The sequence below is a fragment of the Triticum urartu genome, chromosome 6 (assembly GCF_003073215.2).
Source record: "Triticum urartu cultivar G1812 chromosome 6, Tu2.1, whole genome shotgun sequence".
Lineage (NCBI taxonomy): Eukaryota > Viridiplantae > Streptophyta > Magnoliopsida > Poales > Poaceae > Triticum > Triticum urartu.
Genome location: NC_053027.1, coordinates 207,136,145 through 207,208,233, shown reverse-complemented (window position 1 = coordinate 207,208,233; position 72,089 = coordinate 207,136,145).

Genomic DNA, 72,089 nt, shown 5'->3' with positions numbered 1-72,089 from the left:
GGACTGCAGTGAATGAGCCTGCAGCTGACGCTGAATCAGATGAAGCGCCTGCAGTGCCAAAGCCAAAGAAGATAAAGAAGCCTAAAGCTTCAAAGCCTGCCCCTTCACCAAAAATCTCGTCTGAAGATTTATCACACATCTCCAAGCCCCAGAAGGCCAAGATGCCTCTACCACACACCGGCCAAGAGCTAACAGCTGCTGCCATTCTGCGCAATGATGCACCTCCTGAAGACAGTGTGCAGTTCGAAGATTTATCACACATCTCCAAGCCCCAGAAGGCCAAGATGCCTCTGCCACACACCGGCCAAGAGCTAACAGCTGCTGCCATTCTGCGCAATGATGCCATTGATCTGTCAAGTGATGAAGATCTTGCAGATGACGCTCTTGAGCAACTCATCAAGAGCAAAGAAGAAGCAGAAATCTTCAATGATCTGCCTCTTTTTGATGTGACAATCATCCACAACTTCATTGATGAGTGGTTTGACACGCCAAACATCAGCTTCGAAGATCTGCAGCTACCCATTGGCCTCAGTGTCGCCTTCCAAGGCGCCATTGCTTCAGAGCTAGCTGTCGCCCAGCGCATTGTTTAACTGAAGCAAAAGATTGACTATGAAAAGGCTCAGTTCAAGACGTATATGGCCAAGCTCAGCGTGCAAGAAGTGAAGAACTTCAAGATTATGATGCACGAGCTAAAGGAAGCCTTTCTGAAGAAACGTGCAGAAGCTCAGGGTTCACGTGAGCGCATGAAGGTTCTGGCTGACAGATGTGTGCAAGCCTACAATGAGGCTGAGAAGCGCAAGGCTCTTAGGCGTCCTGGCATCGACCCCAGGATGGCCGCAAAGAAGAAGAAGAAGCCTGCTACGGCTGAACCCGACGCACCAAGGCAGGAAGCAGTTCCTATTGTCTTCCCAACAAGAATGACTGGTTCGAAGCCAAAAAGCCGGTCAACCGCTTCAGAGCTCAAGAAGATGAGGACTGCTGAGGCTGAAGCCAGGAAGAGGAAACATCCTGAAGCCTCTCCTACTGCCCCCTCCAAGAAGAAGAGGAAGACCAAGAAAGACCGGGCTGCTCCCACAGAGCCTTTGATAGTTGAACCCATTTCTATGGTCTGTCCTGAAGCTGAACGCCAACTGACAATCCATGAGCCTACTTCCACAGAGGCTCATGAAGCTGAAGACTTTCCAGCAGCTGATCCCATCGCTGCTGAAGACATTGGTCAACATGACCATGTAGAAGATGGTGCAGTCCTTCCTCAGCTAGAGAACAGCGAACTCATCAGCATTGGTCGTCCACTGATGCCAATTGCACAGGATGCTTCATGGGCGGATCGCCCACAAGAGGAAGAAGACTTTGAGGCCCAGCCAACTCCAACTACACAGGCGTCGCCTGCATTGCGCAGGCTTCGCAAAGGCCCAAGGCCTCAAGTCTCTGCTGAAGACAATCCGGCTGCATCAGCCGCGGAAGCAGAAGTCCCACAAGTTTCCACTCCCCTGTCCCACCAAGAAGCAGTTCTCAAGGAGAACGTGCTTGTGACCGACCCTCCATCTCGTCAAGTGGAGGATGAAAATCTTGAGTCTGCCACAACCACTAATGAAGCTAATGTGGAGCCCTCCCCAACAAAAGCATCAGAAGACAGCGAAGCCACTGATCCCGCCACTTCTGTTCCTGAGTCTGCTGTCGGTCCCCAGTTCGACTATCATGTTGAGCACAGGCCTCAGGTACAGAAGCCAATCCCAAGATTGCCAAGGTTCCCAGGTCCTGCATCAGCACCTGGCTCCTTCAATATCAATGGCTTCAGAACAGACAACACAGTCTTCGATAGCTCCAGGAACCCCTACTCAAGGGAAAGGATATCATCTGATCAGTTCTGGAGCTATCCGCAGCGAAGCTATTACTCATGCATTCTTTACAACCAAGGTCGCATCTTCCCACACAAGCGCCTTGACATTGAAGCTATAGCTGGTCTGCCCTGTCTGGAAGAAGCTTTGGATTGCTTCAAGGAAGTTGGACTGCTGCCGTTCGTTACTGACCAAGAGCATTGGAATGAAGAGTTGCTGCTCCAATTCTATGCCACACTTCACATCCGCGGGTATAGCAGAGATCCGAAGACTTGGGTCCTGGAGTGGATGACTGGAAACGTTCATCACGAAGCCAAATCCTTTGACATCATTAAGCTCACTGGTTTGCCCACTCCTGGCGATCTCTACGAGCATGGCTGTTAGCTGCATAGTGAAGCTATTGAGAGCATCTTTCAGAAGCCTGAACCTGATATGAGTCAGATGCTCAACATGATGAAGCCATTGCCCCAAGATGCTGCTTATCCCACGGAGTTCTTCGTTGAAGACCTTGAGTATCTGCCAAGAACCATTTATCACATCATCAGGCGAACTCTCTGGCCCATCAAAGGGCACTCTCCACATGCCAAGCTAGAGGGTGCAATGAAGACTTTGATCTTCGATATTCTTCATGGAAAATGCTTCAATGCACAGGACTTCTTCATTCGCCAACTTGCTGCATCAGGCTCTGATCTATTTGGCTTGAAGTTCTATGCCCCATGGGTAATGCGGCTAATCAAACTTCACTCCGCTATCTCATATCAGCCATCTGCTCGCAATTATCGGATTTTTCTACCTGATGTGGATATCTCTATTGAAGCCATCTATCCTGAGCCTGCCAAAAAACCTCTAAGTCTTCAGAATGCAGAGCATCAGAGTTTCTCTCAGAACATTGAAGGAGTTGAAGCAGTCACTCGTGTGTATCCTTTGGCTGGCACTACACGTGCACCACACCCTGCTTCCACTGAAGCCACTGATAGTACAACTGCTCCACGACCCAAGAAGCGCACTCGTGTTCTCAATGACCGAGAGCTTCTTGTGGCTCTTCATTAGAAACAGGATAGGCATCATGACTGGCTGAAGCGTCAGATGCAAAGCCTCTTGGTGGATGTTAATCGCATTCGCAATCTTGCCACCAAGAATGCTTTTGTTGCCCATGAAACCTCTCACCGCACATGGAAAGGGCTAACGATGATGTGTTCTGAAGATGATCTTCAAGAGGATGGCTTCACTGAGCGATTCAAGTTTGACTCCACACCTCCTTGGAGGGCTGTGCTGCGACGAACTCCATCCCTTGAAGACTCTGAGTTCTCTTCCTCTGCTGCAACTGTGACTGCCAGAGTGATCGAGGATGAAGACGATGCTACTTCACCACCACCTCCTTCAGCACGCTTTGACTCTGCTCCAAGCTCCTCAGCACTGCCAAACACCACCAACGACCCTGCTGCTTCACCTACTCCTCATGGGAACGAGTAGATGCTCTATGTCTTCAAACCTTTTTGGTCCTTACTGACAAAAGGGGGAGAAGCATATGAGGTTGATAGTCTTCAAGCGGGTCCATATGGGCGGGTGCTTTATATTTTGCTTCGTGCTTACAACTCTCGTTTTGCTACATTTGGTTCTTTGAGTTGTAACACTTAAACTCGATGGTCGTCTGCTACTTATCTGCCACCTTATTTTGCGATGATAAATTCCGCATGTGCGATGATAATTTCCGCACTTGGATCATTCTGCAGACGTCCATTTTCCATTATGCATGTCATTATCTTCATATACCTTCACATGCATAGTGGATCTCCACAAGTACAACCTGCCATGTGCATTTGCATTCCAAAAGCAAATTACTTATATGCACATCTTCAGGGGGAGCCCTTGCAACTTATGAAGACAATTCCTTATCCTTTACAATTTCACAGATTATATTCCCCGTTGAAAACTTCAACTAGTTTGTCATCAATCACCAAAAAGGGGGAGATTGTAAGTGCATCTAGGGCCACCCCTAGTTGGTTTTGGAGTATTGACGACAAACCTAGTTGAGGGACTAATGTGTTTGTGAGAATTGCAGGATAACACAGGTAGAAGTCCCTCCAGAGATGACCCCTAAAAATGTATGAAGATCAAAGGTTGGTATAATGAAGATATTCACATTTGAAGACTATGACAAGAGAAGAACACCACATGAAAGCCTATGGAGCTCGAAGACTTAGATCTTTCGTAGTTCTCTTTTTTGTGTTGAGTTAGGAACCACCGTACTATTAAATGGGTCCAAGAGAACCAGTCAGAATGACTGAAGTGATGCCTAACCAAAACCTATGTCTTCCGAAGTGGAAGACTATGAGAGCCGAATCTTGTCCAGAGTCGGGACAAGTCAGCTTTGCTTGCAGTCCAAGTGAAAGTTGCCGTGTGAGTTTGAAATCTGACCGTTGGAACACGTGTTAGTTCCTTAGTGATCCAGGGTCATTTCGGACAAATCAGGTCGGGTTGCCAAGTGGCTATAAATAGCCCACCCTCTACAACCACAAAGGGTTGGCTGCTCAGATTGAGAGTACGGCTTTTGTCGTTTGAGAGCAACCCACCTCGAAGCCTTTGAGAGAGAATTCCTTGCGAGGATAAAGCCCTAACCACCCAGAGCCAAAGAGAATTAGGCATCACTTAAGTCTTCTTGTCTGTGTGATCTGAAGACTTATTACACTTGAGGACTGTGCATCCTCCAGCCGGTTAGGCATCGCGTTCTGAGCATCCAAGAGACATTGTATGGATTGCCGGTGAACGAAGTCTATGAAGGTTTGGAGTCTACCTTGAAGACTTACCAGAGTGATTGGGCGAGGTCTGTGTGACCTTAGCTCAAGGGGAATACGGTGAGGACTGGGTGTCCTGAGCTGCGTGTTCAGGACTGGGTGTCCGGGACTGTGTGTCCTAAGGTTTAAATACCTAGCCGACCAGACGTACAGTTGTCACAGCAACTGGAACTGGTCCAACAAATCATTGCCTTCAACGAGTCACTGGTTTCATCTTCCCTTCCCTTTACTTACTGTTACTCCTTATGAAGTCATTGTATGTTTGCACTATCTTTTGTCTTCACTGAGTGACTGCGTGTTCTGTCTGGCTTCATAATATCTTCCTACCTGATCCTTACTACATTGCTGCTATTAAGTCATTGTGCGTTCACTCTATTGAATACTTGACTATGGCTTGCTTAGTGTAGTCTACCTTCCGCTGCAGGGTATTAGGTTTATTTCTATCGTTTGTCTTCATAACTCCCACGTATTGAAGACTTTCATAAAAATCGCCTATTCACCTCCCCTCTAGTCGATATAACGCACTTTCAATAGCCACTGCCAGAAACCCTAATCAGTTCGGTCTCACCGATGGAATCTCGGTCTCACCGAGATGGGCTTGCAAACTCTCTATTACCTTTTGCAATATTTTCGGTCCCACCGAGATATGCAATCGGCCCCACCGAGTTTGCTTGGCCAACTCTCTGTTTCGCTTATTACCCAAATCGGTCCCACCGAGTTTGAGTAATCGGTCAAACCGAGTTTTGGTTTTACCCTAACCCTAGCACATCGGTTCCACCGAGTTGAACTAGTCGGTCCCACCGAAAACCCTAACGGTCACTAGGTTTACTAAATCGGTCCGACCGAGTTTTTCCCTTCGGTCTCACCGAGATTGGTAAATTGAGTATAACAGTTAGATTTTGTGTGGAGGCTATATATACCCCTCCACCCACTCTTCATTCGTGGAGAGAGCCATCAGAACATACCTACACTTCCAATACACATTTTCTGAGAGAGAACCACCTACACTTGTGTTGAGGTCAAGATATTCCATTCCAACCATATGAATCTTGATCTCTAGCCTTCCCCAGGTTGCTTTCCACTCAAATCTTCTTTCCATCAAATCCAAATCCTGTGAGAGAGAGTTGAGTGTTGGGGAGACTATCATTTGAAGCACAAGAGCAAGGAGTTCATCATCAACACACCAGTTGTTACTTCTTGGAGAGTGGTGTCTCCTAGATTGGCTAGGTGTCACTTGGGAGCCTCCAACAAGATTGTGGAGTTGAACCAAGGAGTTTGTAAGGGCAAGGAGATCGCCTACTTCGTGAAGATCTACCGCTAGTGAGGCAAGTCCTTCGTGGGCGACGGCCGTGATGGAATAGATAAGGTTGCTTCTTCGTGGACCCTTCGTGGGTGGAGCCCTCCGTGGACTCGCGCAACCGTTACCCTCCGTGGGTTGAAGTCTCCATCAACGTGGATGTACGATAGCACCACCTATCGGAACCACGACAAAAACCTCCGTGTCTCCAATTGCGTTTGAATACTCCAAACCCTTCTCCTTACATTCTTGCAAGTTGCATGCTTTACTTCCCGCTGCTCATATACTCATTGCATGCTTGCTTGATATGTATTGTGTTTGTTAAACTTGTTCTTAAACTCCACTTAAACTTAAGAATATTAAAAACTGCAACTTTTGGCACTTAGTGTCTAATCACCCCCCTCTAGACACCTCTTCTCGATCCTTTCAATTGGTATCATAGCATTGATCTTCATTGCCTTAGTTTAAACACCATTGGAGGAAGATGGATGTGTCTACTTTGGGGAGTCTTAGACATAGAGTGCCTATTCTTGATGGAGAGTATTTTCATGAGTGGAAAAATGAAATGCTTGAGATTTTCAATGAATATCATTTGAACAAGTACATTACTAGCCCTGGTGCACCTCATGTTGATCCTTTGCACCCTACCCTAGATGAAGATATTGACATGATTCGCAATCTTAGAACTGTTAATCTTATCACTAGAGGCTTGCCTAGAAACTTGATTGGATGTTTGCCGACTCTTAAGTGTGCCTACACCATATGGAAATTTCTTAAGGAACTCTTTCCTAATTACTCCTTGAAAGATCTAGATGAAATCCTCCATAAGTCTATTGCTTTGATTAAGATGAGTTTCAATGATCCCAAATTCCAACTCCTCAAAGCGTAAATTCCAACTCTGAGATGCTTGCACCAGTCCATAGATGGATCATTGGAGCTTGCACATTTTGTTAGCACCTTTAGGATTGACAAAACCTTCTGGTTGCATCATATACAATTCTTTTTTAAGATATCCATTAAGGAATGCAATTTTGACATCCATTTTCCAAATTTCATAAAATGTGGCAATTGCTAACATGATTCGGACAGACTTTAAGCATCGATACGAGTGAGAAAATCTCATCGTAGTCAACATCTTGAACTTGTAAAAACCCTTTTCGACAAGTCGATCTTTGTAGATAGTAACACTACTATCAGCGTCCGTCTTCCTCTTGAAGATCCATTTATTCTCAATGACTCGCCGATCATCGGGCAAGTCAATCAAAGTCCATACTTTGTTCTCATACATGGATCCCATCTCAGATTTCATGGCCTCAAGCCATTTCACGGAATCTGGGCTCATCATCGCTTCCCCATAGTTCGTAGGTTCATCATGGTCTAGTAACATGGATTCCAGAACAGGATTACCGTACCACTCTAGTGCATAACATACTCTGGTTGACCTACGAGGTTCGGTAGTAACTTGATCTGAAGTTTCATGATCATCATCATTAACTTCCTCACTAATCGGTGTAGGCATCACTGGAACTGATTTCTGTGATGAACCATTTTCCAATTCGGGAGAAGGTATAACTACCTCATCAAGTTCTACTTTCCTCCCACTCACTTCTTTTGAGAGAAACTCCTTCTGTAGAAAGGATCCATTCTTAGCAACAGATAACTTGCCTTAGGATCTGTGATAGAAGGTGTACCCAACAGTTTCCTTTGGGTATCCTATGAAGACGCATTTCTCCGATTTGGGTTCGAGCTTATCAGGTTGAAACTTTTTCACATAAGCATCGCAACCCCAAACTTTAAGAAACGACAGCTTAGGTTTCTTGCCAAACCACAATTCATATGGTGTCATCTAAACGGATTTAGATGGTGCCCTATTTAACGTGAATGCAGCTGTCTCTAATGCATAACCCCAAAATGATAGTAGTAATTCATTAAGAGACATCATAGATCGCACCATATCTAATAAAGTATGGTTATGACATTCGGACACACCATTATGCTGTGGTGTTCCAGGTGGCATGAGTTTGTGAAACTATTCCACATTGTTTTAATTGAAGGCCAAACTCATAACTCAAATATTCGCCTCTGTGATCAGATCATAGAAACTTTTTTCTTGTTATGATGATTCCCTACTTCACTATGAAATTCTTTGAATTTTTCAAATGTTTCGGACTTGTGTTTCATCAAGTAGATATACCCATATCTGCTCAAATCATCTGTGAAGGTAAAAAAATAATGATCCCCGCCGCGAGCCTCAACACTCATCAGACCGCATACATCGGTATGTATTATTTTTGATAAGTTAGTGGCTCGCTCCATTGTTTTGGAGAATAGAGTTTTAGTCATCTTGCCCATGAGGCATGGTTCGCAAGCATCAAGTGATTCATAATCAAGTGATTCCAAAAACCCATCAGCATGGAGTTTCTTCATGCGCTTTACAACAATATGACCTAAACGGTAGTGCCACAAATATGTTGCACTATCATTATCAACTTTGTATCTTTTGTCATCAATATCATGAATATGTGTATCACTACGATCGGGATTCAATAAACCATTTATTTTGAGTGTACCATAGAAGGTTTTATTCATGTAAATAGAACAAAAAATATTCTTTGACTTAAATGAATAACCGTATTGCAATAAACATGATCCAATCATATTCATGCTCAACACAAACACCAAATAACATTTATTTTAGGTTCAACACTAATCCCGAAGGTAAAGTGAGTGTGCGATGGTGACCTTATCATCCTTGGAATCATTTCCAACACACATCGTCACCTCGCCCTTAACTAGTCTCTGTTTTTTTGCAACTCTTGTTTCAAGTTACTACTCTTAGCAACTGAACCAGTATCAAATACCGAGGGGTTGCTATAAACACTGGCAAAATACACATCAATAACATGTATATCAAATATACCTTTGTTCACTTTGCCATCCTTCTTATCCACCAAGTATTTGGGGTAGTTCCGCTTCCAGTGACCATTCCCTTTGCGGTAGAAGCACTCAGTTTCAGGCTTAGGTCTAGCTTTGGGTTTCATCACGAGAGTGGCAACTTGCTTTCCATTCTTTCTTGCAGTTCCCTTTCTTTTCCTTTGCCCCTTTTCTTGAAACGGTGGTCTTGTTAACCATCACACTTGATGCTCTTTCTTGATTTCTACCTTCGCTGATTTTATCATCGCAAAGAGCTCGGGAATCATTTTCGTCATCCCTTGCATATTATAGTTCATCACGAAGTTCCAGTAACTTGGTGACGGTGACTAGAGAACTCTATCAATCACTATCTTATCTGGAAGATTAACTCCCACTTGATTCAAGTGATTGTGGTACTCAGACATTCTGAGCACCTGCTCACTGGTTGAGCTATTCTCCTCCATCTTGTAGGCAAAGTACTTGTCAGAGGTCTCATGCCTCTCGACTCGGGCATGAGTCTGAAATAGTAATTTCAGCTCTTGGAACATCCTACATGCTCTGTGGCATTCAAAACGTTTTTGAAGTCCTGGTTCTAAGCCGTAAAGCATGGCGTACTAAACTATCAAGTAGTCATCATACTGAGCTTGCCAAACGTTCATAACGTCTGCATCTGCTCCTGCAATAGGTCCGCCACCTAGCGGTGCATCAAGGACATAATTCTTCTATGCATCAATGAGGATAATCCTTAGATCATGAACCCAGTCCGCATAATTGCTACTATCATCTTTCTACTCATTTTTCTCTAGGAATATATCAAAATAAACGGGGAGCTACATCGCAAGCTATTGCTCTACAACATAGATATGCAAATACTATCAGGACTAAGTTCATGATAAATTAAAGTTAAATTAATCATATTACTTAAGAACTCCCACTTAGATAAACATCCCTCTAGTCATCTAAGTGATCACGTGATCCAAATCAACTAAACCATGTCCGATCATCACGTGAGATGGAGTAGCTTTCAATGGTGAACATCACTATGTTGATCATATCTACTATATGATTCATGCTGGACCTTTCGGACTCAGTGTTCCAAGGCCATATCTGCATATGCGAGGCTCGTCAAGTTTAACCCGAGTATTCTACGTGTGCAAAACTGGCTTGCACCCATTGTATGTGAACATAGAGCTTATCACACCCGATCATCACGTGGTCTCTCAGCACGACGAACTGTAGCAACGGTGCATACTCAGGGAGAACACTTATACCTTGAAATTTAGCGAGAGATCATCTTATAATGCTACCGTCAAACAAAGCAGAATAAGATGCATAAAGGATAAACATCACATGCAATCAATATAAGTGATATGATATGGCCATCATCATCTTGTGCCTTTGATCTCCATCTCCAAAGCACCATCATGATCACCATCGTCACCGGCATGACTCCTTGATCTCTATCATAGCATCGTTGTCGTCTCGCCAACTATTGCTTCTACGACTATTGCTACCGCTTAGTGATAAAGTAAAGCAATTACAGGGCGATTGCATTGCATACAATAAAGTGACAACCATATGGCTCCTGCCAGTTGCCGATAACTCCGTTACAAAACATGATCATCTCATACAATAAATATAGCGTCATGTCTTGACCATATCACATCACAACATGCCCTGCAAAAACAAGTTAGACGTCCTCTACTTTGTTGTTGCAAGTTTTACATGACTGCTACGGGCTGAGCAAGAACCGTTCTTACCTACGCATCAAAACCTCAACGATAGTTCATCAAGTTAGTGCTGTTTTAACCTTCGCAAGGACCGGGCGTAGCCACACTTGGTTCAACTAAAGTTGGAGAAACTGACACCCGCCAGCCACCTGTGTGTAAAGCACGTCGGTAGAACCAGTCTCGCGTAAGCGTACGGATAATGTCGGTCCGGGTGCCTTCATCCAACAATACCGCCGAACCAAAGTATGACATGCTGGTAAGCAGTATGACTTGTGTCGTCCACAAATCACTTGTGTTCTACTCGTGCATATAACATCTACGCAATAACCTGGCTCTGATACCACTGTTGGGGAACGTAGTAATTTCAAAAAAATTCCTACGCACGCACAGGATCATGGTGATGCATAGCAACGAGAGGGGAGAGTGTGCCACGTACCCTCGTAGACCGAATGCGGAAGCGTTAGCACAACGCGGTTGATGTAGTCATAGCGTTAGCACAACGCGGTTGATGTAGTCATACGTCTTCACGATCCGACCAATCCAAGTACTGAATGCACGGCACCTCCGAGTTCTGCACACGTTCAACTCAATGACGTCCCACGAGCTCCGATCTTGCAAAGCTTCATAGGAGAGTTTCGTCAGCACGACGGCGTGGTGACGGTGATGATGATGCTACCGACGCAGGGCTTCGCCTAAGCCCCGCTACGATACTATCGAGGTGGATTATGGTGGAGGGGGGCACCACACACGGCTAAGAGATCAATGATCAATTGTTGTGTCTATGGGGTGCCCCTGCCCCCGTATATAAAGGAGCAAGGGGAGGAGGCGGCCGACCAGGGAGAGGCGCGCCAAGAGTGGGAGTCCTACTTGTTGGGGAACGTAGCATAAATTCAAAATTTTCCTATGTGTCACCAAGATCAATATATGGAGTCATCTAGCAACGAGGGAGGAGTGGATCTACATACCCTTGTAGATCGCGCGCGGAAGCGTTCAAGAGAACGAGGTTGATGGAGTCGTACTCGTCGTGATCCAAATCACCGATGATCCTAGCGCCGAACGGACGGCACCTCCGCGTTCAACACACGTACGGAGCAGCGACGTCTCCTCCTTCTTGATCCAGCAAGGGGGGAGGAGAGGTTGATGGAGATCCAACAACACGACGGCGTGGTGGTGGAAGTAGCGGGATTCCAACAGGGCTTCGCCAAGCGCTGCGGGAGGAGGGAGATGTGTCACAGGAGGGAGAGGGAGGCGCCAGGCCTTAGATTGGTTTGCCCTCCCTTCCCCCCACTATATATAGGGCCAAGGGAGAGGGGGAGGGCGCAGCCTTGCCCCTTCCTCCAAGGAAGGGTGCGGCCAAGGGGGGGGGAGGAGTCCATCCTCCCCAAGGCACCTCGGAGGTGCCTTCCCCCTTTAGGACTCTCCCCTCCTCTTGTCCATTTGGCGCATGGGCCTCTAGGGGCTGGTGCCCTTGGCCCATGTAGGCCAAGGCGCACCCCCTACAGCCCATGTGCCCCCCCGGGGCAGGTGGCCCCACCCGGTGGACCCCCGGGACCCTTCCGGTGGTCCCGGTACAATACCGGTGACCCCGAAACTTGTCCCGATGGCCGAAATAGCACTTCCTATATATAATTCTTTACCTCCGGACCATTCCGGAACTCCTCGTGACGTCCGGGATCTCATGCGGGACTCCGAACAACTTTCGGGTAACCGCATACTAATATCTCTATAACCCTAGCGTCACCGAACCTTAAGTGTGTAGACCCTACGGGTTCGGGAGACATGCAGACATGACCGAGATGACTCTGCGGTCAATAACCAACAGCGGGATCTGGATACCCATGTTGGCTCCCACATGTTCCACGATGATCTCATTGGATGAACCACGATGTCAAGGACTTAATCAATCCCGTATACAATTCCCTTTGTCTATCGGTACGACACTTGCCCGAGATTCGATCGTCGGTATCCCGATACCTTGTTCAATCTCGTTACTGGCAAGTCTCTTTACTTGTTCCATAACACATCATCCCGTGATCAACTCCTTGATCACATTGTGCACATTATGATGATGTCCTATCGAGTGGGCCCAGAGATACCTCTCCGTCACACGGAGTGACAAATCCCAGTCTCGATTTGTGCCAACCCAACAGAAACTTTCGGAGATACCCGTAGTGTACCTTTATAGTCAGCCAGTTACGTTGTGACGTTTGGCACACCCAAAGCACTCCTACGGTATCCGGGAGTTGCACAATCTCATGGTCTAAGGAAATGATACTTGACATTAGAAAAGCTTTAGCATACGAACTACATGATCTTGTGCTAGGCTTAGGATTGGGTCTTGTCCATCACATCATTCTCCTAATGATGTGATCCCGTTATCAATGACATCCAATGTCCATGGTCAGGAAACCGTAACCATCTATTGATCAACGAGCTAGTCAACTAGAGGCTTACCAGGGACATGGTGTTGTCTATGTATCCACACATGTATCTGAGTTTCCTATCAATACAATTCTAGCATGGATAATAAACGATTATCATGAACAAGGAAATATAATAATAACTAATTTATTATTGCCTCTAGGGCATATTTCCAACAGTCTCCCACTTGCACTAGAGTCAATAATCTAGTTCACATCGATATGTGATTAACACTCACAGGTCACATCGCCATGTGACCAACATCCAAAGAGTTTACTAGAGTCAATAATCTAGTTCACATCACTATGTGATTAACACTCAATGAGTTCTGGGTTTGATCATGTTGCTTGTGAGAGAGGTTTTAGTCAACGGGTCTGAACCTTTCAGATCCGTATGTACTTCACAAATCTTTATGTCATCTCCTAGATGCAGCTACCACGCTCTATTTGGAGCCATTTCAAATAACTGTTCTACATGGAGCTATTCTAAATTGTTGCTCCATTATACGTATCCGGTATGTCTACTCAGAGCTATCCGGATAGGTGTTAAGCTTGCATCGACTTAACCCTTTACGACGAACTCTTTTACCACCTCCATAATCGAGAAAATTCCTTAGTCCACTAGTTACTAAGGATAACTTTGACCGTTGTCCTGTGATCCATTCTTGGATCACTCTTGTACCCCTTGACTGACTCATGGCAAGGCACACTTCAGGTGCGGTACACAGCATAGCATACTGTAGAGCCTATGTCTTAAGCATAGGGAACGGCCTTCGTCCTTTCTCTCTATTCTGCCGTGGTCGAGCTTTAAGTCTTAACTTCATACCTTACAACTCAGGCAAGAACTCCTTCTTTGACTGATCCATCTTAAACACCTTCAAGATCATGTCAAGGTATGTGCTCATTTGAAAGTACCATTAATCGTTTTGATCTATTCTTATAGATCTTGAGGCTCAATGTTCAAGTAGCTTAATCCAGGCTTTCCATTGAAAAACACTTTCCAAATAACTCTATATGCTTTTCAGAAATTCTACGTCATTTCTGATCAACAATATGTCAATAACATATACTCATCAGAAATTCTATAGTGCTCCCACTCACTTCTTTGGAAATACAAGTTTCTCATAAACTTTGTATAAACCCAATATCTTTGATCATCATCAAAGCATACATTCCAACTCCGAGATGCTTACTCCAGTCCTCAGAAGGATTGCTGGAGCTTTGCATACTTATTAGCATCTTTCCGGATTGACAAAACCTTCCGGTTGTATCACATACAACCTTTCCTCAAGAAAATCGTCGAGGAAACAATGTTTTGACATCCTATCTGCAAGATTTCATAAATAAAGCAGTAATCGCTAATATAATTCCAACAGACTCTTAGCATCGCTACGAGTGAGAAAGTCTCATCATAGTCAACTCCTTGAACTTGTCGGAAAACATCTTAACGACAAGTCGAGCTTTCTTAATGGTGACATTTACCATCATTGTCCGTCTTCCTTTTAAAATCCATCTGCACTCAACAGCCTTACGACCATCAAGCTGTTATGCCAAAGTCTACACTTTGTTTTCATATATGGATCCTCTCTCGGATTTTATGGCCTCGAGCCATTTATCGGAATCCAGGCCCACCATCGCTTCTCCATAGCTCGTAGGTTCATTGTTGTCTAGCAACATGACTTCCAAGACAGGATTACGTACCACTCTGAAGTAGTACGCATCCTTGTCCTCCCACGAGGTTTGGTAGTGACTTGATCTGAAGTTTCATGATCACTATCATAAGCTTCCACTTCAATTGGTGTAGGTGCCACAGGAACAACTCTTTGTGCCCTGTTATACACTAGTTGAAGTGACGGTTCAATAACCTCATCAAGTCTCCACCATCCCCACTCAATTCTTTCGAGAGAAACTTTTCCTCGAGAAAGGACCCGATTCTTGAAACAATCCCTTATTGCTTTCGGATCTGAGACAGGAGGTATACCCAACTGTTTTGGGTGTCCTATGAAGATGCATTTATCCGCTTTGGGTTCGAGCTTATCAGCCTGAAACTTTTTTCACATAAGCGTCGCAGCCCCAAACTTTTAAGAAATGACAGCTTAGGTTTCTCTAAACCATAGTTCATGCGGTGTCATCTCATCGGAATTACGTGGTGCCCTATTTAAAGTGAATGTGGTTGTCTTTAATGCCTAACCCATAAACTATCGTGGTAATTCGATAAGAGACATCATGGTATGCATCATATCCAATAGGGTGCAGTTATGATGTACGGACACACCATCACACTATGGTGTTCCAGGCTGTATTAGTTGTGAAACGATTTCCACAATGTCTTAATTCTGTGCCAAACTCGTAATTCAGATATTCATCTCTATGATCATATCATAGATCTTTTATCCTCTTGTCACGACGATCTTTCAACTTCACCCTGAAATTACTTGAACCTTTCAATAATTCAGACTCGTGATTCATCAAGTAAATGTACTCAACATCTACTCAAATCATCTGTGAAGTAAGAACATAACGATATCCACTATATGCCTCAGCACTCATTGGACTGCACACATCAAAATGTATTACTTCCAACAAGTTGCTTTCCAGTTCCATTTTACTGAAACCGAGGCTTTCAGTCATCTTGCCCATGTGGTTTGCATGTCTCAAGTGATTCAAAATCAAGTGAGTTCAAACGGTCCATCTGCATGGAGTTTCTTCATGCATATACACCAATAGACATGGTTTGCATGTCTCAAACTTTTCAAAAATGAGTGAGTCCAAAGATCCATCAACATGGAGCTTCTTCATGCGTTTTATACCAATATGACTTACGTGGCAGTGCCACAAGTAGGTGGTACTATCATTACTATCTTTTTGCATAAACATGTGTATCACTACGATCGAGATTCAATAAACCATTCATTTCAGGTGCAAGACCATTGAAGGTATTATTCAAATAAACAGAGTAACCATTATTCTCTTTAAATGAATAACCGTATTGCGATAGACATAATCCAATCATGTCTATGCTCAATGCAAACACCAATCTCGATGGTAGAGGGAGCGTGCGATGCTTGATCATATCAACATTGGAAACACTTCCAACACATATCGTCATCTCACCTTTAGCTAGTCTCCGTTTATTTCGTAGCTTTTATTTCGAGTTACTAACACTTAGCAACCGAACCGGTATCTAATACCCTGGTGCTACTAGGAGTACTAGTAACGTACACATTAACATAATGTATATCCAATATACTTCTATCGACCTTGCCAGCCTTCTCATCTACCAAGTATCTAGGGTAATTCTGCTCCAGTGGCTGTTCCCCTTATTACAGAAGCACTCAGTCTCGGGTTTGGGTTCAACCTTGGGTTTCTTCACTAGAGCAGCAGCTGAATTGCCGTTTCATGAAGTATCCCTTCATGCCCTTGCCCTTCTTGAAACTAGTGGTTTCACTAACCATCAACAATTGATGCTCCTTCTTGATTTCTACTTTCGCGGTGTCAAACATCGCGAATATCTCAAGGATCATCATATATGTCCCTGATATATTATAGTTCATCACGAAGCTCTAGCAGCTTGGTGGCAATGACTTTGGAGAAACATCACTATCTCATCTGGAAGATCAACTCCCACTCGATTCAAATGATTGTTGTACTCAGACAATCTGAGCACAAGCTCAACAATTGAGCTTTTCTCCCTTAGTTTGCAGGCTAAGAAAATCGTCGGAGGTCTTATACCTCTTGACATGGGCACGAGCCTGAAATCCCAATTTCAGTCCTCGAAACATCTCATATGTTTCGCAACGTTTCAAAAACCGTCTTCGGTGCCTCAACTCTAAACCATTTAACTGAACTATCACGTAGTTATCAAAATGTGTATGTCAGATGTTCGCAACATCCACAGACAACGTTCGAGGTTCAGCACACTGAGCGGTGCATTAAGGACATAAGCCTTCTATGAAGCAATGAGGACAATCCTCAGTTTACAGACCTAGTCCGCATAATTGCTACTATCAACTTTCAACTAAATTTTCTCTAGGAACATAACTAAACAGTAGAACTGAAGCGCGAGCTACGACATAATTTGCTAAGACCTTTTGACTATGTTCAGGATAATTAAGTTCATCTTATGAACTCCCACTCAGATAGACATCCCTCTAGTCATCTAAGTGATTACATGATCCGAGTCAACTAGGCCGTGTCCGATCATCACGTGAGACGGACTAGTCATCATCGGTGAACATCTTCATGTTGATCGTATCTACCATACGACTCATGCTCGACCTTTCGGTCTCTTGTGTTCCGAGGCCATGTCTGTACATGCTAGGCTCGTCAAGTTAACCCTAAGTGTTTTTGCATGTGTAAAACTGTCTTACACCCGTTGTATGTGAACGTAAGGATCTATCACACCCGATCATCACGTGGTGCTTCGAAACGACGAACTTTAGCAACGGTGCACAGTTAGGGGAGAACACATTCTTGAAATTGTAATGAGGGATCATCTTATTTACTACCGTCGTTCTAAGCAAATAAGATGTATAAACATGATAAACATCACATGCAATCAAAATGTGACATGATATGGCCAATATCATATAGCTCCTTTGATCTCCATCTTGGGGCTCCATGATCATCTTGTCACTGGCATGACACCATGATCTCCATCATCATGATCTCCATCATCATGTCTTCTTGAAGTTGTCTCGTCATCTATTACTTCTACTACTATGGCTAACGCTTTAGCAATAAAGTAAAGTAATTACATGACGTTTAAGTTGACACGCAGGTCATAAATAAATAAAGACAACTCCTATGGCTCCTGCCGGTTGTCATACTCATCGACATGCAAGTCGTGATACCTATTACAAGAACATGATCAATCTCATACATCACATATATCATTCATCACATCCTTTTGGCCATATCACATCACATAGCACACCCTGCAAAAACAAGTTAGACGTCCTCTAATTGTTGTTTGCATGTTTTACGTGGCTGCTATGGGTTTCTAGCAAGAACGTTTCTTACCTACGCAAAACCATAATGTGATATGCCAATTGCTATTTACCCTTCATAAGGACCCTTTTCATCGAATCCGATCCGGCTAAAGTGGGAGAGACAGACACCCGCCAGCCACCTTATGCAACTAGTGCATGTCAGTCGGTGGAACCAGTCTCACGTAAGCATACGTGTAAGGTTGGTCCGGGCCGCTTCATCCCACGATGCCGCCGAATCAAGATAAGACTAGTAACGGCAAGCATATTGAACAAAATCAATGCCCACAACTACTTTGTGTTCTACTCGTGCATAGAAACTACGCATAGACCTAGCTCATGATGCCACTGTTGGGGAACGTAGCATAAATTCAAAATTTTCCTACGTGTCACCAAGATCAATCTATGGAGTCATCTAGCAACGAGGGAGGAGTGGATCTACATACCTTGTAGATCGCGCGCGGAAGCGTTCAAGAGAACGGGGTTGATGGAGTCGTACTCGTCGTGATCCAAATCACCGATGATCCTAGCGCCGAACGGGCGGCACCTCCGCGTTCAACACACGTACGGAGCAGCGACGTCTCCTCCTTCTTGATCCAGCAAGGGGGGAGGAGAGGTTGATGGAGATCCAACAACACGACGGCGTGGTGGTGGAAGTAGCGGGATTCCAACAGGGCTTCGCCAAGCGCTGCGGGAGGAGGGAGATGTGTCACAGGAGGGAGAGGGAGGCGCCAGGCCTTAGATTGGTTTGCCCTCCCTTCCCCCCACTATATATAGGGCCAAGGGAGAGGGGGAGGGCGCAGCCTTGCCCCTTCCTCCAAGGAAGGGTGCGGCCAAGGGGGGGGGAGGAGTCCATCCTCCCCAAGGCACCTCGGAGGTGCCTTCCCCCTTTAGGACTCTCCCCTCCTCTTGTCCATTTGGCGCATGGGCCTCTAGGGGCTGGTGCCCTTGGCCCATGTAGGCCAAGGCGCACCCCCTACAGCCCATGTGCCCCCCCGGGGCAGGTGGCCCCACCCGGTGGACCCCCGGGACCCTTCCGGTGGTCCCGGTACAATACCGGTGACCCCGAAACTTGTCCCGATGGCCGAAATAGCACTTCCTATATATAATTCTTTACCTCCGGACCATTCCGGAACTCCTCGTGACGTCCGGGATCCGGGATCTCATCCGGGACTCCGAACAACTTTCGGGTTACCGCATACTAATATCTCTATAACCCTAGCGTCACCGAACCTTAAGTGTGTAGACCCTACGGGTTCGGGAGACATGCAGACATGACCGAGATGACTCTCCGGTCAATAACCAACAGCGGGATCTGGATACCCATGTTGGCTCCCACATGTTCCACGATGATATCATCGGATGAACCACGATGTCAAGGACTTAATCAATCCCGTATACAATTCCCTTTGTCTAGCGGTACGATACTTGCCCGAGATTCGATCGTCGGTATCCCGATACCTTGTTCAATCTCGTTACCGGCAAGTCTCTTTACTCGTTCCGTAACACATCATCCCGTGATCAACTCCTTGATCACATTGTGCACATTATGATGATGTCCTACCGAGTGGGCCCAGAGATACCTCTCCGTACACGGAGTGACAAATCCCAGTCTCGATTCGTGCCAACCCAACAGACACTTTCGGAGATACCCGTAGTGTACCTTTATAGCCACCCAGTTACGTTGTGACGTTTGGCACACCCAAAGCACTCCTACGGTATCCGGGAGTTGCACAATCTCATGGTCTAAGGAAATGATACTTGACATTAGAAAAGCTTTAGCATACGAACTACATGATCTTGTGCTAGGCTTAGGATTGGGTCTTGTCCATCACATCATTCTCCTAATGATGTGATCCCGTTATCAATGACATCCAATGTCCATGGTCAGGAAACCGTAACCATCTATTGATCAACGAGCTAGTCAACTAGAGGCTTACTAGGGACATGGTGTTGTCTATGTATCCACACATGTATCTGAGTTTCCTATCAATACAATTCTAGCATGGATAATAAACGATTATCATGAACAAGAAATATAATAATAACTAATTTATTATTGCCTCTAGGGCATATTTCCAACAACTACTCCCACTAGGAGTAGGACTCCTCCCTTTCCTAGTAGGAGTAGGAGAGGGGGAAGGAAAGGGAGAGGAGGAGAAGGAAAGAGGGGGCCGCCCCCTTGCCCTAAACCAATTCGGTTTGTGCCTTGGGGGGCGCGCCCCACACTTTCCTTGCTGCCCTCTATTTCCACTAAGGCCCATGTAGGCCCATTAAGCCCCCCCCGGGGGGGGGGGGTTCCGGTAACCCTCCGGCACTCCGGTATATGTCCGAAACCTTCTGGAACCTTTCCGGTGTCCGAACATAGTCGTCCAATATATCGATCTTTACGTCTCGACCATTTCGTGACTCCTCGTCATGTCCATGATCATATCCGGGACTCCGAACTACCTTCAGTACATCAAAACACAAAAACTCATAATACCAATCGTCACCGAACTTTAAGCGTGCAGACCCTACGAGTTCGAGAACTATGTAGACATGATCGAGACACGTCTCCGGTCAATAACCAATAGTGGATCCTGGATGCTCATATTGGCTCCCACATATTCTATGAAGATCTTTATCGGTTAAACCGCATAACAACATACGTTATTCCCTTTGTCATCGGTATGTTACTTGCCCAAGATTCGATCGTCGGTATCTCAATACCTAGTTCAATCTCGTTACCGGCAAGTCTCTTTACTCTTTCCGTAATACATCATCCTGCAACTAACTCACTAGTTACAATGTTTGCAAGGCTTATAGTGATGTGCATTACCGAGTGGGCCCAGAGATACCTCTCCGACAATCGGAGTGACAAATCCTAATCTCGAAATACGCCAACTCAACAAGTACATTCGGAGACACCTATAGAGCACCTTTATAATCACCCAGTTACGTGTGACGTTTGGTAGCACACAAAGTGTTCCTCCCGTAAACGGGAGTTGCATAATCTCATAGTCATAGGAACATGTATAAGTCATGAAGAAAGCAATAGCAACATACTAAACGATCAAGTGCTAAGCTAACGGAATGGGTAATCAAATGACAACTCATGTCTATGGCTAGGAAACATAACCATCTTTGATCAACCAGCTAGTCAAGTAGAGGCATACTAGTGACACTCTGTTTGTCTATGTATTCACACATGTATCATGTTTCCGGTTAATACAATTCTAGCATGAATAATAACATTTATCATGATATAAGGAAATAAATAATAACTTTATTATTGCCTCTAGGGCATATTTCCTTCATATTGATGGATCGATGATTTTGCTGTGGTCAATCATTTATATTTGCTTGGAACAGTGGTGGCCGAACACAACATATCAAAAGGATCTCGCATGTCACTTGTAGATCTTGCTAGAGAAAGCCGGCAATGGAGGACACTTGAACAGTCGGAGGCGACAAACACCCCCCTACAAGGTTAATTTTTCTTTGGAGCTGCAATACTGTGTTACAAGATGGCGCTCAAAGGGAAGTAAAATATATGAAGATTCAATATATATATATATATAAACATATACATTGTCATCTTCATGCATCATCACTCGAAATAGGGAAATTCAAGTATATATAATAGCATCATTGTAGCTACACAATCCTTTGCACAAAGATATGTGATGATGTTCACCCTAAAAAACAACCAGTTATCTAAAGTTAGACTGCATGATAGTCGGAGAGAACCAAAGCAATAGGTTGTACTAATGACTTCTGTAGGGCACTCAACAAATATTTTGTGGCATATTCAGTCTCGTCAGGATGCCTCCCTCAATATTCGATTTTCATTCTAAATTCAAAGTCAGTTGCTCCTATACATTTTTATGGGATATCCTAGACATTTTCAGTCTCCTAAACAAGTAATGGTGGATTTTGGATTGTACTAATCTTGACTTCGGACATACCATTAAAAGATGCTTTATGGGACCAAGTAAGAAAGCTACTGAATTTAGGCATCCACACCTCGAGACATCTATTAGCATGCATGAATTCTATTAGCGTAACAGGGAATTAGCCTAAGACACACTTTCTGATCTTGTGTAGCTGCAGATCAAAGCTCCAATAACATGACATGATGATTAAGTAGCTTGCATGAGTATCATCATGTGAAAGTGTTTATCATGTTGGTAGCGGGTATGAAGTTATTATCTCCGAAAGTATAATTGACTGTAAACATATTTTGTACTTCACATACATGCATTTCATAGTGTCACCGAATAATATTGTATTGTTTTCGTATTAACGCGACTATTCGTTTGCTAATATCCAGATTTCACACTGACACACCCAGCTAGGTGGTATAATCTCCATGTTATGCCTATAGTTTTCCATTTTGGTCACCTAGGATTGACGACATAAAGATGCATGCTGATTTGTACAATTTTGTTGACCTTTGTTTGACGATATAAAGGCACATGGTGATATGTTCCATTTTGCTCACCTAAGATATACGATATAAAGGCACATGGTGATCTTGCAATATCGTTATGATGCTATATCGACAATGTGGTTAAGTGTTATTTCTTGGCTTCTACTACTTTGAGTTGTTGTTTAAGTGAACTTGTCATAGGATCTTGGATACAATAATCTTAAGTTGTAGCCTAGCCCAAGCTTTCACTCAATAAGTGTCAGAAGTACACTTGATAGGCATGGAAGAACAATGCATCCCATGATGTACAATCAGAAAGAACAATATGTATAATTAGTATAGTTTGAATTAGCATAAATTAACAAACAAGAACGACATTATTTATAGGAAAGATCCACCGCAGTATGTATCCCCCTAAATTTATTGCGACGCATGCAAGATAAAGTATATTGATTGGAATAGCATATGTATTTCTTCCAATTTTGATCTGAATAGCCGTGAATATAGGTATTTTGATAGATGCATATGGTATTTAGCATGCTACTGTGCTCAGACAAGCATCCAAATTTACATGTTCTATCTGAACTGCCACCATATATTATCATCAATAATAATAGTAGAATCTTACAGGACTTTTTTTTGCCAAATGTATTCCTTTCAGTACGTAGGCAGTACTGATGAAATTGCACATGACGTACACTGAAAATATCTATAACCTTTGGAGTACTAATTATGCATGTGAAAAGATTCTTACTCGTGTGTACATACCGCCTCTACTCCTTGCGTGTGTTGTACCCACACGAGAAGGGCCACATTAATTGAAAGATGTTTGTGTGCATTCATTGTAAATGAAGAATCTATGAGGGTAACTAAAATTTCAGAACAGGCAAACACTACATCTGTTTCTTTAGTAAAATAGTAGCAGCACCAGGAAGAAACACATACAATCCATATCCATACCTCTCTCTTAGTATTGGTGATCGATGCTCGGAGATGCAAGTGACGTCCAGTGGATGGCAACTTTGGGGGGGGGACGAGGCTGTGGGATGGAGTGCCTGGGGGAGTAGAAGGGACGGTGGGATGACGTTGCGGCAAAGGCAGTGGACGGCGCTGTGGAATGAGGCGTGGACTACACGGTCACAGCTCAGAATCGAGCGGGGAGCTAGGGGTAAGGAGCCACGAAGACACTTGCATGGGATACCAATTTACCTGGTGGTCGCCCTCGGCACCGGATCCGACCGGAATTTATAACATGGCGGGGAGTGGAGGGGAGGGGCGATATCATGATTGAGAGGACGGGAGGGGGTGGTGTGACACCCCGATTCAATCATACACTAATCATACACGCAAACATGTACGATCAAGATGAGAGACTCATGGGAAGATATCACAATACAACTCTAAAAATAAATTAGTCATACAAGCATCATATTACAAGCCAGGGGCCTCGAGGGCTCGAATACAAGAGCTCGATCATAGACGAGTCAGCGGAAGCAACAATATCTGAGTACAGACATAAGTTAAACAAGTTGCCATAAGATGGCTAGCACAAACTGGGATACAGATCGAAAGAGGCGCAGGCCTCCTGCCTAGGATCTGAAAGAAATATGCCCTAGAGGCAATAATAATAAAGTTCTTATTTTATTTCCTTATATCATGATAAATGTTTATTATTCATGCTAGAATTGTATTAACTGGAAACTTGATACATGTGTGAATACATAGACAAAACAAAGTATCCCTAGTATGTCTCTACTAGACTAGCTCGTTAATTAATGATGGTTAAGTTTCCTGACCATAGACATGTGTTTTCATTTGATGAACGTGATCGCATCATTAGAGAATGATGTGATGTACAAGACCCATCCATTAGCTTAGCATTATGATCGTTGAGTTTTATTGCTATTGCTTTCATCATGACTTATACATGTTCCTCTGACTATGAGATTATGCAACTCCCGAATACCGGAGGAACACCTTGTGTGCTATCAAACGTCACAACGTAACTGGGTGATTATAAAGATGCTCTACAGGTGTCTCCGAAGGTGTTTGTTGGGTTGGCATAGATCGAGATTAGGATTTGTCACTCCGTGTATCGGAGAGGTATCTCTGGGCCCTCTCAGTAATGCACATCACTATAAGCCTTGCAAGCAATGTGACTAATGAGTTAGTTGCGGGATGATGCATTACGGAACGAGTAAAGAGACTTGCCGGTAACGAGATTGAACTAGGTATGAGGATACCGATGATCGAATCTCGGGCAAGTAACATACCGATGACAAAGGGAACAACGTATGTTGTTATGCTTTGACCGATAAAGATCTTCATAGAATATGTAGGAGCCAATATGAGCATCCAGGTTCCGTTATTGGTTATTGACCAGAGATATGTCTCAGTCATGTCTACATAGTTCTCGAACCCGTAGGGTCCGCACGCTTAACGTTCGATGATGATTTGTATTATGAGCTATGTCATTTGATGACCGAAGTTTGTTCGGAGTCCCGGATGAGATCACGGACATGATGAGGAGTCTCAAAATGGTCAAGAGGTAAAGATTCATATATAGGACGGTGGTATTTGGACACCGGAAGTGTTCCGGGTGATACCGGGTCACCGGAAGGGGTTCCGGGCTACCCCCGACAAAGATATGGGCTTAATGGGCCAAGTAAGGGAACACACCAGCCCACAAGGGGATGGTGCGCCCCTATAGGGCCATCCATGTGGGGAGAAAGGGAAAGGAGAGGAGGAAAAGGAAAGTATGAAGTAGGACTCCTATTTCCTCCCCCTCCCCCTTGTCCAAATATGGTAAGGGGGCCGAATTGGACCAGGGGCCCAAGTAGGATTCCTCCTACTTGGGAGCGCCCTAGGCTGCCTCCCTCCCTCTCCCTCCTTTATATACGTGGGGAGGGCACCCCTAGAACACACATCAATTGTTCCTAGCCGTGTGCGGCGCCCCCTCCATAGTTAACACCTCGGTCATATCGTCATAGTGCTTAGGCAAAGCCCTGCGTCAGTAACTTCATCATCACTGTTGCCACGCCGTCGTGCTGACAGAACTCACCCTCGTCCTCAACTGGATCAAGAGCTCGAGGGACGTCATCATGCTGAACGTGTGCTTAACACAGAGTTGCCGTACGTTCGGTACTTGGATCGGTTGGATTGTGAAGACTTTCGACTACATCAACTGCGTTACTAAATGCTTCCGCTTTCGGTCTACGAGGGTACGTGGATACACTCTTCCATCTCGTTCCTATGCATCTCCTAGATAGATCTTGTGTGATCGTAGGATTTTTTTTGAAATACTGCGTTCCCCAACAAGATCCTCCTAAACTACTCTTGGTCGTCGGCGGTGGTCTGCACGTAGTAGTAGAGGCACCTCCAGTGTAGTAGGAGTCGTCTCGACGGTGGCGTCTGGCTCCTGGGCTCCAACATCTAGTTGCGACAACCGAGAAGAAAGGAAAGGGGGAAAAGGGGGATCAAAGCAACAGTGAGTACTCATCCAAAGTACTCGCAAGCAAGGATCTACACTACATATGCATTGGTATCAATGAAATGGATAATATCTATGGACCGAACTGCAGAACGCTAGAATAAGAGGGGGATAGCTAGTCCTATCAAAGACAAAGCTTCTGGCAGCCTCCATCTTGAAGAAGTAGAAGAGAGTAGATGGTAAATTAACCAAGTATCATCGCATAGCATAACCCTACCCGACGATCCTCCCCTCATCGCCCTGTGAGAGAGCGATCATCGGGTTGTATCTGGCACTTGAAAAGGGTGTGTTTTATTAAGTATCCGGTTCTGGTTGTCATAAGGTCAAGGTACAATTATGGGTCGTCCTTTTTCCGAGGGACACAACTATACGAATTGATAAACTTCCCTCCAGGGGTGCACCACATAACCCAACACGCTCGATCCCTCTGGCTGGACACACTTTCCTGGGTCATGCCTGACCTCGAAAGATCAACACGTCGCAGCCCTACCTAGGCACAACAGAGAGGTCAGCATGCCAGTCTAAATCCTATGCGCGCAGGGGTCTGGGCCCATCGCCCATTGTATACCTACACATTGCGAGGGCGGACGGAAACAAACCTAGCCTCCCTAATACAAGAGCAGGCGTTCCAGTCCAATTCGGGGTGCGCCGCTCAGTCACTAACGTCAAGAAGGCTTCGGCTGATACCACGGCATCGAGTGCCCATAACTGTTCCTGCGTAGTTGGTTAGTGCGTATAGGCCATTGGCTAGACTCATATCAAATACCAATATCTCGTTAAGCATGTTATTTTGAAGTAACTGCGGATTTTGACCAGGGCCAGGCCAACCTCTCGCCTAGGTGGTCTCAACTTGCCCTGTCGCTCTGCCACAAAGGTCCACTCAGTGGGCCGTCAGGACAAACGTCCTTTCGGTCCCAATCCGTGAATCACTCGCGGGTACTCTACGAGCTGACCCGAATTTAGTCACCACATGATCACCTCCTGGGTGATCATCGCCCGATAGTATAGCATGGCAGACGGACAAGAATGTAGGGCCACTGATGGAATACTAGCATCCTATACTAAGCATTTAGGATTGCAGGCAAAGGTAAAAACAGCAGCAGCAAAGACATGCTATGCATCAGAATAGGATTAACGGAAAGCAGTAACATGCTACACTACTCTAATGCAATCAATAGAGAGAAGAATAGGCGATATCAGGTTGATCAAGGGGGGGGGGCTTGCCTGGTTGCTCTGGCAAGGAGGGGTCGTCAACAACGTAGTCGAACTGGGTAGCAGAGGCGTCGGTCTCCATGTCTAGCGAGAGAAGAGGGGGGAGAAACAATAAATACAATGCAAACAGATGCATATTGATGCATGCCATGACAAGTAACAGTGCTAGGTGTGCCCTAACGCAGTAGGAGGTGATACCGGCGAAGGGAGGAAACATCCGGAAAAGTATACCCGGTGTTTCGTGTTTTCGGACAGATGAACCGGAGGAGTAAAGTTGAGTGTTCGCTATGCTAGGGATGTGTGGCGGATGAACAGGGTGCGTATTCGGATTCGTCTCGTCGTTCTGAGCAACTTTCATGTACAAAGTATTTTCATCTGGGTTACGGATTATTTTATATTAATTTTTAAAGATTTAATCAATCTTCTAGACTTAATAAATTAATTTAATTCGAAAATTAATTAATGCATCAGCATGACATCAGCAGTCAACGTTGACCGTTGACTTAGTCAACCTAACAGGTGGCTCCCACCTCTCAAGGACCGTTTAGCTAATTAACAGTAGTTAATTAGGTTAATTAAACACAATTAATTAAGTTAATTAATTTAGTTAATTAATATTTGTATTTATTATTATTATTAATTCTTTTTTCTTTTTTTAAACGTTCTGGGGGTGGGGCCCCTTTGTCATAGGCCCCTGGGGGCCTAGCGGGTTTGGGCGTTGGGTGCGGGCATAACCTGAACGGCCGCACGCCCAGGGGCGGGAGAACCCGGCCGGCGGCGTGCGGGCGCAAGGGCAGCAGTGGCCGGAGTGATGGCAAGGGAAGGTGGCACCGACGCGGGGCTCATGAGGGGGTGCTGCGGGAGGCAGGAGCGGAGGGGGGTGGCTGGAGCGGCGACAACAAGGATGGCCGAGCGACGGCAGGGGCGAAGTGGGCGCGCGGGTTGCGGATGGCGCGGGGAGCACGCGAGCGAGCGCGGGCTGGCCACAACAGGCGGGCGTGGGGCGAGGCGCGGGGAGCTGCGGGGTCAGGCGGAGCCGGGTGCAGGCTGGCCGGAGCGACGACGGCTAGTAGCGTGGTGGCGGCAGCGGGTGTCCACGATGGGAGCGGGAGGTGGCCACGCAGCGGGTGCGACAAGCAGCTGGCGAGCATGAAGAGCTGGACGAGCGGGAGGGGCAGCAGGCCGGAGCAGGCAGCGGGGCGCTGGAGCGCGCGAGAAGGGGCGGACGACGGCCAGGCGAGTGAGCGTGAGCAGGGACAGGGCCCAGGTGCGGCCATGTGCGGGACGATGCGGGCAGAAGCGGCAGAGCGAGGCGGGGCTCGGGCTCGCATGCGCGGGGGCACGCCGGGCGGGGGGAGGCCACGGTGGCAGCGGTGAAGCCGCGGGAAGGAGGCCACGGCATGAGCGCGTGTGTGAGAGGGAGAGAGAAGGAGGAGGAGCTCACGGGGGCCGTAGGGATAGGGCAGTGGGGCATGAGGAGGATGTCGGGGATGACGGCGACGGGGTCGACGACCGGGAGGGGGGTAGTCTGGCTAGGTGGCGGTCCAGCAGGTTGGCCTCCGGCGACATCGGCGCAGTTCGTGCCCTGATCTAGATCGGATCGGGAGGGAGGCGAACATGGGGGAGGGGAAGTGGGGCGACGACTAGTGTTTTCGGGGGCGTGAGGGGTTAAGTTTTTTTTTGAGACAACGTGAGGGGTTAAGTGGGAATGGGGTGGGTGTCCGGTTGGGCCGGCTAGGCGGCCTGGTGGCCTGCTGGGTCAAAGCCCATTGAGGGAGGGGGTGGGGTTCCTTTTGTTTTCTTGTTTTATCTTTTACCTTTTTATTTATTTTCTTTACTGTTTTCTTTTAACTTCCAATTTATTTTAACTCTATTAAGATAAATAATTAGGGTCTAAATTAGTGTTGTAAATTAAGCCTCTGCCATAAAAAGCTTGACTTCCAAATAAAATAGTTTAGGATTTTATAAAATATAAAAGTCATTTATTTAATTGTTTTAGCCACTGCGTAATTACTTTTGAGCATTTAAACATGTTTTAAAAATGCGGTTTCTCCACCATTATTACTCATGAATTATTTGACACGTTTAGAGCATTTTAGTTTTAATGTTCGGAAACTTTTATTGTTTGACTTAAATTCAAATTTAAATTTAAATCGGTTTTGAACTAACGCAAGATTAACAACAGTAACCGTGGTGACGTGGCATCATTAACGTGGGATTACTGTAGCCTAATTATCCGGGCGTCACAATTCTCCTCCACTACAAGAAATCTCATCCCGAGATTTAGGAGGTAGAAGGAAACAGTGCGGGGTATTCATCACGCAGGCGATCCTCGCGTTCCCAAGTGGCTTCGTCTTCAGAGTGATGCGACCACTGGACCTTGAGGAACTTGATCGCCTTCTGATGTGTGTGGCATTCAGCTTGGTTGAGAATGCGGATTGGATGCTCTTTATAGGAGAGGTCATGTTGCAACTTGAGCACTTCATGATCCACTGCTCGGATTGGGTCCTTGAAGTAGCGGCGGAGTTGTGACACATGGAACACATTGTGAACCTGAGAAAGATTCGACGGAAGCTCCAGTTGATATGCCACTTCTCCACGCCTTTCGAGAATAGTGAATGGACCAATATAGCAAGGAGCTAGCTTGCCCTTGATCCCGAAGCAGTGTGCACCCTTCATTGGTGTAACTCGAAGATAAGCCTTTTCGCCAGGTTGATAGACCATGTCTTTGTGATGGCGGTCATACTGACTCTTCTGACGTGACTGAGCAGTCTTGAGATTCTCACGAATGATGCAGACTAGTTCTTCGGCATGTTGGATAATATCCGGACCGAAGAGTGGACGTTCCCCAGTTTCTGACCAGTTCAGAGGGGTTCGACACTTTCGTCCTTATAACACTTCGAAGGGGCCATCTTCAGACTAGCTTGATGGTTATTGTTATAGGAGAACTCAGCATACGGGAGAGATTCCTCCCATTTCTTACCGAAGGAAATAACACAAGCTCGAAGCATGTCTTCGAGAACTTGGTTGACACGTTCAACTTGCCCTTGCGACTAAGGATGAAACGTAGTATTGATCGACAGATGAGTTCCCATAGCTTCTTGGAAACTTGCCCAGAATCTTGAAGTGAATAAGTTGCCACGGTCCGAACTAATAACTAGTGGAATACTGTGAAGTGAAACAATTCTGGACATGTAGAGAGTTGCAAGCTAACTAGCAGTGATCATTTCTTTGACCGCCAGAAAACGCGCAACCTTAGAAAGCCGGTCAATGATGACAAGAATAGCATCATTACATTTCTGTGATTTGGGAAATCCAGTGATGAAGTCCATTTCAACATGGTCCCATTTCCATTCAGGAATAGAGATAGGTTGCAGAGTCCCGCCAGGACTTTGATGATCTGCTTTGATACGATGGCAAATGTCACACTCAGCAACATAACGAGCAATATCTTGCTTCATGTTTAACCACCAGAATCTCTGACGAATGTCTTGGTACATCTCTGTAATATTGGGATGAATAGACAAAGGCGTATCATGAGCTTCTTTCATAACCTCCTGTGTCATGTCCTGGCTTTCCTCTGAACATGGCACCACTAGGCAGCCCTTGAAGTACAAGACGCCATCATCAGCAATAGTGAAGAACGAGGGCCTTCCTTCAGCGAGGTAGCGCTTAATCTTGTGGGCTTGAGAGTCATACTTTTGCAGCATCTTGATGTTGTCCACGAGATCAGGTTTAGCAACCAAGGAATTGAGAGAACCCTGGAAAACAACATGGAGGTTCATCCTATGACACTCTGGAGGAGGGGGAGCGAGTGCACCGGGAGGAACTATATGGAGGTTCAGCTTTCTGAATTCTTCAACAAGCGAGGGTTGAACTTTGTGAATCTGGAGGTGGTTGCAGTAAGACTTGCGGCTCAAGGCATTAGCCATTACATTAGGCTTGCCTGGTGTATAGGAAATACCCAAGTCAAAGTCCACAATAGTCTCCATCCATTTCTACTGACAGAGGTTCAGGTCTAGCTGACTAAACAGATACTTTAGACTTTGGTGGTCGGTGAAGATCTCGCAACGATTACCGAGAAGGTAATGTCGCCAATGTTTCCGTGCATGAATGACAGCAGCAAGCTCGAGGTCGTGAACTGGGTAGTTCTCTTCGTGAGGGCGCAATTGACGAGAGGCATAAGAAATCACTTTGCGCTCTTGCATTAGGACACAGCCTAATCCTTGACGGGAAGCGTCACAGTAAATGACGAAGTCCTTCTTAGTATTAGGTGGAGCAAGCACTGGGGCAGAAGTCAACTTGTCTTTGAGTGCCTGTAAAGTTTCCTCACACTTGCCTATCCATTGGAACTTGACGCCCTTATGCAACAGATTAGTCAGAGGCCTGGCGATCTTGGAGAAGTTCTCGACGAATCGACGACAATAGCTGGCGAGTCCGAGAAAACTTCTGACTTGCTTGACATTCTTCGGTGGAGTCCAATCGAGAATAGCCTGGACTCGTTCAGGGTTGATGGCAATACCATCCTTAGAGATGACATGCCCAAGATAGGTTGCTTCGGGTAGCCAGAATTCACATTTAGAGAACTTGGCATATAGTTGATGCTCTCGTAGCTTTTCCAGCACAAGACGAAGATGTTCAACATGTTCTTCTTTGTTCTTGGAAAATACCAGGATATCATCCAGATAAACCACGATGAACTTGTCGAGGTAATCCATGATTATATAGTTCATCAGACGAGAGAAGGTGGCTGGAGCATTGGTTAAGCCGAAAGACATGACGGTGTACTCGTATGATCCATATCGAGTCACGAAGGTGGTTTTTGGGATATCCTCTTCACAAACATGGATCTGGTGGTAACCTAACCTCAAGTCAAGTTTAGAGAACACTGACACGTCTCCAACGTATCCATAATTTTTGATTGTTCCATGCTATTATATTATCTGTTTTGGATGTTTAATGGGCTTTAATATACCTTTTTATATTAATTTTGGGACTAACCTATTAACCAAAGGCCCAGTGCAAATTGATGTTTTTTTGCCTATTTCAGTGTTTCGCATAAAAGGAATATCAAACGGAATCCAAACGGAATGAAACCTTCGGGAGAGTTATTTTTGGAACAAACGTGATCCAGGAGACTTGGAGTGGACATCAAGAAAGAAGCAAGGAGGCCACGAGGCAGGAGGGCACGCCCAGGGGGGTAGGCGCGCCCCCACCCTTGTGGGCCCCTCGCAGCTCCACCGACGTACTTTCCTCCTATATATACCCATGTACCCCGAAAACATCCAGGAGCACCACGAAACCCTATTTCCACCGCCGCAACCTTCTGTACCCGTGAGATCCCATCTTGGGGCCTTTTCCGGCACTCTGCCGGAGGGGGAATCGATCACGGAGGGCTTCTACATCAACACCATAGCCTCTCCGATGATGTGTGAGTAGTTTACCACAGACCTTCGGGTCGATAGTTATTAGCTAGATGGCTTCTTCTGTCTCTTTGGATCTCAATACAAAGTTCTCCTCGATTCTCTTGGAGATCTATTCGATGTAATTCTTTTTGCGGTGTGTTTGTCGAGATCCAATGAATTGTGGGTTTATGATCAAGATTATCTATGAACAATATTTGATTCTTCTCTGAAATCTTTTATGCATGATTTAAATATCTTTGCAAGTCTCTTTGAATTATCAGTTTGGTTTGGCCTCCTAGATTGATCTTTCTTGCAATGGGAGAAGTGCTTAGCTTTGGGTTCAATCTTGCGGTGTCCTTTCCCAGTGACAGCAGGGGCAGCAAGGCACGTATTGTATTGTTGCCATCTAGGATAAAAAGATGGGGTTTATATCATATTGCTTGAGTTTATCCCTCTACATCACGTCATCTTGCCTAATGCGTTACTCTGTTCTTATGAACTTAATACTCTAGATGCATGTTGGATAGCGGTCGATGTGTGGAGTAATAGTAGTAGATGCAGAATCGTTTCGGTCTACTTGTCGCGGACGTGATGCCTATATACATGATCATGCCTAGATATTCTCATAATTATTCGCTTTTCTATCAATTGCTCAACAATAATTTGTTCGCCCACCATAGAATTTGCTATCTTGAGAGAAGCCACTAGTGAAATCTATGGCCCCCGGGTCTATTCTCTATTATATTAATCTCCCGTCAACAAGCTATTTCTATTACCATTTATTTTGAAATCTTTATTTTCCAATCTATACCATAAAAATACCAAAAATATGTATCTTATTATCTCTATCAGATCTCACTTTCGTAAGTGACCATGAAGGGATTGACAACCCCTTTATCACGTTGGTTGCGAGGTTCTTGTTTGTTTGTGCAGGTACTAGGTGACTTGTGTGTTACCTCCTACTGGATTGATACTTTGGTTCTCAAAACTGAGGGAAATATTTACGCTACTTTGCTGCATCACCCTTTCCTCTTCAAGGGAAAACCAACGCATGCTCAAGAGGTAGCAAGAAGGATTTCTGGCACCGTTGCCAGGGAGGTTGCATCAAGTCAAGACATACTAAGTACCCATCACAAACTCTTATCCCCTGCATTACATTATTTGCCATTTGCCTCTTGTTTTCCTCTCCCCCACTTCACCCTTGACGTTTTATTCACCCTCTTTTTCGTTCGTTCTTCTTCTTGCTTTTTATGTGCCCATTCTGTGTGCAATTTGCTGCCATCATGTCTGAAATTGGGGAGGTTATCATTGGTAAGGATAGTGGTAATAACATGGAAAACGTTGATGCTTTTGATTATCCTCATGAAGAACCTAGTTTTTGCACACTAAAAGTTTCGGATCGGTAGTGGTAATATTATTGGAACAGGAGTTATTCAAGATTTCTTTACTTGTGCCGGTGCTTTACCCACTATGGGAGGATATATTCTTCATAGAACTAGTAGCTTTGCAGATGCTATATCTTTGCTCATAGTTGAACTTGAAAGACAATTTATTCATATGCACCCTTGCATCCAAAGGATTTTTCTAGAATTTTCTAATATTGAGCATTCTTCTGTTAAGCGAGCAGCTACCATCTTTTTAGCTCATGAGTTCAGATCCATAATAAAAGAAGCCAATGAAATTTTTGTGCATTATAGGGTGGATGCCGCCCGCCCCCCAAAGAAGCAATCCTTTTTTATCAAGAAGGCATAATGCGCTTATGATCTTTAGATCATGTTGCTTTTAATGAAAACCTTAGAAAAAAGGTTCCTACCGACGTTCTAGTTGACAGGATTTCTGAACTTAACAATAATTTTGCTATCCAGAACAATGGGTTAGGTTTTTCTCTTGAACAAACGCTCATGACTTTTTGCCAAAAGAATGCTTAAAATTATGAATTGGTTGTGCAATATGAGGGGCCAAAGGAGGAATCAATACCTCCCGAGCTTGATCTTGGGGACTTTTGTCCCATTAAATTTAGCCCTTTTTTATTACTTTTGCTTGCCACAAAGAAAACTTGCCGCTGAACGTAGGGAGTATGAGATGAGTTTTCGCGATTTGCCTTATCATTATCATGGCAATACCTAGATCTATTCTTGTTTTTATGCCTAGCTAGGGGCGTTACACGATAGCGCTTGTTGGGAGGCAACCCAATTTTTTTGTTTCTTGCTTTTGGGTTATTTTTAGTAATAAATAATTCATCTATCTTATGTTTAGATGTGCTTTTATGCTTTTAATTAGTGTTTGTGCCAAGTAGAACCTTTGGGAAGACTTGGAGGAAGTTTTTGCGATCTTGCTGTAAAAACAGAAACTTTAGCGCTCACGAGATTTGCTTCCATATTTACTGGAGAGTGCGATTAGGTTGATTCTTTTTGAAGTTTATTAATAGACAAATTCCTCACATCCATCAATTTATTTCAGAATTTTTGGGGTTACAGAAGTTTCGAAACCTACAGATTACTACAGACTATTCTGTTTTTGACAGATTCTGTTTTTCGTGTGTTGTTTGCTTATTTTGATGAATCTATGGCTAGTATCGGGGGGTATGAACCTTAGAGAAGTTGGAATACAGTAGGTTTGACACCAATATAAATAAAGAATGAGTTCATTACAGTACCTTGAAGTGTTGGTTTGTTTTCTTATACTAACGGAGCTCATGAGATTTTCTGTTGAGTTTTATGTTGTGAAGTTTTCAAGTTTTGGGTAAAGATTTGATGGATTTTGGAATAAGGAGTGGCAAGAGCCCATGGCACCCCAAGGTAAAATTCAAGGAAAACCAAAAGCCTAAGCTTGGGGATGCCCCGGAAGGCATCCCCTCTTTCGTCTTCGTCTATCGGTAACTTTACTTGAGGCTATATTTTTATTCGCCACATGATATGTGTTTTGCTTGGAGCGTCTTGTATTATTTGAGTCTTTGATTTTTAGTTTACCACAAACATCCTTGCTGTACACACCTTTTGGAGAGACACACATGAATCGGAATTTATTAGAATACTCTATGTGCTTCACTTATATCTTTTGAGCTAGATAATTTTGCTCTAGTGCTTCACTTATATCTTTAAGAGCACGGTGGTGGTTTTATTTTATAGAAATTATTGATCTCTCATGCTTCACTTATATTATTTTGAGAGTCCTTTAGAACAGCATGGTAATTTGCTTTGGCTATAAAATTAGTCCAAATATGATAGGCATCCAAGATGGGCATAATAAAAACTATCATAAAAAGTGCATTGAATACTATGAGAAGTTTGATACTTGATGATTGTTTTGAGATATGAAGATGGTGATATTAGAGTCATGCTAGTTGATTAGTTGTGAATTTGAGAAATACTTGTTCTAAATTTTGTGATTCCTGTAGCATGCACGTATGGTGAACCGTTATGTGATGAAGTCGGAGCATGATTTATTTATTTATTGTCTTCCTTATGAGTGGCGGTCGGGGACGAGCGATGGTATTTTCCTACCAATCTATCCCCCTAGGAGCATGCGCATAGTACTTTTTTTCAATAACTAATAGATTTTTGCAATAAGTATGTGAGTTCTTTATGACTAATGTTGAGTCCATGGATTATACGCACTCTCACCCTTCCACCATTGCTAGCCTCTCTAGTACCACGCAACTTTCGCCGGTACCATAAACCCACCATTTACCTTCCTCAAAATAGCCACCATACCTACCTATTATGGCATTTCCATAGCCATTCCGAGATATATTGTCATATTGCTTTGCATGATCATGTAGTTGACATCGTATTTGTGGCAAAGACACCATTATAATTCTTTCATACATGTCACTCATGAGTCATTACACATCCCGGTACACCATCGGAGGCATTCATATAGAGTCGTATCTTGTTCTAAGTATCGAGTTGTAATTTTTTGAGTTGTAAGTAAATAAAAGTGCGATGATCATCATTATTAGAGCATTCCCAAGTGCAGAAAGGATGATGGAGATTATGTTTCCCCCCAAGTCGGGATGAGACTCCGGACTAAAATAAAAAAGGGAGAAAAGGCCATAAAAAGAATAGAAGGCCCCCAAAAAAATGAGAGAAAAATAGAGAAGGTACAATGCTACTATCCTTTTACCACACTTGTGCTTCAAAAGCACCATGATCTTCATGATAGAGATTCTCCTATGTTGTCACTTTCATATACTAGTGGAAATTTTACATTATAGAACTTGGTTTGTATATTCCAATGATGGGCTTCCTCAAAATGCCCTAGGTCTTCGTGAGTAAGCAAGTTGGATGCACACCCACTTAGTTTCTTTTGTTGAGCTTTCATACACTTATAGCTCTAGTGCATCCATTGCATGGCAATCCCTACTCACTCACATTGATATCTATTGATGGGCATCTCCATAGTCCGTTGATACACCTAGTTGATGTGAGACTATCTTCTCCTTTTGTCTTCTCCACAACCACCATTCTATTCCACCTATAGTGCTATCTCCATGGCTCACGCTCATGTATTGCGTGAAGATTGAAAAAGTTTGAGAACATCAAAAGTATGAAACAATTGCTTGGCTTTTCATCGGGGTTGTGCATGATTTAAATACTTTGTGGTGGTGAAGATAGAGCATAGCCAGACTATATGATTTTGTAGAGATAACTTTCTTTGGCCATGTTATTTTGAGAAGACATGATTGCTTTGCTAGTATGCTTGAAGTATTATTATTTTTATGTCAATATTAAACTTTTGTCTTGAATCTTTCGGATTTGAACATTCATGCCACATAAAGAAAATTACATTGAGAATTATGCTAGGTAGCATTCCACATCAAAAATTCTGTTTTTATCATTTACCTACTCGAGTACGAGGAGGAATTAAGCTTGGGGATGCTTGATACGTCTCCAACGTATCTATAATTTTTGATTGTTCCATGCTATTATATTATTTGTTTTGGATGTTTAATGGGCTTTAATATACCTTTTTATATTATTTTTGGGACTAACCTGTTAACCAAAGGCCCAGTGCAAATTACTGTTTTTTGCCTATTTCAGTGTTTCGCAGAAAAGGAATATCAAATGGAATCCAAACGGAATGAAACCTTCCGGAGAGTTATTTTTGGAACAAACGTGATCCAGGAGACTTGGAGTGGACGTCAAGAAAGAAGCGAGGAGGCCACAAGGCAGGAGGGCGCGCCTAGGGAGGTAGGCGCGCCCCCACCCTCGTGCGCCCCTCGCAGCTCCACCGACGTACTTCTCCTCCTATATATACCCATGTACCCCGAAAACATCCAGGAGCACCACGAAACCCTATTTCCACCGTCGCAACCTCCTGTACCCATGAGATCCCATCTTGGGGCCTTTTCCGGCGCTCTGCCGGAGGGGGATCATGGAGGGCTTCTACATCAACACCATAGCCTCTCCGATGATGTGTGAGTAGTTTACCACAGACCTTCGTGTCCATAGTTATTAGCTAGATGGCTTCTTCTCTCTCTTTGGATCTCAATACAAAGTTCTCCTCGATTCTCTTGGAGATCTATTCGATGTAATTCTTTTTGTGGTGTGTTTGTCGAGATCCGATGAATCGTGGGTTTATGATCAAGATTATCTATGAACAATATTTGATTCTTCTCTGAAATCTTTTATGCATGATTTAAATATCTTTGCAAGTCTCTTCGAATTATCAGTTTGGTTTGGCCTCCTAGATTGATTTTTCTTGCAATGGGAGAAGTGCTTAGCTTTGGGTTCAATCTTGCGGTGTCCTTTCCCAGTGACATCAGGGGCAGCAAGGCACGTATTGTATTGTTGCTATCGAGGATAAAAATAGGGGGTTTATATCATATTGCTTGAGTTTATCCCTCTACATCATGTCATCTTGCCTAATGCGTTACTCTGTTCTTATGAACCTAACACTCTAGATGCATGCTGGATAGCGGTCGATGTGTGGAGTAATAGTAGTAGATGCGGAATCATTTTGGTCTACTTGTCGCGGACGTGATGCCTATATACAATGTCATGCCTAGATATTCTCATAATTATTCGCTTTTCTATCAATTGCTCGACAGTAATTTGTTCACCCACCGTAGAATTTGCTATCTTGAGAGAAGCCACTAGTGAAACCTATGGCCTCGGGTCTATTCTCTATTATATTAATCTTCCGTCAACAAGCTATTTCTATTACCGTTTATTTTGCAATCTTTATTTTCCAATCTATACCATAAAAATACCAAAAATATTTATCTTATTATCTCTATCAGATCTCACTTTCGTAAGTGACTGTGAAGGGATTGACAACCCCTTTATCGCGTTGGTTGCGAGGTTCTCGTTTGCTTGTGCAGGTACTAGGTGACTTGTGTGTTACCTCCTAATGGATTGATACCTTGGTTCTCAAACTGGGGGAAATATTTATGCTACTTTGCTGCATCACCCTTTCCTCTTCAAGGGAAAACCAACGCATGCTCAAGAGGTAGCAAGCACCGATGAACCAGCCAGTTGATCATACGGATCATTGATCCGAGGAAGAGGATATTTATTCTGAATGGTAGCTTGGTTTATAGGACGGTAGTCTTGGACTAATCGGTTTGTCCCATCCTTCTTCTTGACAAAGAGAGAAGGTGATCCCCAAGGAGAGCAACTAGGGCGAAGGAAACCTTTGCGAAGAGATTTGTTGATTTCCTCATTAAGCTCAATGAGTTCATGCAGTGGCATATTGTAGGGTCGTTTGGCTATAGGAGTGGTGCCTAGTTTCAAGTCGATGATGAATTCGACAGCTCTAGCAGGGGGAATCCCTGGAAGTTCTTCAGGAAAGACGTTGAGGAATTCACGCACGACAAGAATGTTTTCAATGCCCTCGAGTGGTGCAGCGTTCATTGCATTCAATGCATAAAGCCTTGCCTCAGCATTCTGAACCAAGCGAGCATAGTAGCTTATTATTTCATTAGAAGGGTGTAGCAGATGGACATTCTTAGTGGCGCAAACTATAGAAGCAGTATGCGCTTTCAACCAATCCATTCCTAGAATGTGATCAATGCTACATGACTTCAATATGATGGGAGAGACAAGGAATTCCAGTCCTTCAATTTCAACGGGGATGTCGTTGCAAATCATGGAGGTTCGACATTGGCCCGCAGGGGTGTGTACTAATAGCGAAGCGTTCATATCTTCACTTTTAATGCCATGCATGAATGAAAAATCTTCTGACATGAATGAATGCGATGCTCCTGAATCGAATAAAACAGATGCTGGTACTGAACTTACAAGGAGTTTACCCATCACAGTAGCAGGCTGGTCTTGAGCTTCATTCAGATCAACGTGGTTGGCATGAACATGACCATAAGACTTGGCATTGTTGTTGCGGGGCTGGTTGCTTCCACGGCTAGCTGCTGGAAGGGCCAGTTGATTCTTGTTCTGGTTGCATTCCCTAGCACGGTGTCCTGGTTGACCACACTTGAAGCACATGCCATCATTGGGAGTGGGAGCAGGAGCTCGGGGTGGTGGTGCTGGAAGCCTTGGCTGCCTAGGTGGTGGAGGAGGCAGACGATGTGCAGCATAGGTCTGCCTTGGGGCAGGTGCAGTTGGCTGGTACATGCTGTTGGGAATCCATATCCTACGCTTATGCGAGGGCGGGCCCGAAGATGAGCCCGTGTCACGGTTGCGCCTGTGAGAGCTCTGGTGTTACTGCAGACCAGTCTCGACATTGATGGCCTTATTCACCAAGGTGGCGAAATCGGCAAAGTCATGCACTAGAAGTGCGAGCTTGATGTCAGCTTGAAGGCCATCTGTTGGGGATCATAGCAGAAATTTAAAATTTTCTATGCATCACCAAGATCAATCTATGGAGTAATCTAGCAACGAGGGGAAGGAGAGTGCATCTACATACCCTTGTAGATCGCTAAGCAGAAGCGTTCAAGTGAACGGGGTTGATGGAGTCGTACTCGTCGTGATCCAAATCATCGATGATCCTAGCGCCGAACGGACGGCACCTCCGTGTTCAACACACGTACGGAACGGAGACGTCTCCGACGACTTAATCCAGCAAGGAGGAAGGAGAGGTTGAGGAAGAGAGTCCAACAGCAGCACGACGGCGTGGTGGTGATGGAGTGGCAGTTCTCCGGCAGGGCTTCGCCAAGCTCACGCGGAGGAGGAGAGGTATTGGAGGGGAGGGGCTACGCCAGGTTCAAGGGTGTGGCCGCCCTCCCACCCCTCCACTATTTATAGGTGGGGAGAGAGGGAGCCGGCCCCCTTTAGATCCCATCTAGGGTTGGGGCGGCGGCCAAGGGGGGGGGGAGGAGTGCCTCCCAAGTCAAGTGGAGGCCCTTCCCCTTAGGGTTTCCACTCTCCCATGCGCATGGGCCTTGGGGGGGCTGGTGCCCTTGGCCCATTAAGGTTAGGGCGCCCCCCTACAGCCCATGCTGCTGTATTGGACGTGGTGGAACATTTTCCGGACCTCCGGACCCCTCCGGAATCCTCCGGAACCTTCCGGAAGCTTCCCGGTACAATATCGGAAAAAACCGAACCTTTCCCGGAACCCGAATAACAACTTTCCATATATAAATCTTTACCTCCGGACCATTCCAGAACTCGTGATGTCCGGGATCTCATCCGGGACTCCGAACAACATTCGGTAATCACATACAAGTCTTCCTAATAACCCTAGCGTCATCGAACCTTAAGTGTGTAGACCCTACGGGTTCGGGAGTCATGCAGACATGGCCGAGACAACTCTCCGGTCAATAACCAACAGCAGGATCTGGATACCCATGTTGGCTCCCACATGTTCCATGATGATCTCATCGGATGACCCACGATGTCGAGGATTCAATCAATCCCGTATTCAATTCCCTTTGTCCAACGGTATTGTACTTGCCCGAGATTCGATCGTCGGTATCCCGATACCTTGTTCAATCTCGTTACCGGCAATTCTCTTTACTCGATCCGTAACACATCATCCCGTGATCAACTCCTTAGTCACATTGTGCACATTATGATGATGTCCTACCGAGTGGGCCCAGAGATACCTCTCCGTTTACACGGAGTGACAAATCCCAGTCTCGATTCGTGCCAACCCAACAGACACTTTCGGAGATACCTGTAGTGTACCTTTATAGCCACCTAGTTATGTTGTGACGTTTGGCACACCCAAAGCAGTCCTACGGTATCCGGGAGTTGCACAGTCTCATGGTCTAAGGAAATGATACTTGACATTAGAAAAGCTTTAGCAAACGAACTACACGATCTTGTGCTAGGCTTAGGATTGGGTCTTGTCCATCACATCATTCTCCTAATGATATGATCCCTTTATCAACAACATCCAATGTCCATGGTCAGGAAACCGTAACCATCTATTGATCAACGAGCTAGTCAACTAGAGGCTTACTAGGGACATGGTGTTGTCTATTTATCCACACATGTATCTGAGTTTCCTATCAATACAATTCTAGCATGGATAATAAACGATTATCATGAACAATGAAATATGATATAATAATAACTAATTTATTATTGCCTCTAGGGCATATTTCCAACAGTCTCCCACTTGCACTAGAGTCAATAATCTAGTTCACATCGCCATGTGATTAACACTCACAGGTCACATCGCCATGTGACCAACATCCAAGAGTCTACTAGACTCAATGATCTAGTTCACATCACTATGTGATAAACACTCAAAGAGTTCTAGGTTTGATCATGTTATGCTTGTGAGAGAGGTTGTAGTCAACGGATCTTGCCATATTAAGATCCCTATGTATTTCGCAAAACTTTATGTCATATCATAGATGCTGCTACCACGTTCCACTTGGAGCTATTCCAAATTGTTGCTCCATTATATGTATCCGGTATCTCTACTCAGAGCTATCCGGATAGGTGTTAAGCTTGCATCGATGTAACTCTTTACGTCGAACTCTTTATCACCTCCATAACCGAGAAAAATTTCCTTATTCCTTTAAGGATGATTTTGACCGCTATCTGGTGATCCACTCCTAGATCACCTTTGTACCCTCTTGCCAGACATGTGGCAAGGCACACATCAGGTGCGGCACTCAGCATGGCATACTGTACAGAGCCTATGACAAAAGCATAGGGGACGACCTTCGTCCTTCCTCTTTCTTCTGCCGTGGTCAATCTTTGAGTCTTACTCAACTTCACACCTTACAACTCAGGTAAGAACCCCTTCTTTGACCGATCTATTTTGAACTCCTTCAAAAACATGTCAAGGTGTGCGTTCTTTGAAAGTATCATCAGGCGTCTTGATCTATCTCTATAGATCTTGATGCCCGATATGTAAGCAGCTTTATCCAGGTGTTCCTTTGAAAAACACTCTTCAAACAACCGTTTATGCTTTCCAGAAATTCTACATTATTTCGGATCTACAATATGTCATCCACATATACTTATCAGAAATGTTGTAGTTCTCCCACTCACTTTCTTGTAAATACAAGTTTCTAGCAAACATTGTATAAACCTAAAAGTTTTGATCACTCTATCAAAGCATGTATTCTGACTCCGAGATGCTTGCTCTAGTCCATAGAAGGATTGCTGGAGCCAGCATACCTTTTAGCATCCTTAGGATCGACAAAACCTTTTATTGTATCACATACAACTTTTTCTTACGAAAACTGGTAAGAAAACTTGTTTTGACATCCATCTGTCAGATTTCATAATCGAAAAATACAGCTAATGCTAACATGATTCCGACAGACTTAAGCATCGCTACGGGTGAGAAATTCTCATCGTAGTCAACTCCTTGAACTTGTGAGAAGAATCTTCCCCACAAGTCGAGCTTCATAGACGGTAACATTATCGCCCACGTCCGTCTTCTTCTTAAAGATCCATTTATCTCAATGGCTTGCCGATCATCGGGCAAGTCCACCAAAGTTCATACTTTGTTCTGATACATGGATCCTATCTCGGATTTCATGGCTTCTAACCATTTGTCGGAATACGGGCCCACCATCGCTTCTCCATAGCTCGTAGGTTTATTGTTGTCCAACAACATGATATCTGAGACAGGATTACCGTACCACTCAGGAGTAGTACATATCCTTGTCGACCTACAAGGTTCGATAGCAACTTGATCCGAAGCTTCATGATCACTATCATTAACTTCCTATTCAACAGACGCAGGTGCCACAGAAAACATCCTTCTGTGTTGCATCACTCTCTGGTTGAAGTAAAGGTTCGACAACCTCATCAAGTTCTATCTTCCTCCCACTCAATTCTTTTGAGAGAAACTCCTTCTCGAAAAAGGACCCGTTCTTAGCGACAAACAATTTGCCCTCGGATCTGAGATAGAAGGTATACCCAACTGTCACCCTTGGGTATCCTTTGAAGATGTGTTTGTCTGCTTTGGGTTCGAGCTTCTCCGGCTAAAGCCCTAAGCATCGCATCCCCAAACATTAAGAAACGACAACTTTGGTTTCTTGCCAAACCAATGTTCATATGACGTCGTCTCAACGGACTTAGATGGTGTCCTATCTAAAGTGAATGCAACTGTCTCTAACGCATAACCTCAAAATGAAAACGGTAGATCGGTAAGAGACATCATAGATCGCACCATATCTCATAAGGTTCGATTATGACGTCCGGACACACCATTACGCTGTGGTGTTCCAGGTGGCTTCAACTGCGAAACAATTCCACAATGTCTTAAGTGATTGCCAAACTCATAACTCAGAAAATCCCCTTTGATCAGATCATAGGAACATGATCTTCTTGTTATGATGATTCTTAACTTCACTCTGAAATTTCTTGAACTTTTCAAATGTTTCAGACTTGTGCTTCATTAAGTAAATATACCTATATCTACCCAAATCGTCAGTGAAGACGAGAAAATAGCGATATCCACCGCACGCTTCAATTCTCATTGGATCACACGCATCAGCATGCATGATTTCCAACAAGTCACTTGCCCGTTTCATTCTACCTGAAAACGGGGTCTTAGTCATCCTGCCCATGAGGCATGGCTCGCATGTGTCAAGCGATTCAAAATCAAGTGACTCCAAATATCCATCGATATGGAGTTTCTTCATGCATCTTATGCCAATATGACCTAAGCGGCAGTGCCACAAGAAAGTGGTACTATCATTATTAACTCTACATCTTTTGGCGTGAACATGCGTATTACCACGACCGAGATTCAATGAACCATTCACATAGGGTGCATGACCATGAAAGGTATTATTCATGTAAACAGAATAACCAGTATTCCCTAACTTAAATGAATAACCGTATTGCAATGAACATGATCTAATCATGTTCATGCTCAATGTAGACACCTGATAACATTTATCTAGGTTCAATACTAATCCCGAAGGCAGATGGAGCGTGCGATGGTGATCTCATCAACTTTGGAAACACTTCCAACACACATCGTCACCTCGCCCTTAGCCAGTCTCCATTTAGTCCGTAGCTTTTGCTTCAAGTCACCAATAATAGCAACTGAACCGGTATCCAATACCCAGGTGCTACCAGGAGTACTAGTGAGGTACAAATTAATAACACGTATATACTTTGTTGAAGTTGCTAGCCTTCTTATCTACCATGCATTTGGGGTAATTCCACTACCAGTGACCGTTCCCCTTACAATAGAAGCATTTAGTCTCGGGTTTGGGTTCAACCTTGGGTTCCTTCACTGGAGCGGCAACTGGTTTGCCATCCATGAAGTTTCCCTTCTAGCCCTTGCCCTTCTTGAAACCAGTGGTCTTGTTAAACCATCAACACTTGATGCTCCTTCTTGATTTCTACCTTTTGCGGTCTTAAGCACCGCGAACAGCTCCGGGATCAACTCCATCCCTTGCATGTCATAGTTCATCACGAAGATCTAGTAGCTTAGTGATAGTGGCTAGAGAACTCTATCAATCACTATCTTATCTGGAAGTTTAACTCCCACTTGATTTAAGTGATTGTAGCACCCAGACATTATGAGCACATGCCCACTAGCTGAGCTATTCTCCTCCATCTTGTTGGCAAAAGAACTTGTCAGAGGTCTCATACCTCTCAATACGGGCATGAGCCTGAAATCCCAGTTTCAGCTCTTGGAACATCCCATATGTTCTATGGCGTTCAGAACGTCATTGGAATCCCGATTCTAAGCCGTAAAGTATGGTGCACTAAACTATCAAGTAGTCATCAGGATGTGTCTGTCAAGTGTTCACAACATCCACAGACGACGTTGTAGGGGTTTGCACATTGAGTGGTGCATCAAAGACATAAGCCTTCTGTGTAGCAGTGAGGACACTCCTCGGACTACGGACCTAGTCCGCATCATTGCTTACAATATCTTTCAACTTAATCTTTCTCTAGGAACGTATTGAAACAAGGAGCTACAACGTGAGCTATTTATCTACAACATATTTGCAAAGACAATTTAGACTATGTTCATGATAATTGAGTTCATCTAATCAAATTATTTAATGAACTCCCACTCAGATAGACATCCCTCTAGTCATCTAAGTGAAACATGATCCGAATCGACTAGGCCGTGTCCGATCATCACGTGAGACGGACTAGTCATCAACGATGAACATCTCATGTTGATCGTATCTTCTATACGACTCATGTTCGACCTTTCGGTCTTCCGTGTTCCGAGGCCATGTCTGTACATGCTAGGCTCGTCAAGTCAACCTAAGTGTTTTGCATGTGTTCTGAAGCCATGTCTGTACATGCTAGGCTCGTCAACACCCATTGTATTCGAACGTTAGAATCTATCACACCCGATCATCACGTGGTGCTTCGAAACAACGAACCTTCGCAACGGTGCACAGTTAGGGGGAACACTTTTCTTGAAATTTTAGTGAGGGATCATCTTATTTAAGCTACCGTCATTCTAAGAAAATAAGATGTAAAACATGATAAACATCACATGCAATCAAATAGTGACATGATATGGCCAATATCATTTTGCTCCTTTTGATCTCCATCTTCGGGGCTCCATGATCATCGTTGTCACCGGCATGACACCATGATCTCCATCATCATGATCTCAATCATCGTGTCTTCTTGAAGTTCTCTCGTCATCTATTACTTCTACTACTATGGCTAACGCTTTAGCAATAAAGTAAAGTAATTACATGACGTTTATGTTGACACGCAGGTCATAAATAAATTAAGACAACTCCTATGGCTCCTGCCGGTTGTCATACTCATCGACATGCAAGTCGTGATCCCTATTACAAGAACATGATCAATCTCATACATCACATATATCATTCATCACATCCTTTTGGCCATATCACATCACAAGGCATATGCTGCAAAAACAAGTTAGACGTCCTCTAATTGTTGTTGCAAGTTTTTACGTGGCTGCTATAGGTTTCTAGCAAGAACGTTTCTTACCTACGCGAAAACCACAACGTGATATGCCAATTTCTATTTACCCTTCATAAGGACCCTTTTCATCGAATCCGATCCGACTAAAGTGGGAGAGACAGACACCCGCTAGCCACCTTATGCAACTAGTGCATGTCAGTCGGTGGAACCAGTCTCACATAAGAGTACGTGTAAGGTCGGTCCGGGCCGCTTCATCCCACGATGCCGCCGAATCAAGATAAGACTAGTTTCGGCAAGCAAATTGACAAAATCGACGCCCACAACAACTTGTGTTCTACTCGTGCATAGAAACTACGCATAGACCTAGCTCATGATGCCACTGTTGGGGATCATAGCAGAAATTTAAAATTTTCTACGCATCACCAAGATCAATCTATGGAGTAATCTAGCAATGAGGGGAAGGAGAGTGCATCTACATACCCTTGTAGATGGCTAAGCGGAAGCGTTCAAGTGAACGGGGTTGATGGAGTCGTACTCGTCGTGATCCAAATCACCGATGATCCTAGCGCCGAACGGACGGCACCTCCGCATTCAACACACGTACGGAACGGAGACGTCTCCCACGCCTTGATCCAGCAAGGAGGAAGGAGAGGTTGAGGAAGAGAGTCCAACAGCAGCACGACGGCGTGGTGGTGATGGAGTGGCAGTTCTCCGGCAGGGCTTCGCCAAGCTCACGCGGAGGAGGAGAGGTATTGGAGGGGAGGGGCTGCGCCAGGTTCAAGGGTGTGGCCGCCCTCCCACCCCTCCACTATTATAGGTGGGGATAGAGGGGGCCGGCCCCCTTTAGATCCCATCTAGGGTTGGGGGCGGCGGCCAAGGGGGGGGAGGAGTGCCTCCCAAGTCAAGTGGAGGCCCTTCCCCTTAGGGTTTCCCCTCTCCCATGCGCATGGGTCTTGCGGGGGCTTGTGACGCCCGGATAATTAAGCTACAGTGATCCCCCACTAAGGATGCCACATCACCTCGGTTACTGTTGATGAACTCTAGATAATTCAAAACCGAAACAAATTCAAATTCGAATTAAAGTCAAACAATAAAAGTTTTCAAATATTAAAAATAAAATGTTCGGAGTGAACCAAATATTACATAGGTAATTATGGTGGAGAAAGCACACCTTTATAAAATATTTGAACACTGTAAGATGAATAAAATAGTAGCGAAAACTATTATTTAAATACTTTTAAATATTAAATAATTATGAAACTCTTTTAGATTGGGTAGCAAGTGAGTGTGGCAGTGGCATATTTGGTAACATCAAATTAGGCGACATTTTGGAATTTTTCTAAAACAAAAATAAATGTAACTAAAGTAAAACATGAAAGAATAAATATAAAAAAAGGCAGAAAAACAAACTGACAAAAATAAAACAAGGGCCACCCCCTGGGCCATGACCCAGCTAACCGGCCGGCCCACTAACCTAGCCGGCCCACCCCCACTCCCCATAACCCTCACTCCACCCCGAAACCCTAACCGAACCAACCCACTCCCCCCTCAGTCCCTCGTCTCTCCCACCCCCCGATCCAGATCGGATCAGGGCCGACCCCGCGGTCGTCGCCCGGTGCCGCCTCGCCGGCCCTGCTCCCTCGTCCTCGTGGCCCCTCACCTCTCCCTCGACGCGACCACGCCCCCGCCCCCGGACCCCGTCGCGGATCCCCGCCGCCTCGACGCCGTGCCCCTGCCTCAGGTCGTCGTCCACCCGTCGCCTCGCCAGCGACGCCCGACCCGCGTCGTGCTCACCGCCCCGACGCCGACTCACCGTCGCCTCCCCGTCTCCTCCCCACGCCGAGCCTCCTCGTCCTCCTCCCCGAGTCGCTCCCCGCGCCCCATTGCCCGGTCCCTACTCCCCCGCTGTGAGCGCGCGCCCTTCCTCCTCCTCTCTCTCGCGACCTCACTCGCTCACCATGTCGCTCCGGCGTCGCCGTGCACGCACGTGCTCGCCGCGCGGCTCGGCCCTGCTGCTCGCCTCTGCCCGCCGCTGCACTGCTATCTACCGCCGTCCGCAAGCATGCCGCACCCGCCGGCGGCAGCTCGTCCCCGCACGCCTCCTCCCCCCCGTCCTCCGCGCGCGCCCGCCCTTGCCGTTTTCACCATCGCCGCATCAGCCAAGGCCTCGGCCGCAGGCCCCGCGCGCGCTCGTCGCCGTGCGCAGCCACCGCGCCCGCCCGTGCCTACTCCCGCCGCTACTCCCGCTGCTGCATGGCTCCACCGCCCTACGCCACTCCGGCCGGCCGTGCCTCGCCGGCGCCAAACGCGGAGCCCCACCCCGCGGCTGGCCTTGCCCAGTGCCCAGTCGGGCTCACGCTCGCACAGGCGCCCGCTAACCCGCAACGGCCCCCTGGCCCTATGACGAACGGGGCCCCCGTCCAAAAAAAAGGATAAAAAAAGAGAGGATTTAAAAAAAATAATTAAAAATAAATAAACTTAATTAATTAATTAATTAAGTTAATTAATCCTAGTTAATTAATCTAATTAATCTGTTAGTTTAATTAAAGAGTAGTTTGATTAGCCTAATCCCTAATTAACTAAAACAGTCAATGACACGGGGGTCCCACCCCTGTTGACCAGTCAAACGTTGACTGGTCAACTGGGTCCCTCTGGCCCACCTGTCAGTCACTGGGTACACTTTTGTGTACACTGTGCTGGGTGCGCCTAGCAATTTAGCAAATATTTTCGAATTAAAAATAATTTCAGAAATTAGTAAAATCTATAGAAAATCATATCTTTTAATCCGTAACTCGGATGAAAAAACTTTGTACATGAAAGTTGCTCAGAACGACGAGACGAATTCGGATACGCAGCCCGTTCGTCCGCCACGCGTCCCTAGCATAGTGAACCTGCAACATTTCACCTCCGGTTCATCTGTCCGAAAACGCGGAACCCCGGGGATACTTTCCCGGATGTTTCCTCCCTTCGCCGATATCACCTATCCCTGCGTTAGGTCACCCCTAGCAACGTATTGGCGCGTCTTGCTTTGTGTTACATTTGATTGCTTCTTTATTTATTTTGTTCCCCCTCCGTTACTTCTTTCCGGTAGACTACGAGACTGACGCTGCTGCTGGTACCCCGATCGACTACGGTGTTGACGACCCCTCCTTGTCTGAGCAACCAGGCAAGCCCCCCCCCCCCTTGATCACCAGATATCGCCTACTCTTCTCTATACTGCTTGCATTAGAGTAGTGTAGTATGTTACTGCTTTCCGTTATTCCTATCCTGATGCATAGCCTATCCTTGCTACTACTGTTGATACCATTACCTGCTATCCTACTGCTTAGTATAGGATGCTAGTGTCCCATCAGTGGCCTTACACTCTTGTCCGTCTGCCATGCTATACTACTGGGCCGTGATCACTTCGGGAGGTGATCATGGGCATATACAATATACTTTACACAGTTACCTTACCTGTGATACTGTTCGGAGGTGGGGGCTGAAGGGGCAGGTGGCTCCATCCCGGTAGAGGTGGGCCTGGGTTCCCGACGGCCCCGACTGTTACTTTGAGGCGGAGCGACAGGGCAGGTTGAGACCACCTAGGAGAGAGGTGGGCCTGGCCCTGGTCGACGTTCGCGGATAGTTAACACGCTTAACGAGATCTGGATATTTAATCTGAGTCTGGCCATTCGGTCTATACGCACTAACCATCTACGCGGGAGTAGTTATGGGTATCCCGGCGTCGTGGTATCAGCTGAAGCCTTCGTGACGTCAGCGACTGAGTGGCGCGCGCCGGATTGGACTGGAACGCCACTAGGCTAGGTCTGCTTTCGGCCGCGTATGCAACGTGCAGGTGTGCTAAGGGCGATGGGCCCAGACCCCTGTGCGCATAGGTTTAGACCGGCGTGCTGACCTCTCTGTTGTGCCTAGGTGGGGCTGCGACGTGTTGATCTTTCGCGGCCGGGCATGACCCCAAAAAGTGTGTCCGGCCAAATGGGATCGAGCGTGTTGGGGTATGTGGTGCACCCCTGCAGGGAAGTTAATCTATTCGAATAGCCGTGATCTTCGGTAACATGACGACTTGGAGTTGTACCTTGACCTTATGACAACTAGAACCGGATACTTAATAAACCACACCCTTCCAAGTGCCAGATACAACCGGTGATCGCTCTCTCACAGGGCGACGAGGGGAGGATCATCGGTTAGGATTATACTATGCGATGATACTTGGAGGACTTCAGTCTACTCTCTTCTACATGCTGCAAGACGGCGGTTGCCAGAAGCGTAGTCTTCGAAAGGACTAGCTATCCCCCTCTTATTCCGGCATTCTGCAGTTCAGCCCACATATGATAGCCTTATTCCAGTTGATACCAATGCATACATATGTAGTATAGCTCCTTGCTTGCGAGTACTTTGGATGAGTACTCACGGTTGCTTTCTCCCTCTTTTCCCCCTATCCCTTCTACCTGGTTGTCGCAACCAGATGTTGGAGCCCAGGAGCCAGACGCCACCTTCGACGACGACTCCTACTACACCGGAGGTGCCTACTACTACGTGATGCCCGCTGACGACGACCAGGAGTAGTTAGGAGGATCCCAGGCAGGAGGCCTGCGTCTCTTTCGATCTGTATCCCAGTTTGTGCTAGCCTTCTTAAGGCAGACTTGTTTAACTTATGTTTGTACTCAGATATTGTTGCTTCCGCTGACTTGTCTATGATCGAGCTCTTGTATTGGAGCCCTCGAGGCCCCTGGCTTGTAATATGATGCTTGTATGACTTATTTTATTTGTAGAGTTGTGTTGTGATATCTTCCCGTGAGTCCCTGATCTTGATCGTACACGTTTGCGTGTATGATTAGTGTACGATTAAATCGGGGGCGTCACAGGGCTGGTGCCCTTGGCCCATTAAGGTTAGGGCGCCGCCCTACAGCCCATGCTGCTGTATTGGACGTGGTGCAACATTTTCCAGACCTCCGGAACCTTCCGAAAGCTTCCCGGTACAATACCAGAAAAAACCGAACTTTTCCCGGAACCCGAATAACAACTTTCCATATATAAATCTTTACCTCCGGACCATTCCGGAACTCCTCGTGATGTCCGGGATCTCATCCGGGACTCCGAACAACATTCGGTAATCACATACAAGTCTTCCTAATAACCCTAGCGTCATCAAACCTTAAGTGTGTAGACCCTATGGGTTCGGGAGTCATGCAGACATGGCCGAGACAACTCTCTGGTCAATAACCAATAGCGGGATCTGGATACCCATGTTGGCTCCCACATGTTCCACGATGATCTCATCAGATGAGCCACGATGTCGAGGATTCAATCAATCCCATATTCAATTCCCTTTGTCCAGCGGTATTGTACTTGCCCGAGATTCGATTGTCGGTATCCCAATACCTTGTTCAATCTCGTTACCGGCAAGTCTCTTTACTCATTCCGTAACACATCATCCCGTGATCAACTCCTTGGTCACATTGTGCACATTATGATGATGTCCTACCGAGTGGGCCCAGAGATACCTCTCCGTTTACACGGAGTGACAAATCCCAGTCTCGATTCATGCCAACCCAACAGACACTTTCGGAGATACCTGTAGTGTACCTTTATAGCCACCCAGTTACGTTGTGACGTTTGGCACACCCAAAGCACTCCTACGGTATCCGGGAGTTGCACAATCTCATGGTCTAAGGAAATGATACTTGACATTAGAAAAGCTTTAGCAAACAAACTACATGATCTTGTGCTAGGCTTAGGATTGGGTCTTGTCCATCACATCATTCTCCTAATGATATGATCCCGTTATCAACAACATCCAATGTCCATGGTCAGGAAACTGTAACCATCTATTGATCAACGAGCTAGTCAACTAGAGGCTTACTAGGGACATGGTGTTGTCTATTTATCCACACATGTATCTGAGTTTCCTATCAATACAATTCTAGCATGGATAATAAACGATTATCATGAACAATGAAATATGATATAATAATAACTAATTTATTATTGCCTCTAGGGCATATTTCCAACACCATCATGGAACTTCTCCCGTCTGCGTGCATCAGTTGCAATGTCTTCTTCAGCATAGCGGGATAAGTCCAGAAACTCCCGCTGATAAGCTTCCACAGTTTTGTTGCCTTAGGTGAGGTTGCGGAACTCGCGCTTCTTCCGGCCCATGACTCCCCGAGGAATGAAGCGGGCACGGAAAGCAGCTGGAAGTCTGGCCAGGTGATGATTGTTCCAACCGGTAGAGTACGCATGTGGCTGTCCCACCATTGAGCAGCGGGTCCCTTCAGGAAGAAGGAAGCAAAGCTGACATAGCTGGCAGGGGCTACATCAGCAGACTCCATGTCATTTGTGATGTCACGGAGCCAGTCATCAGCATCCAGAGGCTGAGTTGAGCTGCGGTAGATGGTTGGGTTGAGGCGCATGAAATCCTGCAGAGTCACTTGGGCTGGCTGCTGGTTCATATTAGGGCGAGAGAACTAAGCCATCATATTCTCCATGAACTGGCGATTCAACTCGAGCTGTTGGATCATACCAGCCATGTACTCAGGCGGTGGTGGGGCATCGCCACCACGACCACAACCGCCGGGTCTAACCATCCTGCTAAAATTTAACAGGGGTAGTTCAGCATTGAGAAATTTGCAAGGACAAGAATCATTCATGGTGAAACATGCATAATGAAAGGAGCACGATAGATACTACAAAGTAGTCGGCATATCTTACAAAAGGGATCATGCATAGAGTTCGGTACAGAGAGTTCAGTACATAGACTAAAGACATCATAGGCGGGACACAGGCTCGCGGCGAATGCATCTAATACTAATAAGCAAGCCTACATCAGTCCCAGGAGGAACTGTGGAGGTAGGTGTAGCCTGACAGCTGGTAGTAATGCGACGGGAATGATACGTCTCCAACGTATCTATAATTTATGAAGTATTCATGCCAATATATTATCATTCTTGGATGTTTTACAATCATTTTATAACAACTTTATATCTTTTTTGGGACTAACCTATTGACCCAGTGCCCAGTGCCAGTTGTTGTTTTTTTGCTTGTTTTTTACATCGCAGAAGATCAATATCAAACGGAGTCCAAACACCGCGAAACTTTTTTGTGGATTTTTTATGGACCGAAAGGAACCCAATGGGCCAGAGCTGCACCTGGGGGGTGCCCCGGGGGGGGGGGCACAACCCACCTGTCACACCCTAGCTAGTTCAAGCATTAGAGTGTGCATCATGTTTAAATTCCTCTTAAATTTGAAATGGGGAAGGCAGAAACCCCCAACACCCCCTGGAAACAACTAGGGTTTACTAAAATTATTTTCAATGAACCTGAAATGCCTTTCTAAAAAGTTCACCCTCTTTGTCTTGGGTTAGAACCTCTGGCAAAATTGGTGCACAATTTTCTAGGTCAACAAAAGGTCATTGAATTAAATCATAAGTATTTGATTTTGGCATTTAAATGCTATAAAATAATTTAAATGCTCAAATAATTCTGGAAATAAATGTTTGCTGTCGGAAATATTCTAAACAGAGCCCACAATTATTTTCGGGATTTTTGGAAATGTTTTAGTATTTTTAATAAAGCCCAACAGTTGCAGTTAAATAGAAAAACAGAAACAAATCAAAAAAGAGAGAGAGAGAGAGGGAAGCCCACCTGGGCCTTACCTGTGCTGGCCCAGCCCACCTTGCTCGGCCCAGCCGACTGGCCTTGCCAGTCGTCGTCGTCCTCCTGCCAGAAGGACGAGGAGCGCGTGGCCGGCGCCCGCGGCCACACGCCGGCCACCTCCTGCTTCTGCCGATGCCCTAGAGACGTCCAGGGATGCCATGCCGACCCCCACATCCCCCTCTCATCCTCCCTCACTCTCTCCCTCGTCTCCCTCACCCTCTCCCGCGATGGCCGAGCGCGGTCCTCGCCGCCGTTCGCCGTAGACGTCACCAGAGCCACCCCCTCACCCCTCCGACAAGCCTAATAGCTCCGCCTCGTCGCCCTGGACCTCTCCGCTGACCCACACGACTCCAAATGCCGCCGAACGCCATCTTCGCCCTCGTCTTCAACCTCGGGCACCCGAGCCATCTCCGGTCGATTCGCCGCCGCCAGGACCTCCCCGAGCTCGCTGACCCCCCTCTCCGACCCCGCTGTGAGCTCCTCTTCCTCTTCCCCTAGCTCCCGTGCTCGTTTGGCCTCTGTAATCGCCACTTCCACCGCACCCGAAAGCTCCCCGCTGCCGGCCATGGCGCCATCATGGTTAGAGCCACAGTGGCTCGAAGCCAAGCTCACCGTTGTGCTCAGGGCAGCACCAGGAGCCCGTAGCCACCACCAGCTCCTTCTCCCGTGCACCGTAGCGTCGAACCCAACCCCGTCCGAACTCCGGCCGCCTCTGTTGAGCTCGCCGGCGTCGTTTCCGGCGTCCCCGTGTCCAACCACTTGCACCACTGGATGCGGCAGCTCCCCAGCTACGCGTAGCACGTCTCCACCGGCGATTTGGTCACCGGAGGACCAAATCCGAAGCTCTCCGCCGTCTCGGCCTCGCCGGCGGCTAAATGCCGGCAGGCTTTGACCCGTTGACCAGTGGGTTTGACCACTGACGTGGACTGGGTGGGCCCAGGTTGACTCCCCTGAGTCAATGACAAGTGGGCCCCCCTCTGCTAACTAAATCAAATTAATTTTAACTAAAAATAATTAGTTTAATTAACTACTGACACGTGGGACCCACCAGTCAGGTTTGACCTGGACGTCCCCTTTAACCACTGACGTCACCCTGACGTAATGCTGACGCAGTAATTAAATTACTGGAATTATTCTTATACAGGAAATTCCAGAAAATAGTCAAAACTTTTAAAAATCATAGAAAATCAACCATAGCTCCAAATGTAAAGATTTATATATGAAAAACGATCAGAAAAATTCAATCTATCCATCTGTAATGGTTTCATGCATGACAAAACAAGTTAACCTTGCTGTTTAAGCAGAATAAGGTAATGCACTAATAAGGCCATGTTTAATGAGCTAATATTTGAATCTTTGATTCAAATAAGTTCATTCCCTTCTGTTTTAGCTTGCATTAGGCCAAGACACTTTCATCTTGCCATGTCATAGCATGCATCATATTGTTGCATATTGCCATGTGTTGATTATGTTCAGTGTGTCTTTCATGGTAGGTTCTGCCTCCGAGGATAACCCCGAGTATCCGTCTAAAGGGCAGTACCCTACTACCTCTACAACAGGCAAGCAACCCATTGATCATTCCGATACAAACCCATGTTCTCGCTTCTGCTCTTGTTTACTGCATTAAGACAACGCGATTCAAACTGCTTTGTGCTACGGTAGTTGAACCCTTATCCTCTGCATGACCTGTCATTGCCACAGTAACTAGATGAAACCCACTAGCATGTGTAGGAGTTGATTGAGCCATGTATGTGATTCCTACCTTGCTATGCCTGCTATGCTTAGAGTTGTGTCAGGTCTGGTTCATCTGGGTGATGGGCTAGAGTGAAATGCTTATGTCGGTAATGTGAGGGATGTGTTGAACATGTTTTGGTAAAGGTATCAATGAGAGGCCATGTAGGAGTACATGGTGGGTTGTTTCATTGGGACCGTCCATAAGAACTGAGATCTGTATGTGTGATTTAAGATGCAGTTACTACTGTACATTATTCTCGAAACCAATGGACCCTCTCGGCTTCTTAATCACCCTAGTACTCTGTCCAGGAGTTGCAAATAGTTTCTGGTGTTTGTAGGTTATGTGTTGGCGGCCGTGCGTAGCGCTGACCCTAGGGGTGGGCTATGTTACGGTAGATACACCGTGGCACGGTGTACCGAGTCACCCGTTTGGTGTCTCGGGAACCTTGTTCACATCGTTCGGGGCCGTATGTGGAAACCTCGGCCGGACTCCCTGCGAATGGAACCTGAATAGGCGATAAACCTGGACTAGAGACTTAAGTGTTTAGGTAGGCCGTGGCCGACACCCTCGCTGGGCTTCCGCTTGAAGGTTGCCGAGTACATGTCGTGTAAATGGCGGTAAGTGGTGAAAGCGTGTATGAAGAAGTACACCCCTGCAGGGTATAAAACTATTCGAATAGCCGCGTCCGCGGTAAAGGACTACTTGGTTGCCTATACAGTTCATAGACAAGTTAATGGATACTACTAAAAGACTCAAGATAAGTGTGAGTACCGAGGATGGCCCTCTCGTAGGATGACGAGGGAGGATCCACGGTGGAGTATTGTGTTGGTGATTAGTGGGCTCGTGTGCGAAAACTATTTCACTAGTGAAGTTCCGTAGGATAGCTTAGCCAAGAGTCAAAGCTGGCTTGTTGCAATAACCCCACCACCTTCTTGATAATGAGCATGTATATTAGGTTCTGATGTAAGACTTGCTGAGTACCTTTGTACTCATGTTTGCTTAATTACTGTTTTCAGACGACAACACCGCCCCCTCCGATGGGTTCTACGTAGACCTTGACGTCGACGAATGACTAGCCACCCAGGTGGTGATCCTGGCCATGGAGGGCCCTATATTGATAGACAGGCTTCGAGAAGCCTTCTTTCTTTCTAGTGTCTGTACTCAGACTAGTTGCTTCCGCTTGTGCTTGTATGATTGTATGACTTGAGTATCGGGTCATGTGACCCCTATCTATATGAACATGTTATGTATGGCTCTCTGGAGCCTTTAAATAAAGACCTACTTGAGTTGTAGAGTTTTGTTGTGATGCCATGTTGTATGTACTCATATCGGGCATATTGTGTGTATGATTGAAATGCTTGGTATGAGTGGGATCCGACAATCTAGTTGTTTATCCTGCAGTCTTTCTTATGGGGAAATGTGTCTAGTGTTCCTCGAGCCATAGTAGTCCGCTACAGCCCGGTTCACCGGAGTCCTGCTAGCCCAGCACTACTGCTCAGGACACTTGACTGGCCGGCATGTGTTTCACTTCGTTCCTATGTCTGTCCCTTCGGGGAAATGTCACGCGGTGATATCCGGAGTCCTGCCTAGCCTGCTACAGCCTGGGTTCCCCGGAGTCCTGTTAGCCCAGTGCTACAGCCCGGATTCACTCGCTGATGACCGACATGCTCGATGTGATTCATGTATGCCTGTCTCCATAGGTCGTCTGTGCCGCTTTGGGTTCACGACTAGCCATGTCGGTCCGGGTTCTCTGTCATATGGATGCTAGCGACACTATCATATACGTGAGCCAAAAGGCGCAAACAGTTCCGGGCCATGGTAAGGCGACACCCATGGGATACCGTGCGTGAGGCCGCAAAGTGATATGAGGTGTTACTGGCTAGATCGATGTGACTTGGAATCGGGGTCCTAACAGCGTTGGCATCAGAGCCGGACTGCCTGTAGGTTCGTTGAGCCAAACTGGTCGATGTCGAGTCTAGAAATGCTTTAGTTATATGTAGGGGAATTGATTGTGGGAGGGAACGTAAGGCTCTTTTACTCCTTTACCCTATGCCTATGATCTGAGTCATTCTCTTCTCATTCAACGTGGGTTAAGGACTAGGCTCTCTTCTTCTATCAGGTTCACGTGTTACTAATCCGTAGTAGCTTATAGGATTGTTGTTACAAGCCCCAGTTCAGTTTCTACTATTTTAGTATGTTGCTAATTGGATCAGAACCTTGATATGATGTTGTTGAGTGGTATTGCGAACTGTTGTGGATGTCTCAAATCTTTTTTGAGCATTTACAGCTGTTATGCTGTCCAATTTTCCCTAGAAATTCTGATGTCTTTGCATTGTGGTTGTGCTTTCAGATGGCCAACCGTGTTCAAAACCAAGTGGTTCACCTGACCCGGTGCCTCGACGTGCCCGGTCATACTGCTATGTTAGTCCGGGTAATGATTGAGACGGGTTACCGTTGGTATCCCGAATACACTGTCGAAGAGCAGTTCCACGACTTTAATCAAAGCCAATATTTCTGCACCGTCAGGATATTTCCCTCTTATCCTGGATCTACCGAGCCCCTTCACTGTTCCTATGGACTCGGGGTTACTGTTGAGATGGCCGTGCAGGATGCTGCCTATTCCATGATGACCATCATGCGAGTCCGGACTGGCCTACTTCGGAACACCGACTTCTGTTATATGCCAGCTTCACTTCCGGGAGCGCAAGGGTATCTTCAGGCTATTTATGCTGACTCCACTTAGGAGGACTCATTAACTCGTACCACTGCCGAGATGCTCGAAGATAAGTACCGAGAGAATCGGGCCTTGGAGGCTGGAGCTTTTCAATACCCGTGCTGATCATTGGGCCACATTGACTCAGTTTGCACCTGCGGTGCAAGCTGGATGTATGGATACAAGGGATCTGTATCCTGTGAGATCAGCTCTGCCAGACATGGTGGATTGGCGTGATGTGGGAGGCATCACCCCACCCCGTGGTCCCCGCAGGCCACCGTTTGTTGGTCCAAGACCTCATCCTAGCCCCTATGGTCCACAGGCTCCTCAGGACCGTCTGTTTCCGGATGATCACGTTGAACTTCCAGGCTATGGAGGTGACTTCTATGAGGACTACTACGGAGCTGTCTGAGTTAGTAGTAGTACCACTAGTATTGTAATAGTTGTATCTTCACTGTCCTGCGTGACTTGTGGAATACGACTTTGTGTGTAATCAATTCCGTAGGTGTAGACAAATAATGTATAGGAGCTTGGAATGCCTCCGATGAGATGTAACGTCTTTCATCATAGTTGTACTGTAGCTTGGGCTTGTAGTAAACTATGTATGATGTGTATGACCGTTGGTATATATATGGCAGTTTTATATTACCATGACATACGGATGAAAATCTCTGCATTCCGTGTTATCCATTACATTCTGCACTTCCTTGCTAAGTTTGAGCCATCCTTATCTAAGCCGTTGTCTTGTTTTTTCCCTAGGATGGTCAACACCCGCAGCAACCCTGCTGCCTCGGAGCAGGGGGAAGCCAGTGCAGCTAGGGGTGAAAATCTGCCTCACCCACCTTCTCTGGCCGAAGTGATACTGGAGGCGGAAAGAAACAAGCATGAGACTAACCGCCTGCTAGAGCGGATTGAGCAGAACACTGCACGTCATCAGCGAAATGACTTGGTGTCAATCAATGACTTTATCAAGTTGTACCCACCAAAGTTTAACCATTCCGTCGAGCCCCTCGACGCGGATGACTGGCTTCGCAGCATCACTCACAAGCTACGTTCTTCCAACGTAGCCGAAGCCGACAAGGTTACTTATGCCGCCTATCACCTTGAAGGCCCTGCTAGCCTTTGGTGGGAAAACTTCGAAGCTATGCGCCCGGTCGGCCAAATCACTACTTGGGCTGAATTCAGTGAGGCTTTCCGTGAGCATCACATTCTGGAAGGTCTCATGGATCGCAAGAGGGAGGAGTTCTACAACTTCACCCAAGGAAGACTGATTGTGGATACTTATAGTCGTGAATTTGGGAATCTGGCACGTTATGCCCCTAAAGAGGTATCTACTGATGCTAAGAAGCAGGCAAGGTTCCGCAAGGGACTTAGCCCTGAGCTTCGCCGCGATCTTCGTCTGCACGAGTGCACCTCCTTTCAGAAGTTGGTCAATAAAGCCATCAGTGCTGAGACAGGCCAGACTGATTATGACGCTTCACGCAAGCACTCCCGTGATTTTGGCTCTTCATCCGGCTCTGGAGCTCAGAAGCGCCGGGTGTGGATCCCAAGCACGGCACTGCCACCCAGGTTCATCCCGAGGCCATCCTTTGAGGCGCCTCGTCCCAACCAGCAATTTGCACCGCCCAAGCCCTATGGTGGCCCCGCTGCTAATGCTGCTCCACGCCCCAATGTGGTGACATGCTTTAAGTGTGGAGAGCCGGGTCACTATAGCCGAGAGTGTCCCCAGAACAACCCCAATCAAACTGGAAAGTCCGTTGGCCGTGGTAAGCCAGCGGGAAAGACATTCTACGCCAAGCCGGTCACTACTACACGTGGCCATGTCAACTATGTTTCAGCCGAGGAGGCTCATGAGGATCCTAACGTCGTCCTTGGTACGCTCCTTGTTAACTGCCATCCGGCATCTGTTCTTTTTGATACTGGAGCATCTCATTCATTCATATCCGAGAACTATGCTCGATTGCATAACACGACATTCTGTGACATGCCCACTTCCATGGTAATTCAAACTCCGGGTTCCAAATGGCAAACTTCTAGAGTAAGCCATGGGAACGAAATTCTTGTCGATAGACTTGTCTTCCTTGCATCCTTAATAGCTCTCAAGTCCTTGGACATAAACATCATCTTGGGTATGGACTGGATGTCAGCTCATTATGCTAAGATTGATTGTGCCACTAGAACCGTTCAACTTACTCACCCATCGGGCAAGACAGTCAATGTCTTAACTCGAGTGGCCAAGCGCCAGCTTTACTCCCTAAATGCCAACCCCCTTCCAGACCTTGAGGATGTTCTGGTAGTCCGAGACTTTCCGGATGTCTTTCCAGAAGAACTGCCAGGTGTTCCACCTGACAGGGATGTCGATTTTGTGATAGACCTTGTTCCAGGAACCGTTCCAATTTCTAGAAGACCCTACAAGATGGCACCCTTAGAACTAGCCGAGCTTAAGAACCAACTCGATGAGTCCTTGAAAAAGGGTTTCATCCATCCTAGTTCCTCTCCTTGGGCTTGCCCCGTCCTCTTCGTCAAGAAGAAGGATGGAACGGATCGAATGGTTGTAGATTATCGACCTGTCAATTTGGTCACCATCAAGAACAAATATCCGCTTCCCAGGATCAACGATCTGTATGATCAGCTCGCTGGATCCTCAGTCTTTTCCAAGATGGATTTGAGGTTGGGCTACCATCAAATCAAAATCAGACACGGGGACATTCCCAAAACGGCCTTTGTTACTCGTTATGGCCAATACGAGTACACCGTTATGTCCTACGGTTTAACCAATGCCCCAGCTACCTTCTCTCAGTTAATGAACTCGGTCTTCATGGAGTACCTGGATAAATTCATCGTAGTATACCTCGATGACATACTCATCTACTCCAAGAATGAAGAGGAACATGCCGAACATCTAAGGCTGGTATTGATGAAACTTCGAGAGCATCGCCTTTATGCCAAATTCTCCAAGTGTGAATTTTGGTTGCCAGAAGTGACCTATCTAGGCCATGTAATCTCTGGCAAGGGTATTGCTGTCAATGCCGAGCGAGTTCAAGCCGTCCTTGATTGGACTCCACCTGAGACGGTCAAGCAAGTTCGGAGTTTCCTTGGCTTAGCGAGCTATTTCCGCCGCTTCGTTGAGAATTTCTCCAAGGTTGCTAAACCTCTAACTGAACTCCTCAAGAAAGATAAAAAGTTCAAGTGGACTCCACAGTGCGAGTTCAGCTTTCAGGAATTGAAAAGACGCCTGACATCTGCTCCCGTACTGGTACCACCAGATTTCTCCAAGGACTTTATTATCTATTGCGACACCTCGCGACAAGGACTAGGTTGCATACTCATGCAAGATCGTCAGGTAATTGCCTATGCTTCACGGCAATTACACCCGCATGAGGAAAATTATCCCACACATGATCTAGAGCTTGCAGCTGTAGTCCATGCACTTAAAACTTGGCGACATTACCTCCTCGGTAATCGTTGCGAGATCTTCACCGATCACCAAAGTTTGAAATATATCTTCACCCAACCAGATTTGAATCTCAGGCAAAGACGTTGGGTCGAGTTGATCTCGGATTACGACTTAGGAATAACTTACACCCCGGGCAAAGCCAATGTCATGGCTGATGCGCTAAGCCGTAAGTCCTATTGTAACAACCTGATGTTACAACAAAGTCAACCACTTCTCCATGAGGAATTTCGTAAGCTTAATCTTCACATTGTTCCTCGAGGATTCCTATCCACCCTGGTGGCAAAACCTACCCTTACGGATCAGATCATCAAGGCACAGAAGGTAGATCCGGGAATCTCCCGTATTAAGAGAAACATTAAGAAAGGAGTCGCGAATTGTTTCTCCATTGATGATCAAGGTGTCGTATACTTTGGAAATCGCCTAGTGGTTCCAAAGGCACGAAACCTGAGGCGGCTGATCCTTAAGGAAGCTCATGAATCCCCTCTCACCATTCATCCCGGTAGTACTAAAATGTATCAAGACCTACGCCAGAGGTTTTGGTGGACTAGGATGAAGAGAGAAATTGCTCAATACATTGCTAATTGCGACGTTTGTCGTCGTGTTAAAGCAGAGCATCAACGGCCTGCTGGCACCCTTCAACCTTTGGCTATTCCTGAATGGAAATGGGATAAAATCAGTATGGATTTCATCACTGGGTTTCCCAGGACCAAGAGAGGGAATAATGCCATCTTCGTCGTGATCGACCGACTTTCCAAAGTAGCCCACTTTCTACCTGTTCGTGAGAGTATCACCGCTAGCCAGCTAGCTGATTTATACATCTCCCGAATAGTGTCTCTTCATGGTGTTCCATTGGAAATTAACTCAGACCTGGGAGTCTCTTCACCTCTCGATTTTGGGAAAGTTTCCAAAATGCTATGGGAACTCGTCTCTCTTTTAGTACCGCCTTCCATCCTCAATCAAGTGGTCAAGTAGAGCGAGTCAATCAAATTCTGGAAGATATGCTTCGAGCTTCTGTCATCTCGTTCGGAATGAGTTGGGAGAAATGCCTTCCCTTCACGGAGTTTGCTTATAACAATAGTTATCAAGCTAGCTTAGGCAAGGCTCCTTTCGAAGTTCTTTATGGACGAAAATGTCGAACGCCTCTTAACTGGTCAGAAACCGGGGAAAGACAACTCTTTGGCCCGGATATGATTCAGGAAGCAGAAGAGCAGGTTCGCGTTATTCGTGAGAAATTGAAAACAGCCCAATCTCGTCAAAAGAGTCAATATGATCGTAAACATAAGCCTATGACTTATGAAGTCGACGAGAAGGCTTACCTTCGGGTTACTCCGTTAAAGGGAACCCATCGTTTCGGTATCAAAGGCAAATTGGCCCTCGTTACATTGGACCCTTTCGCATTCTTGCCAAACGAGGAGAAGTTGCCTACCAATTGGAACTACCTTTGCATCTTTCCAGAGTTCACGATGTCTTCCACGTTTCTCAACTCAGGCGTTGCTTCGCGGATCCTATCCGTGGAGTGGACCACGAAACGCTTGATCTACAAGATAACCTCTCATATCGGGAATATCCCGTTCGTATCCTTGATCAAGCCGAGCGTACCACTCGACGTCGTAATATCAAGTTTCTCAAGGTTCAATGGTCACACCATTCCGAGAAATAAGCCACTTAGGAAAGGGAGGATCGTCTTCGACTCGAGTACCCCACCTTCTTTCCAGAGGATCCTAAATCTCGGGACGAGATTCTTTTGAGTGGGGGTGAGTTGTCACACCCTAGCTAGTTCAAGCATTAGAGTGTGCATCATGTTTAAATTCCTCTTAAATTTGAAATGGGGAAGGCAGAAACCCCAACACCCCCTGGAAACAACTAGGGTTTACTAAAGTTATTTTCAATGAACCTGAAATGCCTTTCTAAAAAGTTCACCCTCTTTGTCTTGGGTTAGAACCTCTGGCAAAATTGGTGCACAATTTTCTAGGTCAACAGAAGGTCATTGAATTAAATCATAAGTATTTGATTTTGGGCATTTAAATGCTATAAAATAATTTAAATGCTCAAATAATTCTGGAAATAAATGTTTGCTGTTGGAAATATTCTAAACAAAGCCCACAATTATTTTCAGGATTTTTGGAAACGTTTTAGTATTTTTAATAAAGCCCAACAGTTGCAGTTAAATAGAAAAACAAAAACAAATCGAAAAGAGAGAGAGAGAGGGAAGCCCACCTGGGCCTTACCTCTGCTGGCCCAGCCCACCTGGCTCGGCCCAGCCGACTGGCCTTGCCAGTCGTCGTCCTCCTCCCACCAGAAGGACGAGGAGTGCGTGGCCGGCGCCCGCGGCCACATGCCGGCCACCTCCTGCTTCTGCCGACGCCCTAGAGACGTCCAGGGATGCCACGCCGACCCCCACGTCCCCCTCTCATCCTCCCTCACTCTCTCCCTCGTCTCCCTCACCCTCTCCCGCGATGGCCGAGTGCAGTCCTCGCCGCCGTTCGCCGTAGACGTCACCAGAGCCACCCCCTCGCCCCTCCGACAAGCCCAATAGCTCCGCCTCGTCGCCCTGGACCTCTCCGCTGACCCACGCGACTCCAAACGCCGCCGAACGCCGTCTTCGCCCTCGTCCCGAGCCGTCTCCGGTCGATTCGCCGCCGCCAGGACCTCCCCGAGCTCGCTGACCCCCCTCTCCGACCCCGCTGTGAGCTCCTCTTCCTCTTCCCCTAGCTCCCGTGCTCGTTTGGCCTCTGTAGTCGCCACTTCCACCGCACCCGAAAGCTCCCCGCCGCCGGCCATGGTGTCGTCGTGGTTAGAGCCACAGTGGCTCGAAGCCAAGCTCACCGTTGTGCTCAGCGCAACACCAGGAGCCCGTAGCCACCACCAGCTCCTTCTCCCGTGCACCGTAGCGTCGAACCCAACCCCATCCGAACTCCGGCCGCCGCTGTCGAGCTCGCCGGCGTCGTTTCCGGCGTCCCCGTGTCCAACCACTTGCACCACTAGATGCGGCAGCTCCCCAGCCACGCGTAGCACGTCTCCACCGGCGATTTGGTCACCGGAGGACCAAATCCGAAGCTCTCCGCCGTCTCGGCCTCGCCGGCGGCTAAACGCCGGCAGGCTTTGACCCATTGACCGGTGGGTTTGACCGCTGACGTGGACTGGGTGGGCCCAGGTTGACTCCCTTGAGTCAATGACAAGTGGGCCCCCCTCTGCTAACTAAATCAAATTAGTCTTAACTAAAAATAATTAGTTTAATTAACTACTGACATGCGGGACCCACCAGTCAGGTTTGACCTGGACGTCCCCGTTGACCACTGACGTCACCCTGACGTAATGCTGGCGCAATAATTAAATTACTGGAATTATTCTTATACAGGAAATTCTAGAAAATAGTCAAAACTTCTAAAAATCATAGAAAATCAAACATAGCTCCAAATGTAAAGATTTATATATGAAAAATGATCAGAAACATTCAATCTATCCATCTATAATGGTTTCATGCATGACAAAACAAGCTAATCTTGCTGTTTAAGCAGAATAAGGTAATGCAGTAATAAGGCCATGTTTAATGAGCTAATATTTGAATCTTTGATTCAAATAAGTTCATTCCCTTCTGTTTTAGCTTGCATTAGGCCAAGACACTTTCATCTTGCCATGTCATAGCATGCATCATATTGTTGCATATTGCCTTGTGTTGATTATGTTCAGTGTGTCTTTCGTGGTAGGTTCTGCCTCCGAGGATAACCCCGAGTATCCGTCTGAAGGGCAGTACCCTACTACCTCTACAACAGGCAAGCAACCCATTGATCATTCTGATACAAACCCATGTTCTCGCTTCTGCTCTTGTTTACTGCATTAAGACAATGCGATTCAAACTGCTGTGTGCTATGGTAGTTGAACCCTTATCCTCTGCATGACCTGTCATTGCCACAGTAACTAGATGAAACCCACTAGCATGTGTAGGAGTTGATTGAGCCATGTATGTGATTCCTACCTTGCTATGCCTGCTATGCTTAGAGTTGTGTCAGGTCTGGTTCATCTGGGTGATGGGCTAGAGTGAAATGCTTATGTCGGTAATGTGAGGGATGTGTTGAACATGTTTTGGTAAAGGTATCGATGAGAGGCCATGTAGGAGTACATGGTGGGTTGTTTCATTGGGACCGTCCATAAGAACTGAGATCTGTATGTGTGATTTAAGATGCAGTTACTACCATACATTGGGCCCGAAACCAATGGACCCTCTCGAGGCTTCTTAATCACCCTAGTACTCTGTCCAGGAGTTGCAAATAGTTTCTGGTGTTTGTAGGTTATGTGTTGGCGGCTGTGCATAGCGCTGACCCTAGGGGTGGGCTATGTTACGGTAGATACACCGTGGCACGGTGTACCGAGTCACCCGTTTGGTGTCTCGGGAACCCTGTTCACATCGTTTGGGCCGTATGTGGAAACCTCGGCCGGACTCCCTGCGGATGGAACCTGGATAGGCGATAAACCTGGACTAGAGACTTAAGTGTTTAGGTAGGCCGTGGCCGACACCCTCGCTGGGCTTCCGCTTGAAGGTTGCCGAGTACATGTCATGTAAACGGCGGTAAGTGGTGAAAGCGTGTATGAAGAAGTACACCCCTGCAGGGTATACAACTATTCGAATAGCCGTGTCCGTGGTAAAGGACTACTTGGTTGCCTATACAGTTCATAGACAAGTTAATGGATACTACTAAAATACTCAAGATAAGTGTGAGTACCGAGGATGGCCCTCTCGTAGGATGACGAGGGAGGATACACGGTAGAGTATTGTGTTGGTGAGTAGTGGACTCGTGTGCGAAAACTATTTTATAGTGAAGTTCCGTAGGATAGCTTAGCCAAGAGTCAAAGCTGGCTTGCTGCAATAACCCCACCACCTTCTTGAGAATGAGCATGTATATTAGGTTCTGATGTAAGACTTGTTGAGTACCTTTGTACTCATGTTTGCTTAATTACTATTTTCAGACGACAACACTGCCCCCTCCGATGGGTTCTACGTAGACCTTGACGTCGACGAATGACTAGCCACCCAGGTGGTGATCCTGGCCATGGAGGGCCCTATATAGATAGACAGGCTTCGAGAAGCCTTCTTTCTTTCTAGTGTCTGTACTCAGACTAGTTGCTTCCGCTTGTGCTTGTATGATTGTATGACTTGAGTGTCGGGTCATGTGACCCCTATCTATATGAACATGTTATGTATGGCTCTCTGGAGCCTTTAAATAAAGACCTTGAGTTGTAGAGTTTTGTTGTGATGCCATGTTGTATGTACTCATATCGGGCATATTGTGTGTATGATTGAAATGCTTGGTATGAGTGGGATCCAACAATCTAGTTGTTTATCCTTAGCAGTCTTTCTTATGGGGAAATGTGGTCTAGTGTTCCTCGAGCCATAGTAGTCCGCTACAGCCCGGTTCACCGGAGTCCTGCTAGCCCATTACTACTTCTCAGGACACTTGACTGGCCGGCATGTATTTCACTTCGTTCCTATGTCTGTCCCTTCGGGGAAATGTCACGCGGTGATATCCGGAGTCCTGCCTAGCTTGCTACAGCCCGGGTTCCCCGGAGTCCTGTTAGCCCAGTGCTACAGCCCGGAATCACTCGCTGATGACCGACATGCTCGATGTGATTCATGTATGCCTGTCTCCATAGGTCTGTGCCGCTTTGGGTTCACGACTAGCCATGTCAGCCCGGGTTCTCTGTCATATGGATGCTAGCGACACTATCATATACGTGAGCCAAAAGGCGCAAACGGTTCCGGGCCATGGTAAGGCGACACCCGTGGGATACCGTGCATGAGGCCGCAAATTGATATGAGGTGTTACTGGCTAGATCGATGTGACTTGGAATCGGGGTCCTGACACCACCAGGGCGCGCCAGGGCCCCCTGGCGCGCCCAGGTGGGTTGTGCCCACCTCGGTGGCCTCCCGCACCCCTTCTTTGCACTATAAATTCCCAAATATTCTGAAACCCTTCGGGGTTAACCTAGATCAGAAGTTCCGCCGCCGCAGGGCTCCGTAGCCACCGAAAGCCAATCTAGACCCTTTCCGGCACCCTGCCGGAGGGGGGAATCATCTCCAGTGGCCATCTTCATCATCCCGGCGACCACCACAATGAGGAGGGAGTAGTCCACCCTCGGGGCTGAGGGTTTGTACCAGTAGCTATGTGTTTAATCTCTGTCTCTGTCTCTCGTGATCTATATCATGGGCTTTGTTAATATAGATGGACCATATGATGTTTCTCCCCTCTATAATCTTGTTGTGATGAATTGAATCTTTACCCTTTGAAGTTTTGTGGTGTCGGACTGAATGTTCAAATTTGAGAACACATGATGTATGTCTTGCGGTATGAATACTTGAGGTGACAATGGGTATCTTATTGATTCACTTGATATACGTTATGGCACTCAATTTGCGGATTCCTGCGGTGATATTGGGGTAATCTATGCATAGGGGCTGATGCACATTTTTATTATCTTTTCTCCGATAGAAACTTTGGGGTCTCCTTGTAGTTGTTTGTGTGGATTGAGTATTATGAATATGAATATGCTTTGGTGTTATTCTAGTACGAACTCTAGGATAGATCGAACAGAAACAATAGCTTTGTGTTATTTTAGTACGAACTCTTGAATAGATCGAACGGAAAGAATAGCTTTGAGGTGGTTTCATACCCTACAAACAATTCCTATCTTTTATTCTCCGCCAATAGGAACTCGAGAGTGACTCTTTATTACACTTTGAGGGATAATCATATGATCCAACTATGTTAGCATTGTTGGGAGATTGCACTAGTGAAAGTACGGACCCTAGGCCTTATTTTTAAGCATTGCAATACCGTGTTTGTGCCCGTTTACTACTTGCTACCTTGCTGTTTTTATTTATTCAGATTATAAAAATATATTTCTACCATCCATATTACACTTTTATCACCATCTCTTCGCCGAACTAGTGCACCTATACAATTTGCCATTGTATTGGGTGTGTTGGGGACACAAGAGATTTCTTGTATTTGGTTGCAGGGTCGTTTGAGAGAGACCATCTTCATCCTACGCCTATCACAGATTGATAAACCTTAGGTCATCCACTTGAGGGAAAATTGCTACTGTCCTACAAAACTCTGCGCTTGGAGGCCCAACACGTGTCTACAAGAATAAAGTTGCATAGTAGACATCAAGCTCTTTTCTGGCACCGTTGTCGGGGAGGTGAGTACATGAAGGTATATCTTTAGATCTTGTAATTGAATATTTTAGTTTCTTGTTTTATCGCTAGTTTGGTTCATAAAAGAAAACTACAAAAAAATGGAATTGAGGTTGCATCATATTATTGATCATCTTTATAATATCTTCCTTGAAAATGATGGTTCGGAAAATTGTGCTCAATTGTTAGAAGAAGAAGTCAATAAAATGTTTGGCACAAAATATTTGAATGATGACCATGATTGCAATGTTGTTAGTATGAATTCTTTGAATATCCATGACGCTAATGATATGCAAAGCCATAAGCTTGGGGATGCTATATTTGATGAATATGATATTTTTAGTCCCCCAAGTTTTGATGAGAAAATTTATTATGATGATTGTATGCCTCCTATTTATGATGATTATATTGATGAAAGTGGATTTGGAGAGGTCATGACTTTATTTAATGATGAATCCACTATTTTGGAGGAGGTTGCAATTGACTATGATAACAAAGTTGCTATCTATGATGATTATGGTGATGACATGTATGCTATAAAGAATAATGATAACCATGAAACTTGTCATCATGATTTTAACTTTCACTCTCATGATAGTTATTTTGTTGAGTTTGCTCCCACTACTATTGATGAGAAGAAATTTGCTTATGTGGAGGGTAATAAGTTTTCTATGCTTTTGTGTCATGAAAAGAATGCTTTATGTGATGGTTATATTGTTGAATTTCTTCATGATGCTACTGAAAATTATTATGAAAGGGGAACTTATGCTTTTACATATCTCAATAATACCAAGTTTCCTCTCTTTATGTTGAAAGTTTGGAAGTTGCACTTGTTTTACCTTCCTATGCTAGTTGATTCTTGTTCCCATAAATTGTTTTCTCACAAAATCCCTATGAATAGGAGGTGGGCTAGACTTAAATGTTCTTGACATGTGATTCATGATGCTCTCTTTATGTTTCAATTCTTATCTTTTATGCGAGCATCATTGAAATCATCATGCCTAGCTAAAAGGCATTAAAGAAAAACACTTGTTGAGAGACAACCCAACACTTTTACCTACTATTTTTGTGTGTTCACATGATTAGGTACTATAGTAATCATGTTTTCTTGCTTTCATTTCAATAAAGTGCCAAGTAAGATCTTTGGGATGGCTTACGGTGATAGTTAATTTGATCTTGCTGAAAAACAGAAACTTTTATGCTCACAAAATTAATTTTCATTTTTTTTTACCAGAGAGCGATAAAATACCCATTCCACTTGCAGTAGATCAATATACAAATTTCTCAGGTTGTCCTAAATTTTCAGAATTTTTGGAGTTACAGAAGTATTTGAAATAGTCAGATTGCTACAGACTATTCTGTTTTGACATATTCTGTTTTCTTTGTGTTGTGTGCTTATTTTGATGGCTCTATGGTTTTATTTGATGAGTTTTTGCCATAGAAAAGTTGGAATACAGTAGATATAATACAAAAACAAAATATGAATTGGTTTGATACAGTACTTATAGTAGTGATTTATTATTCTTATACTAACGAATCTCATGAAAGTTTTGTTGAGTTTTGTGTGATTGAAGCTTTCAAGTTTTGGGTTATCTTACGATGGATGAAGGAAGGATGGAAGAACCTAAGCTTGGGGATGCCCCGACATCCCAAGCTATTATCCAAGAATGAGCAACCTACTAAGCTTGGGAATGCCCCCGAGTAGCATCCCCGCTTTCTTCCAACGATCATCGGTATTTTACTTGAAACTATATTTTTATTCATCACATGATATGTGTTTTGCTTGGAGCATCAATTTAGTTTTTTAGGATTTGCTTTCTGTTATTTATAATAATGTTTTGCATCTTTTATTTAAATAAAAGTGGCAATGATAGCCTTTGTCATGCTTATTTTGTAAGTATACATGTTGCTGTTTGAAAACAGAAAGTTTACCGTTGTTGCAAAAATTCCCTAGCAAAGTCAGAATGTGATAAAATTTTGAAACTTTTTTCAAAATGAGATCTGATAAATTTTCTACAGTGTGGTAAATTTTCATAATGTTCGGAGTTGAATAAGTATTGATACTCTTGCATTCTTTACAGACTGTACTGTTTTGGCAGATTGCTGTTATGTTTGCATTGTTTGCATATGTTTGCTTGTTTAATGATCTTATTTGAGGATAGGAGTATTAAATATGCAGAGGCATTTAGTATGCAATGTTGAATAATAATTTTAATGATTTTCTACAGTAGAGAATGATAAGGTTTTTTGCATTGGTTTATACTAACTTATCTCATGAGTTCTTGTTGAGTGCCACTGTTCCTGTCCGCGCCTGAGCACCGCCGTGCGTCACTCCGGCGCCGGCGTCCACCTCTCCCGGCGCTCGCCACTCCGGCCGCGCCGGCCACCCTCCCCGCTCCCCTTCGCTATGGACGCCAGCCCGCACTCGCACTCCGCGACCTCGCGCCCCGCGGGGGAACGCCCTGTCGTATCTGGCCTTGGTCTGTCATCCTGCTCGGCGTCGTCGGCCGCCCTAGAGGGGGTGGAGGCCTCGTTGCCGCCTCGGGCTGCTGAGGTCGAGGGCCTGCAGCTGGTGCCGT